Source organism: Zingiber officinale, chromosome 8A (assembly GCF_018446385.1).
Source record: "Zingiber officinale cultivar Zhangliang chromosome 8A, Zo_v1.1, whole genome shotgun sequence".
In the NCBI taxonomy this organism is placed as follows: domain Eukaryota; kingdom Viridiplantae; phylum Streptophyta; class Magnoliopsida; order Zingiberales; family Zingiberaceae; genus Zingiber; species Zingiber officinale.
Window position 1 is genome coordinate 18219812 of NC_056000.1, and position 72089 is coordinate 18291900.

The 72089-nt window shown below is 38.7% G+C and overlaps 3 protein-coding genes and 1 non-coding gene across 4 annotated transcripts in view; all 4 read right to left on the reverse strand.

The window, feature by feature from the left end:
- LOC122012879 (ATP synthase subunit O, mitochondrial-like) overlaps positions 1 to 4026 on the reverse strand; it is a 5258-nt gene extending 1232 nt beyond the window's left edge. Inside the window, exons 1-4 of the mRNA XM_042569539.1 lie at positions 3818 to 4026; positions 3638 to 3688; positions 2118 to 2361; positions 947 to 1059 (exon numbers count right to left, since the gene is read on the reverse strand). Of these exons, the coding sequence (XP_042425473.1) occupies positions 947 to 1059; positions 2118 to 2361; positions 3638 to 3688; positions 3818 to 3895 (486 nt within the window). The 5' untranslated portion in view covers positions 3896 to 4026. The remainder of the gene's footprint in view (positions 1 to 946; positions 1060 to 2117; positions 2362 to 3637; positions 3689 to 3817) is intronic.
- Positions 4027 to 16967: 12941 nt separating this feature from the next.
- LOC122013177 lies at positions 16968 to 17073 on the reverse strand. The gene has a single exon (XR_006120508.1). It is a non-coding gene; the product is annotated as a small nucleolar RNA R71 (small nucleolar RNA).
- A 12354-nt stretch (positions 17074 to 29427) lies between these two features.
- LOC122010570 lies at positions 29428 to 32049 on the reverse strand. The gene is made up of 3 exons (XM_042567089.1): positions 31732 to 32049; positions 29627 to 29629; positions 29428 to 29580 (listed from the first exon to the last, which is right to left on the reverse strand). Exons 1-3 carry the CDS (start codon positions 32047 to 32049, stop codon positions 29428 to 29430), a joined length of 474 nt encoding a protein of 157 aa, XP_042423023.1.
- A 2521-nt stretch (positions 32050 to 34570) lies between these two features.
- LOC122012880 (peroxidase 21-like) lies at positions 34571 to 36285 on the reverse strand. The gene is made up of 5 exons (XM_042569540.1): positions 35958 to 36285; positions 35740 to 35891; positions 35465 to 35653; positions 35217 to 35382; positions 34571 to 35139 (listed from the first exon to the last, which is right to left on the reverse strand). The coding sequence occupies exons 1-5, from the start codon at positions 36268 to 36270 to the stop codon at positions 34730 to 34732; spliced, it is 1230 nt and encodes a 409-aa protein (XP_042425474.1). The 5' UTR covers positions 36271 to 36285; the 3' UTR covers positions 34571 to 34729.
- Between the last annotated feature and the right edge of the window lie 35804 nt (positions 36286 to 72089).

Sequence of the window (72089 nt, forward strand, 5' to 3'; positions counted from 1 at the left end):
ATTTCTCTTAAATAATTGAAATTAAAGGACTTTATTACAAGACCTCTAGATTGGGTACCATCTTAAAATTTGATTTAACTGATCACTTACTGCTGATCTAATATTTAGGGGGTGTTTGGTTGATGGATTTGGAAATGAGGGAATGGAATGATAGTAAAAGATAGTGTTTGGATTGTGGGTTTGGGAATGACATTTTGGGAATGATTACTAGATTTAAGAGAATCAACCAAACCCATATAACTTGATGGGTTTCATTTCCATTCCTATTCCCATTCTACCCTACTATCAAACCCATACCCATAGTCATTCCCATCATTTAACCAAACACCCCCTTAGTTAAATTTTGATAAAGCGACCACCAACTGTCAAAGTTGAGCTACCATGAAGAATTCAATTTGTAGATTAATAATAATAACAAGTAGTACTCATCAACAACTGCTGAACAAACATGCAAAGAAAATATGAAAATCTAGACACATGCTAGGCAAAATCATTTTAATGGAAATACTAGTTGATTGACATGTTTAATGAGGTGGAAGGAAGAAAGTGCATCAGAAAAATCATTGCACATACCATATTCGCTAATTAATTGTTTTATTCTATGTATTGGTTTCCTCATTTGTTAATTCAATTTTTTTCCCAAGCATTCTGCCCATCTAATTTTTTGACTGTAAATAATTAGGACTCAAAGTGAACATGACCCATAACACTCTGTTCAATTGATGAACTAAATCACGAAGAATCTCATAGACCTCAATGTTTAAAGGAGTGTACTACCCCTATAAGAGGTAGACAATAACTATAATGTAATATCAACTGATATCTTATTTTCAAACAGAGATAAGCATTTATTATGGTTCATTTATATTGAATCATGAGCTTTATAACTAACAATGAATTCCAAATTAGCCATTGTGCAGGTGAGGAATCATTTAAGAGGACTTACGATCACTGTTGTAACAATGACTTTAACTTCTCCCCTTTGTGCCATAGTCAACTCAACAAATCTCTTAGAAATACGATCTATGTGTGCAAGCCTTCCATTATCAGCCAAGACAGCTTTCATAAATAAAAGGGGAAGAAAAGTCACAACGTTATACAATCATTAATTGCAATTGAACCTCATAGAAAGCCTCAACACTTGATTTCATTAAATGGATAGAAACATAGGACAAATGCTTCATTCAGTTCATACAACAGTTAACACTGGAAATCTGAAATAATTCAAACAAAATAAATCATCACATGTAGGACCTACTATTAACCACTAATGTTCTTCAAATATGAATACTGAAGAGGAATAGATAATGACATTATTAAAAGAAAATCATACCAAGAACCAACATAGGTTTACTGAGATACGCAATAGGTTTAAAGCTAAATGAACCTTTCCTTGAGTACTAAATATTAACCAATACAAGTTATCCATGAAGCTTGTAGAAATTTTGCAGAAAAAAGGGTGATGCATGATCAAAACATGGTAGGCATACACAACTTGTCCTAAGGCATAAGCATGTATGTAGTCATTAATCATTATCAATTATCATCCATAGTAATTCATATGATCAACTATTTAATCCAACTACTAGAGAAATTACTGAAAAAAAGCTAGCCATAAACACAAAATCATGTATCAGGTACCTGAAATCCAGTGAGACACACTTTGACAAGACACTAATTTTAAAGATAAACAAACAATATTAAGAGGCCATAAAGAAAATCGGATAAGATTAGCATAAACCAGATATCATCTCTACACCACCTAAAATGACTATGAATAGCATATGTAGTAAAAAGTGATAGTCTATCATGTGCAAGAAAGCATATCAAAGCACCAAAAATGCAATGCAATAGAACATATAGTAAACTAATAGCAGTATAGATATGTTGCAACATGTAGATTACATAGTAAACTAATGGCAGCATAGACATTTTACGACTACGATGCACAAGAAAACATATCAGAGCACCAAAAAAGCAATGGAATAGAATACATAGTAAACTAACAGATAGACACGTTGCAATGTGTAGGTTACATAGTAAACTAATGGCAATATAGACATTTTATGACTTGTAGACAAAAGTGTTCACAAAACAGGAAATGAAAAGAATAATACCTAAGAAATTCTTGGTGACGTCAGAAAATCCAGCTTCAGAAAATATTTCAGTGACAGTTTTGACACGGGTCTTTTTAGGAATTGACATGTCTTTGATGAACTTTGAAAACCGAGGACTCCTCTTGGAAGCCTCTACCACATCAAGAATCTCAGCTTCGACCTTGTCCAATGCATTTGCTTTAGTTGAAGCAATGAAAAGAGCAGTTGCATAATTTCCAGAACCTCCAAATAGTTTCAAGGGCACCTGTATTCAACGATGATAAAATGAATAAAAACAAGAAAATTTAATGAACTAACATAAGATAGGAAATCAATTACAATTATTTGTCAGACAAAAAAAATTGCTTAGCAGCACTCATTGGGAATTCCTTATTTGGCATATGTTCACCCAATCACCCAACACATGCACCATTTTCGTTCCCACTTTGACTAATCTCTAATAATAAAGAGTTTTCATTTTTTAAGTCCAGAAGAAACCTACATTGTAAGAACATTTAGTTCTATGAAGTGTAGGGTAGAATGAAAACCAGCTATGTTCTTCTCGATAATCCACTAGAAACTTTCACCTTTCTTCTCAAAAGGCAGTTTAGTTTCCTTCCACCTCATGTATATTTATTACTTAATTTAGTTTTCACAATTGTGCATGTATCTGCATATACAAAATGCCTTACACGCATGTTTACTATTCTCACTCCAAAGGGTGTAAATGTATGGTTTATTTTGTGAAAATTCAAAACACAAAAACCCTATTGAAAGGAACATCAGGTGATTCAAGGTTCATACAGTTCACAAATTAATTTGTACCATTTGTTAACTATGATATGGTTTGAGTCCAATCAATAAACTATGATATGGTTAAAGTCTATTTATAACTAAGATGTCATACAGAGGATACAATTACATCTACAATGGAAAAATAAAGGAATAGTTTGCACAAATAAAAGCACATTCCACATATATGAAATTATATGCCAATATATATCATGATGCGGCGCATCTAAATCTTATCTGTAGAAAGTATAAGGTACATAGCTATAAGGCAAGACGCACAGGTCAAGTATCCTATTACCAACAAGAAAGGAAACACTAACTAAATGCTAGAAATAAAAATGAGGAACTAGTTTCAATCATAGAAAACCACACGAACAAGATAAAAAAAAGTTTCAGTTGTTTCTCATTCCCATGCATGAATCTTTTGAAATCCTCCATGAGAGTTTCATACTCAAGTGATATGGAATATGGCCCCAAGAAGATCTACAATAGTGTAGAAGTCTAAAAAACAAATTGATGAATTGAACATATTGTAGCACATACATTATCAGATTACATTATGACAAACCACTAAAAAAAGTTCAGTTTGAGCTACTTCTTCCTAAACTCATAGAGTTGAATAATAGCAATGCATCAAATCCAACAAGTTCCACTACCACCCTGCGCCTATGTTTTTTCACGAATAAACCAAAAGGCAGCAATAGCATAACAAAAAAATAATAGATATTAAATCTCATTATGGCATTTACCTTGACCTTTGCTTCAGTTGGTTGTGTCTGGATCGCAAAGGTCCTTAACCCCTGCAGAAAATATCTCAATCTTTAAAAATCAAAGCATACGAACATCAGAAGTTGCAGAGATAGATATAAGACCTTACGAATCGAAACCAAATTCAACGTGAGAGAATAGGATAAGGCTGCCGATCTTACCGTGCTGAGTTTCCCCAGGGACCACGCGCCGGCCGATCGAGCACAGAGGACAGATCTTAGGCGCCCCGAGAGAGCCATCAACCTTAATCCTTTTACCGGCCGCGATCGAGAAGCTTAGGTTGAGTTTCGGTGGAGGAATATCCTTTCACCGGCCGCGATCGAAGATTCGATGAGCTTAGGTTGAGTTTGGAGAGCATAAATTGATAGCCCTTCGTAAGTGGGCCGTGACAAGCTCGGGAGGAATATATAGTGATTGCCCCGTAGGTGGGCCGTCACAAGCTTGGGCCGAACCAGTATGATTTGGGCATAACCCAGTTCAGATCCTTTCCAGAGCTGTCAATTTAAATTGAATTTATCATATTAGTTCATTCTGCCAAATAATTTAAAAGATTAGGTTACAATTTTATCAATTTATTTTAAAATCAATCTAGGTAGACTGATCTGTCTAAACTCGTCATCTGCACGGATCAGTCCATGGATTTGAGTTGACGCAGGTTAAGAAAAAAATATTTATTTTAAAATTTAAAAAAAATTAGGAAACTCAATGGACTACAACCTAATTCACACCTAAATTTAAAATTTTTTAATCTTTTCTATAATTATTTTTATTTTTTTTTAAAGATTAACCCGCTTAATCTGCAATTCATCTTAAATTAAATTGGATTAAAGATTTCCAACGTACAATTATAAGAGCATTTGCAATGACAGTTATTTAAAAAAGAGTAAGATTTTATGATAGTGAAAAGAGATGACAGTTATTTAAAAAAGAATAAGATTTTATGATAATAAAAAGATATTTTAAAATGAGTAAGAATTTTATCTTTGACTGATATGGCACTGTGGAGCCCTAAGGGTGGCTGTAATGTTAGATTTTTTTTTAGACCCAAGAACTCAGCAATTAAAATTGGATGTTGGGTTCAGGTCGGCCACTTATTTTTTTATTTTTTTAATAAATAAATATTATAAATAATGATAGTAAATAGAAAATATAGATAATGATGTGTGGATTAATGAGATTTATAAATATTATGAATTTTGTATTTTTAATATGATGATAATGTGACATAATAAGTTTCATAATAAAATTAAATTTATAGATTTAAAATTATGATTATTCTATCGACCTGTAGGGATGTAATCGAGCCAAGCTGAGTCGAATTTTTAAATGTTTGAGTTTGACTCGTTTATAATTAAATTGAGCTCGAACTTTATTTAAATAATATATTTATGACTCACGAACTTATTTAAGTTTTTATTGAGATTAAACAAGTTTAATAAATATAAATTATAAATTTAAATATTCATTAAAAATTAAGTTATATATTTAGAAAAAATTATAATATTTTTATTAAAATTTATAATTTTATTCTAATAAATAAAATTATTATATTTATCCATATATATTTCATAAATAGAATATAAAATTTACATATTCAATATCAAAATTATTATTATTTTATTTATAATTTAATTCATTAGTTTAACAAATATATTCATGAGTTAACGAATTAAATATTATAAAATTTAAGTTTGATTTATTTATTTTAATGAGCTTCATTAAACATCAATATTTTTGAAGGATCAACCATTCGATGATTGGCCAATTTGACAGTATTTTTAACCCACGATAGCTGAAACTTAAGCAAATAAGTTCTGCCCAGCAATTTTTTTATAAATATAGATATATATAAATTTATATTAACACGTTTGAAAATCTTTTTTTTATAAAAAATTTAAAATAATAAATTTTGATATTATAATAATTTATTATTTTCATCAAATTAATTCACAGTTAAAATTTTATAAATTATAGCTTAATTCATCATTAATGTTCATTAATATTCAACCATTTTTAATTTATCTTAAAAAAATATCTCTAAACTAAAATCTTTTTATTTTTCTAAATTATTATATGTAAATTAATAATAATAGAAATATAAGAGAAAACAGAAAATGAATTATAATATTATATTAACTCAAAATATACGAAATGATAATAAACAAAATCAACAAAATATTTATCGTACTAACTAAAGTAATTATATAGATACTTCTACGTTTATACTTAATTTCTAAATATATTGGTGCGGTAAACGAAGATGACGACACGTGGGGAGGGCATTTTGGAGATTTGGGTTTTGCTCCATTTTTGGGAATTTTCTTCGAGACAAAGCAAAAGGGAGGGAGGGGCTTTCGTCCTCCTTTGCTCCGCCTCACGCACGCCGCCGCATCCGAGTAGCCGGACCGCTGGCGCCGCAAGCAGCCACAGGCGGCCCAGACGCCGCCTCTCATCACCTCTTTCTGTGAGATGCTGGTCATCACCTCTTTCTGTGAGATGCTGGCCGTCCCCTTTTCTCTGCTCATCTCTCTCCATCCACGCCGCCTCGGGCGACGGCCCCCCTTTCGCCATGGCCGAGCAAGGTCTTCTGCTCCTTCCCCCTCGTTGATTTCCGGATAGAGCACCGCCTCCCCTCTCCTACCGTTCGGGACTCTACAGCCCACGGCCCTTCTTGCCGCCTTCGCCTTCGGCCGGACCACACTGCCTCCGGCGTCGCCGGCCCTTCCCTCTGCACACCGGTAGCTTCGTCACCTTAGCCGCCAGCCACCTCCAGCTTCCTGCCGCCTCTGGCCTCTCGGCTCAGTGCCACCTTCAGCTTTGCGCCGTCTCCGGTTCTGTGCCACCTTCTGCTCCCAGTGCCTCCGGCCGCTTTTACGGATTTGATATGCTTTTACATTTAATCTTTAGGAACCTCATTATAGTATTATTTATCTGCTTCGTATATTTCGTTGGAGATTTACTTGAACATCAAACTGGATGGCTGGGTAACCCGAACTCCCTCTATCTATCTTTTTCTTTCTTTTAGCAGCTTCATAGGCATTGTTGACTATGGACTTTGTAGGATTCTTGGCTTCCTGTTCCAAGTTTTTTTTCTTGGAGATCCAACGACTCAGTTAACCTAGAAGGATCTCAGTTAATCTAGAAGACATCTTATCACCTTCCTCTCTTTATGGATCATGATGACTTGGTCCACATTTTAACTAGCTCATTGACATTTTATCTCACACCACTTTTGAACATATTAAATTTGATGTTGTCTCTGAAAATCTTTTCGTCTGATCTGGAACGTTTGGAAAATTCTTTGCCATCGTCATGATCCTGAAAGATTTCGACCACAATGCATGAGCAAGGAATTATACTTTTTAAGGTATTGTTCACGTTCGACCATTGCGCTTGAAGCCCACGGATCTTAGTCTCAACAGAATCCTTATTCTCCAAATCCTCAGGTGGCACAAACGTTGGGTTTTCTATTATATTATATTTTTTCTCCAACTCTACGGACGTTTGAGAGTTGAGGGGTTGAGTCAGCTCCTTGACAAATTAATTTTCTATTATATTCTTTCCTTGACTCCATTGACGTTCGACAGTCGAGGGGTTGAGTTAGCTCTTTGACAAATTAATTTTTTATCATATATTTTTTTTTTGATTTTGTCGGTATTTAAGAGTCGAGAGATCAAGTCAACTTCTTAGTAGATTGATTTTTTATTATATTCTCTCTCGGACATCATAGGGCTTTGTGCCCCACTTTTTTTGAATCGACTCCCATTGATTAGACGGAACCCCCACGAGCCGACTTCCCAGCTCTCTCGGACATCCACAAGCTTTCACTCTCCACTTTTTCTCGGTTAGCAGGCCCACTTCTCAATTCTCTCGGACATCTACAGGGCTCCGCACCCTATCTTTTCTTGGTTGGATACCGCTAATCCGACGGGCTATCCATGGGTCAACTTCCCGACTCTCTTGGACATCCATAAGGCTTCACGTCCCACCTTTTTCTAGTCGGCTACCAGCAATTTAACGCAACCCCCATGCCCATTTCCCGACTCTCTCGGACATCTATAGGGCTTCGACTCCCATTTTTTCTTTGTCGGCTACCGCCAATTGGACATGTCCCCCATGTACCCACTTTCTAGCTCTCTTGTATATTTATAGGGCACCACATCCCACTTTCTCTCGATCAGCTAACGTCGATCAAATGGGTTCCCCACGAACGCACTTTCCAGCTCTCTTGGACACTTACAGGACTTTGCTCCTCATCGTTTCCCGTTCGGTTACAACCGATTGGACAGGCTCTCAGGGGCCCACTCCCTAGTTTTGCCCGAATTCACACGAGGCTCTTCTCCCCGTTCTCTCCCGTTCAATTCTTGCTAATCGGATAGACCCTCTATACACTCCACTCTTGGCTCTGACCGGATCCTTACGGGCTTAGCTCCTGCTTACCTCAGGGTTTGGCTCCCATTGACATCTAGGCTCAACTCTTGTTTACTTTAGGACTTAACACCCACTAACTTCAGGAGATTAGCTCATCGATCAAGAGACTGGGGGTTCAGCTCCCCGGTCAGATATTATAGGGGCTTCATCCTCGATCAGATACTTAGGGCTCAGACTATTCAAATCTTTGACTCTGTGGATCCTTGGGAATCGTGGGGTGAGCACTGTCTCACTGTTTTTGTTATTTGTTTGGCACTCACCGCTTAGTCGGCACTCGCCTTACTCACAGCTCATCTAACATTGTCCTTGCCACTCTCTCACTACCGTTGTCACCTTTTGCTTGGCATTCGCTCTGTCACCCACTCAATCATCCGCTCGTCACTTGATCGACACTATTTTTGCTACTCATTCGACATTGTTTTCGTCGCTCGCTCAGCACCATTATCGTCGCTCGCTCGGTATCGCTATAGTTATTTGCTTGGCATCATATGACATGCCCAATAATTTGATTTTGTAGTCTGGAGCGATTCAACCTTACTATAGACTTGATGCAGTAAATAGAGATGAGGACAATGGGGAAGGGCATTTTGGAGATTTGACTTTTACTCCTTTTTGGGGTTTTCTTCAAGAAGAAGAAAAGGGAGTGAGGGACTTTCTTCTTCGTTTACTCCGCCTCACGCACGCCACCGCATCCTTCGCCGTGAGTAGCAGGACTGTCGGTGTCGCGGGTAGCCGGATCGTCAATGCCGCAGGTAGCCATGGTCGGCCCAGACACCGCCTCATCACCTCCTTCTGTGAGTTGTCGACCGCCTCCTTTTCTTTGCCTCTCTCTCCATCTATGCCACCGACCAAGCCGCTTCAGGCGACGACCCCCCTTTTCACCATCACCGAGCAACATCTTCTACTCTTTCCCCGTCCCTGATCTCCGGCTAGAGCGCCGCCTCCTCTCTCCTTATGCTCGGGATGCCATAGCCCACGACCCCTCTTGCCACCTTTGCCCTTGGTTGGACCACACCGCCTTTAGCATCGCCAACCCTTCCCTCCGCACATCGGCAGCTTCAAACACCTTAGCTGTGGGCCACCCTTGGCCCTCTCTAGCATTAAGGGCATTGTCCTCATGCTCCGAGGTTACCACCCTAGCAACACAGTCAGTCGACGCTGTCCTTGCACTATAGTGAGCCAACATCGCATTCTTGGGCATCGCCTCCAGCAGCCGCTGCCCTTAGCATAGAACCGGCCACTGTCGTCGCAGACCCCACTGTTGCCGTAGACACCGTTTGTCGCCGATTTGACCGTGTTCCGTCTCTGCCATGTTCTGGCCTTTATGTCGTTGCTATGTTCCGGCCTTTGCGTCGTTGGCGTGTTCCAGCCTGTGAATTGTGTTGGTTGCTACTCGGAAAGCCTAGAGGTTCCACTGTACAAAAATTTTGTACAAAGGTCTGAACCTTTTTCCTAGCTACCATGTGTTCTTTTAAATTAAATTTTGGATCGCTTGCGGAACTTAACACATTTGATCCAAAACTTAATCTATTTGTTCTTTTAGGTTTTGACTTGGATCTCCTGCGGAACTTAACACGTTCGACCCAAATCACCTTAAGTTATTAATTCCATTAAATATTAATTTCCATAATTGGTTCCCAGTACTGACGTGGCGAGGCACATGACCTTCTTGGATATGGGAGCAACCACCACCGACTAGACAAAACCTTTTATAGAAAGCTAATATTTAATTTCCTAAAATAACTTTAGGTTAACCGAAAAGAACAATCAAATCACAAGGAAAAGAAAAAAACAAAAGAACACAACATCGAAAAACATATTCGAAATACTAGAATCGTAAGCCTATTGTATTTGGTATTATTTCCATAAATAACTAGTATGATGCGGAAAAGGAAAAACTACTAGTTATACCTTCTAGAAAGACCTCTTGATCTTCTACCGTATTCCTCTTCTAACCTCGGACGTTGTGTGGGCAACGATCTACCAAGATGAGAAACCACCAACCACCTTCTTCTCCTCCTAGCTAGGTTCAGTCACAACAAGGAAGCTTCACCAAGGAAGAAAATCAAAACACCAACCAAGCTCCAAGAGATGCTAGCTTCCTCTCCTTCTTCTTCTTCTTCTCCAAGTAGTATCCGGCCACCACAAGAGCTCCAAGCAAGAGATAAGTTTCGGCCACCACAAAGAGGAAGAAAAGAAGAAGATGGCCGGCCAAAATAACTTTCTTCAAGCATGAAGAATTTCGGCCACCACCAATGCTCCAAGGGATGCTAGAGACGAGACTTGCTTTCTCTCCTTCTTCTCCTTCCTTGATCCGGCCACTAACAAAAGCTCCACCAAGAAGATAGGTTTCGGCCATCAAGAGGAGAGGAGAGAAAGGGAAGGGCCGGCCACCATACCAAGGAAAAAAGAGGGAGAAAAATAATAGAGGTTGTCACCCATGAAGGCACCCTCACCCCTTCTTTTATATTCCTTGGCCTAAGCAAATTAGGAAATTTAATTACAATAAAATTTCCTCAATTTCCTTGACATGATTTAATTGAGAAAAATAAAATAAAATTTCCTCAATTGAAATCTTATGGCCGACCACATCAATGAAGAACAAATTGGACAAGTTTCAATCAACAATTTAAACTTCCTAATTTGTTTCCAGAAATTTTAAAAAATAAAATTTCTCTTCAAAATCTCTTCATGGTTGATAAAAGGAAATTTCTATAATTTTAATTTTACAACATGTGAATAATTTTTAAAGAGTAAATAAAATATCTCACCAATCTACAAATAAGGAAAGAGATCTAATATCTTTTTTTAATCTTTTGTAGATCTTTTACAAGAGAGATATTTTAATTTTAATTCTCTTTAATAAATTATATCTCCCACATAATAAAAATTAAAATTAAAATCCCTTTTTAATTTAATATGGCCGGCCCCTCTAGCTTGGGTTCAAGCTAGGGCCGGCCACCCCAATTTATACCTAGGCCGGTCCTAGCTTGTTTCCAAGCTAGCTTGGCCGGCCCCCTTTAAGTGGGTATAGAAGGTGGGTATAGGTGGGTATAGTACTCTATAAATAAGAGGCTACGATAGGGACCGAGAGAAGGAATTGGTTTTGGTCTCCCGATAAAATTAAGCATCCCGTGTTCGCCCCGAACACACAACTTAATTTTATCAATAATAATTCATTCCACTAGAGAACTATTATTGAACTATCGCACCAATCCCAAATTATATTTTTGGGCTCCTTCTTATTATGAGTGTGTTAGTCTCCCTGTGTTTAAGATATCAAATATCCACTAATTAAGTAAGTTACAGACAACTCATTTAATTAATATCTTAGTCTAAGAGTAGTACCACTCAACCTTATTATCATGTCAGACTAAGTCCACCTGCAGGGTTTAACATGACAATCCTTATGAGCTCCTCTTGAGGACATTATCAACCTAGTATCTCTAGGACACAGTTTCCTTTTATAATCAGCAACACACACTATAAGTGATACCATTTCTCAATTTATCGGGCTTATTGATTTATCAAATTAAATCTCACCCATTGATAAATTAAAGAAATAAATATCAAATATATGTGCTTGTTATTATATTAGGATTAAGAGCACACACTTCCATAATAATCGAGGTCTTTGTTTCTTTATAAAGTCAGTATAAAAGAAACGACCTCAAATGGTCCTACTCAATACACTCTGAGTGTACTAGTGTAATTATACAGTCAAGATAAACTGATACCTAATTACACTACGACCTTCCAATGGTTTGTTCCTTTCCATTATGGTCGTGAGCTACTGTTTATAATTTATAAGGTACTGATAACATGATCCTCTGTGTGTGACACCACACACCATGTTATCTACAATATAAATTAATTGAACAACTACATTTATCATAAATGTAGACATTTGACCAATGTGATTCTTATTTCTAGATAAATGTTTATACCAAAAGCTAGGCTTTTAGTATACACTCTAACAAATTGTTGTTATGTTCCGACATGCGAGTCACTGTTATGTTTCAGCATGTGAGCTTCTATTATGTTCCAGTCGCAAGATCCCTCTAGCCTTGGCTCCACACCGCCTTGATAACCATGATTTTGCTATATTATTTTGATTCATAATGCATGCTTTTAATGATCTTTTTATAGGATAAACTCGTATTTACATAATATTTCATAATTACATTTAATATTGGACTTAATTACAAATTATCTTATAATCATGGTATTTGAAGCTAATATTCGATATATTCTTTATGGACCCGATCAGATCAGACCACATTTGTGCTCGAATCAGAGTTTAAACAAGACGATCAAGCTCTGGAACAATCTTGGTCGTTCATCCCAGATCGGAGTAGATCTAAGACATCCGTTGAAGATGCAGCCCATCCAACCTAATGAGGAGTAGATCTCAGCCATTGATGAAGACCCAGAGTTTTTGATCTAGATTTGAGATGTTTGGACCGTTGATCAAGATCGAAGCATTCTGGATCGTTGGATCAAAAATAAGATGTGATTTAAATCGCGTGAGAAGCTACAGTGTGGGGGGGGGGGGACTCGGGCGTTTCACGCGATATTTCAGCATTGTTCATCGTCGTCCTCGCAGTCTCCTTCCACATTCCATATCCGAGAGTTAATCTTCTTCTCCGACGACTATCTCCGAGCTACCGACGTTCATCCTCCGAGATTAGAGAGTGGCAGAGGGAGGTTTCTTCAGCCGCGATTTTGATTCTGTTTCACCGTCGCGTTCCTATTCGAGGGAGGTTCTCGATCAGTGATCTTCGCATTCAACAGAGCTTCAAGGGAGATTTCCAGGAGTTTCTGATTCTTTTCCGATCCTCATTCCGTAGCGAAACTAGGTTGATCTGATCAATCAATTTGGTTTGGCAAATCACAGAATCTTTCTCTGTTTTTTTTCGACGGATGAGATTATCAGATGAACGGAGCTTTGAGGGAGGTTTCCAGGAGCTGTGAGCGTCGCCTGGTAATAGCTGGAAGTTTGTTTATTGTTTGTTGGATGTTTGAAGGGAAGTTTCCAAGAGCACCTCTGTGTCACAGCAAAGGGAAGAAGTTTGCTATGTTTGTGTGAATGTTTACTTTCTTTACTTATGTTTTCAATTGTGACTGCTCAGATCATCAAATCTGATTTCTTACTTGCAATTCCGATCTTGTTGAACTTTTGCAATTCATATCTTATTTAAGCTACATAATTAGTTTGCAATCTACGTTCTGTTTTGAATTTGTAATTCCGTTTATTGCTAGTTTCTTAATGTCGGTTATTTAGTTAGCAAATCCTTGCTCTATACAATTGATCTTTGTGACTGTGATCATACTTGAATGTTGAATGCTTAACTTGAGCTTTTGATTGTTACCTCTGTTCAACGTTATTTTGTTTGAGCTTTTGAGTTTAATTGTTTAATTTGATTGTGATCGTGAATTGAATGCTATTTCAGGTTCTACAAGTTTGTTTGAGCTTTGAGTTTAATTGTTACTATGATTGTGAATTGAAGATATGATAATTAAGTTAATTGATTCAATGATGCATTAGAACCGAACTTAATTGATACCAATTTGATGAAATGAAGTGGATCATGTTTAGATGAGATTAACCTTTCTTTGATCCTATTCTTGATTTTACTAATGCACTATTGAGAATTAGATTAATTCAATTTGTAATATGAATCAAATGGAAATGCCTAATTGACCTTGTTGATGTAAGAATTTAATTTGAATTCAGTCTAGAGAACTCACACACTTCTTAGTTATCCTTGGAAAAAAAAATGACTTGGGAGTTCTTACTACAACTCTTATCTTTAGTTTTAATAGGTTCCAATCTTTATTAATTTTGAAGTGTCACGTGACATGCAAAAATGGCTTCATCATGCCTCTAGCCCCCCGGTTCTGCGTCACTTCCGGCTTCGCGTCGCCTCCGGCTCCATGCCCCTTTGGCTCTATGATGCCTATGGCCTGTGCTCCTGCTCTTGTGGGCTAGGTATGCTTTGACATTCAGTCTTTAGGTAGTACTGTTTATCTACTTCATATACTTCGTTAGAGACTGACTTGAGCATCGGAGTGGAAGGCCGAGGCAATCCTGACTCCCTCTAATGCTCTGTCTACCTTTTCCTATCTTCTAGCAGCTTTACAGGTATCGTTGACCAGGGACTTTTTGAGGTTCTCAGCTTTCTGTTACTGGCATTTTTCTTGGAGTTCTAGCGACTCAGTCAACCTCGAAGATAGCTCATCACCCTTTTTCCCCTTTAGGTCATGACAACTTGATTCGTATATCCTAGTTAGCTCATTGGCATTCTATTTCACATGGCTTCCAGATAAAATTATATATATTATTATTTATATTTAAATAAAATTTATCTCATTAATAACGAATAGTTAAAACTCCACCCATGATGACTGATCATGGTCGGTCCCAAGCTTGGATAAAGGAGGAAAGTTGCGTTAGGTTGCCAGCTAACATTAAAACTATGGTAAATATTCAATAAATGGATCAATTAAACTATTGTACTAATGTGATGTGCGTAGATTATATACTCTTTTATGCATGTTTTTACGCACATTTACATACTTTGAGCATGCTTGATCTATGCATTTTTATACTTCCAGCTTTCCTTTTAGCATATTTACTCTTTTGGTTCGGAGATCTGCTTTTTGTGCATTTTCTGTACATAGGAGTCGATTTGGTGAAGAATCTACATCTTTGGGCAAGCCTTGGAGGAAACAAAGGGAGAAAGTACCGGGCCGTGTACCTCACACGGCCCTGCACTGGTATGGAGCTCGGGCCGTGTGGAGTTTGGCACCAATAGAAGAGGAAGATGACATGGCCGTGTGAACCTCGCACGGCCGTGTCAAGATTTGAAGCCAACCAGAGCAGAAGCCTTACATGGCCGTGTAGGATTTCCAGTGAGCAGGAGGCGGCCGTGTGCACCACACGGCCGTGTAGCATTTCCAGAGAGCAGGAGGGCCTTGGCCGTGTGCACAACACGGCCGTGCAGCATTGGCAGAGAAGGAACTGGACATGGCCGTGTGGATCTCACACGGCCGTGTCACGGGGCCGTGTGGCGCCCGATTCCCTCCTCTATTTAAGCCCTCCTTCATGAATTGAAAGGGGATCTCTCCCCCTTCGGGAGAAGGCAAGATTTGGTGGTTTCCTTCCAATCTTGGGAGGATTTCTGGGCGATTCAAGGGGATTTCTTAACGATTTCGACTCCGGAGCGAGGGTTGGATCCGAAGACGAGGCTTCTTCGTAAATAAGTTTTCTCTTTCCCCCTCTTCTTGATTTCTTGGATTGGGGATTTAAGAAATGCTTGTAATCTCTATTTCTTCGGGTATTCTTCTTCGATTCATGGAGTAGATATTGTATTCTAGGATGAAGGGAGTATTTGTATGATGAATTGATGTAATCTCTTATGGATTTGCCATTTTCTTGTTTCAATGACATTATCTTACTTGTATCAATTAAATCTTGAATGATTAATGGTGATGCGTGCTTAGTTCTCATTCTTGATTAATTGTTTGGACTTCTTATGGACTTTGTAAAGATAAACTCTCACTCGATCATCCAAGGGATCCACGTGACAGGTGCAAGCCCGTGTAAGGACGTTTGAGAGACAATCTTGAAGAGGAAATAGGAATATTCAAGAGAGTAGGATGGATTTTGTGATTAGTTTCTTGTATCTTGATAGACTAATAAGTCGTGGGCTTCTATGTTGATATCCGAGGAAGGCATAGTAATAGGTGCACTTCTGTGTAAGGACAACATAGGTTCATGTCTAATTAATCCTATTTAGATACATTTCTCAGTTCTTAGCCGGTTGTCTATTGCAAGAGAGAACCGGCAACTTTCTACATGTTTGGCAATTGAGGGATAAGAATTGGTGAACCATTTACATTCCAGAAATCCTACAAAGAAATCGAAACTCCTAGAATCTCCCTTTATCATAACCCAAAACACTAAATTCTTGTTTGTTGATCTTTAAGATTAGACTTGTTTACCTTTACTTTGCTTTTGAAACGATTGGATAGTTGTTTAGCTAATTCGCATTGAGACATTTCTAGTGCTTATTCCAGTCCCTGTGGATACGATAATCTTTTATATTACTTGCGACATTTCCGTACACTTGCGGAGCGTACCAAGTTTTTGGCGCCGTTGCCGGGGACTGCACTATAACATTAGGAATTATCAATTGAGTTAGACTAAACATAACATTTGTTTTCCTTTCATATTGCATGGTTGTAACTAATCATTAGATTTCTGTTTTTACTTTTATGTATAACTTTCACTTCTTGTTAATTCTTTTTGTACAAATTCAATTCTGCATTTTTGATTCTTCTATCTTTCTTTTTCTGTCGAATTGCCATTTGCCATCTTATTCTTGTGTATGCGAAGATCTAACTTTGCAGGGGAATTCTTTCCTTTTGACCCTGAGATTGATAGAACTTTCCATAAAAGAAGAATTCTGCAAAGGCAAATTAAAGAACAGGAACATTTGAACATGGCAAATAGACCACTTAAGGATTATGCAGCACCCTATGCAAGAGGTTTTCGATCTAGTATTTCAAGGCCTTCAGTGGAAGCTAATAACTTTGAGATCAAACCCGCAATCATATCTATGGTGCAGCAGAACCAATTTGGTGGAGGACCTCATGAAGACCCCAATCAACACTTAGAGGTCTTTTATGAAATATGTGGTACCATGAAAATGAATGGAGTTCCTTCAGATGCAGTTAGATTATTGTTATTTGGGTTTTCTCTAAGAGATAGGGCAAAGCAATGGCTGAATTCTTTGGCCCCTAATAGCATCACCACTTGGGAGCAGTGTGAGCAACAGTTTCTTGATAAGTTCTATCCACTAAGCAAAACAACTCATATGAGGAATTTAATTGCAAGCTTCAAGCAAACTGACTCAGAATCTCTTTTTGAAGCATGGGATAGATATAATAGTATGCTCAGACAATGCCCACATCATGGGTTGGAAAGATGGTTAGTGTTGCACACTTTTTATAATGGCATCAATTATCATACCAAAGTGTCCCTTGATTCACCTGGAGGGGCACTTATGAACAAAAGCTTAGATGAAGCCGAAGAAATCATTGAAAGTGTAGCACAAAATCATCATCAATGGGCAAATGAAAGAAGTGGTGGCTATTCCTCTGTAAACCCAACAATTAAAGCATCAGGGAAGTTCGATGTAGATGCAGTCACTCTTTTGTCTGCAAAATTGGACGCTCTTACAAAGAAATTTGAGAATATGGGGACTAGTGCTAATATGGTCAATGCTATTAGTACATCTTGTGAAGTATGTGGGAGTTCAGAGCATTCAAATGACTCATGTCCATTGGGAGCTATCACTGCACAAATCAATCAACTTGAACAATGTGATGCAATCATGAGTTACAATCAAAGGCAGAACAACCCATACTCAAATACTTATAACCCTGGATGGAAGAGTCATCCAAATTTTTCTTACAGGAACAATCAAGATCAAGGACCATCTATGGGGGCAAGACCAAATTTTCAAGCTGGGCAACAAAATTTTCAACATCTATCTTCTCAAGGCTTACCAAAGTCAAATGTTGAAAAGATGCTTGAAGAAATTATCTCAAGTCAGAATGAAATGAAGCAAGATTTAGCAAAGCTCATTCAGAGAATGGATAATTCTGAAAAGCATCAAAAGATCCAGGATAGTCAAATTGCCCAACTAGCTTCCTCATCATCCAGAGCACCAGGACAGCTTCCAGGAAAACCTGATGTGAATCCTATGGAGCATTGCAATAGGATTGAGCTTAGGAGCGGACGGACCTTGGGAGACTCCCAAGTGACTGCTTCAAAAGGGGTACAAAAAGAAGAAGAGCTCTCTCCTCCTATACCAAATCAGATTCAAGCTAATGAGGAGAGTACCATTGAGGTTGAAGAGACTCTTCCACTGAACCATCAGAGCAAAGCTGTTCCTTTTCCTTAGAGACTTACAATGCTCAAGAAGGATGAAGAATTTGGCAAGTTTCTAGAAAAAGTTAAGGAAATTTGTGTAGAGGTATCTCTTATTGATGCTATTCTACAAATGCCTAGATTTGCCAAATTCCTGAAGGATCTCATGTCAAATAAGAGAAGAAGAGGAGAGGTCGAGACCATTGCGCTTAGTGAGGAATGTAGTGCTATTTTTGAGAAGAACACTTCTCCAAAATTGAAGGACCCAGGGAGCTTTTATATTCCTTGCAACATAGGAAAAGAATTTTTTGAAAAAGCTTTCTGTGATTTGGGGGCAAGTGTTAGCCTCATTCCCTATTCAATTTGTAATAAATTAGGTCTCAAAAACATTAAACTTACTACTATGGCACTTCAACTTGCCGATCATTCCTGCAGGTACCCTTTGGGTATTATAGAAGATGTGCCAGTAGAGGTGGATGGGAATGTTATTCCCACAGATTTTGTCGTGTTGGACATGGAAGAGGACCCTAGGATTCCTATCATATTAGGAAGACCTTTCCTTGCTACAGCTGGAGCTATAATTGATGTCAAAAATCATAAGCTTTCTTTGGTAATTGGTAAGGAAAAGTTGGAATATGATTTATCTAATATCTCTAACCATGTCTCGTCTCTTTTAAATGCTTGTAGCAGGACAAGCATTTATAAACTTGAGGAATGGAATTTCCATCCTCATGGAAGGCCACCAAACGAAGGAGACAATGTGGTGGAAGATGTTGGGAGAAGATCTCCCAACAAAAATGAAAAGTATATCTGTCCTCCAAGGGCGAGGAAAATAAGCGAATGATAAAGTTTGGTCGAGCTAAAGACCTTAAACAAGCGCTTCTTGGGAGGCAACCCAAGGGTTCTTTTAGTTAGTTTTGATCTGCATCTAAATTTCTTTTAGTTTGATGCATTCTTTTGATTTTGTTTTCAGGTTAGGTGCAAAACGGAGCTCGGCCGTGTGCTATACACGGCCAGGTAAAAGTTGCAAAGAAGGGAAGTGCTTAGGCCGTGTCATCCAGACACGGCCGTGTAGCATCTTCCGAGGAGAAAAGGATCTAGGTCGTGTCTCAAACACGGCCGTGTAAAGAATCCCGAGAGGAGAGATGGAGAGGCCGTGTCCCAGACACGGCCGTGCGAGGAATCCAGAGAAGGAAGAGGTGGAGGCCGTGTGGATCTACACGACCCGTGTAAAGAATCCCGAGAGGAAAGATGGGGAGGCCGTGTAGATCTACACGACCCGTGTAGGAGAACTATTAAAGTCTTTCTTCTACCTCACAAGGGCAGATCTTGGCCGTGTTCCGCACACCCCCAACTCTCTAAAACATCTTTCTCTCTCCCAATCTCTTAAAAACCCCTCTCTAATTTCTCAAAAGATCTTAGATCCGGGTTCTCCTCTTCACTTTTCATCCTCCTAACCTAAGATTTTTGATCTTTGAAGTTTTGTTCTTTGAGTTTCATTCTTCCAACCCTAGATAACTTTTCCCCTGTCTAAACTCATCAAGATGTCCAACATTTTGAAGAAACTTCGCAAGAGAGGTGGTGGATCCAGTGGGGACAAAGAGGAGGAGCCATCAAAGGACAAGGGAAAACAACCAGTGAAGGGCAAAGGCAAAAGGACTTCACGCAACGAAGGTAATGACAATGAATTCAATATCGTGTTTAGAAATGATGATCAAGTAATTAGATTTGCAATTCTTGTCAATAGAAAGATAGTGTGTACTAGATATATGGACCCAACTGTTCTTGATATGCTTGGAATTAGGGAAGATGTAGACTTGATGATTGGTTTTTTAGATTGGGGTGATATTATGTACACACATTTGCCTACATATCCTCGTCTTGTTTTGGAATTTTTAAGTTCATTGGATGTCCATTTTACTAATGAAGATGATTAGTTTGGAAAAATCTCTTTTAGATTAATGAATCAAGAATTTCTATGGACATTTGGTGACTTTAATTCTTGTTTTGGAATAACCACCGGTAGCCCTCGTAGGTTTGATTCAAGGTTTAATTGGAATCATTTTTGGAATGCAATAACTGGGTTAGGTCAACCTTATGAGCCTTCAAGAGCTAAGGCCTCCAATATACAAAACCCCATCTTTAGGTATCTACATAGAGTCATGAGTAAAACTATTTTTGGTAGGGGAGAGAGTGATGGGGTGGTTAAAAAGATAGAGCTTGATGCTTTATGGGCTATGCTTTATAAGGTTGAATTTGATTCTGGTTTTCATTTTGTTCAAACCTTATTAAGATCTGCTAAGGCATCATTGGGATCAATTGTTTTTGGTGATTTGATTACCCGAATAGCTTATAATTTAAATCTTGATGTTGATGGGTTGGAAATAATTCATGGTAATGACATGATTGACATTGATGCATGTCTTGCTATGAAAATGATCGTTCGGGATGAGAATGATTTCGCGTTTCCTAGGAGGAGTGGTTCTCCTTTACCCCTTCCTTTTCCTGAACGAACTACTATCCGTAACCTGGCTAATTGGGTAATTTCTGAGTTGGATTTTGAGGATAACCCTTCTATACCTGGAGACACTGAGCCACATCATGAGCCCTCGTCATCTGGACACACGCAGCCTACTAGTTTTATGGAGCCTGCTAGGCATTCTTTTGCATATGGCACGGGATCTTCTAGGTTTGATTTTTCAGATTTTCGTACGTCTCTAGAATCACTTCATGAGAAGCAAGATTCCCAACGAAAAATGTTAGAGGGGCGCTTCTCTTTATCTGATGATCAGTTTAGGGAGGTACAAAATCATTTTCAGTTTACGAGGAATTTTCAAGGTCAAGTGGCTGAGTTTGTGCAGGATTATGATACTGATCAGGCTAGGATGAGAGATTTTATGCAGAGTATGACGCTTACTAGTCAACAAGTAGATGCTTTATATGAGTATCATAGATCCTTGGGTGAGATTCCAGGTTTTCCTAGTTTTCCTATTGGCCAACCACGTCGTAGACCTCCTTTCCCTCGTCCACCTCCACCTCCACCACTATACTGATTTCATCGGAACGATGAAAAGTTTAAGTCTGGGGGGGTGTCATGTATTGTTTAGTTTGGTTTTCAGCTTCTAGTTTTTGTTAGTTTTTCATGTTGGTTCTTATTTTCATTGCTTGTTGCTTTATTTTGCTTGTTTTTGAAATAATCATTGCTTATTGCTTTATTTTGCTTGTTTTTGAAATAATCATGGCAAAAATTTTTTTTTGAGAACATCAAATCTTCACTTATATGCTTTCTTGGATTCAAGTGAAATGTTAGCATGATTATTGTCTTGATTCATGATGTTCAAATGATGCTAGTAGTAAACTTTGTGTAGTTCTTTTTTCTATCTTGGGAAGCATTAATAAGCTAAGAATCTTATGGTGATGAGTTTTAGTTTTGATTCAACCTTAAGGATTTTATCTTCACTACACTTGTGTTTGATGCTTGAATAGTTGATGTTATTGAAATAGTCATGATTCATCTTGTTTGCTTAGTACTTGGTTTCCATGGTGATTTCTCAACTTTCATTTTGGTTACTGGATGAGGCTCAAATCATTAAAGCTCATTTGGAAAAATCAAAATATCCCAACATGTGTGCTAAAAGTACATTTGTGAATAAGTTTTGCACAATGCAAACACTTATAAAAAAAAATATAAAAGAATAATAAGGGATATAAAAAATAGTTGTCATGAGTGGAATCTAGCAAGTCACCCCTTTGAGACCGAGTTAGGTTACTGGGGAAATGACTGCTTAGCTTCCCTTGAGATTGAGCACACCTTTGAGACCTTGGGTTAGTTGAGAAATATGAACCAAGTGAATGGTGAGTAAGTGCCTATCACTGGTTACTTGTCTTTCACTGGGAACACTAGGAATTCAAATTTGATGACGACTTGACTAGGACATGGATTGAAACTTGAAGGGTGTTGAGTTACTTTTGCACTGCGCACAAGATTCTTATGCTTGAACCATACTTTACTTGTTTCCATGATCATGCTTGTTAATGAAACTTTTTGATAGAGTTAGGAAAGTGCACTGGGTTTATGAATGTGTTGTAGAACATATGAATTTAGACTGCAGCATTTTGCTTGAGGACAAGCAAAGGTTTAAGTCTGGGGGTGTGATGTGCGTAGATTATATACTCTTTTATGCATGTTTTTACGTACATTTACATACTTTGAGCATGCTTGATCTATACATTTTTATACTTCCAGCTTTCCTTTTAGCATATTTACTCTTTTGGTTCGGAGATCTACTTTTTGTGCATTTTCTGTACATAGGAGTCGATTTGGTGAAGAATCTACATCTTTGGGCAAGCCTTGGAGGAAACAAAGGGAGAAAGTACCGGGCCGTGTACCTCACACGGCCCTGCACTGGTATGGAGCTCGGGCCGTGTGGAGTTTGGCACCAATAGAAGAGGAAGATGACATGGCCGTGTGAACCTCGCACGGCCGTGTCAAGATTTGAAGCCAACCAGAGCAGAAGCCTTACATGGCCGTGTGGATCTACACGGCCGTGTGAGGTTTCCAGAGACCAAGGAGGCTGTGGCCGTGTGCACCACACGGCCGTGTAACATTTCCAGAGAGCAGGAGGGCCTTGGCCGTGTGCACCACACGGCCGTGCAGCATTGGCAGAGAAGGAACTGGACATGGCCGTGTGGATCTCACACGGCCGTGTCACGGGGCCGTGTGGCGCCCGATTCCCTCCTCTATTTAAGCTCTCCTTCATGAATTGAAAGGGGATCTCTCCCCCTTCGGGAGAAGGCAAGATTTGGTGGTTTCCTTCCAATCTTGGGAGGATTTCTGGGCGATTCAAGGGGATTTCTTAACGATTTCGACTCCGGAGCGAGGGTTGGATCCGAAGACGAGGCTTCTTCGTAAATAAGTTTTCTCTTTCCCCCTCTTCTTGATTTCTTGGATTGGGGATTTAAGAAATGCTTGTAATCTCTATTTCTTCGGGTATTCTTCTTCGATTCATGGAGTAGATCTTGTATTCTAGGATGAAGGGAGTATTTGTATGATGGATTGATGTAATCTCTTATGGATTTGCCATTTTCTTGTTCCAATGACATTATCTTACTTGTATCAATTAAATCTTGAATGATTAATGGTGATGCGTGCTTAGTTCTCATTCTTGATTAATTGTTTGGACTTCTTATGGACTTTGTAAAGATAAACTCTCACTCGATCATCCGAGGGATCCACGTGACAGGTGCAAGCCCATGTAAGGACGTTTGAGAGACAATCTTGAAGAGGAAATAGGAATATTCAAGAGAGTAGGATGGATTTTGTGATTAGTTTCTTGTATCTTGATAGACTAATAAGTCGTGGGCTTCTATGTTGATATCCGAGGAAGGCATAGTAATAGGTGCACTTCTGTGTAAGGACAACATAGGTTCATGTCTAATTAATCCTATTTAGATACATTTCTCAGTTCTTAGCCGGTTGTCTATTGCAAGAGAGAACCGGCAACTTTCTACATGTTTGACAATTGAGGGATAAGAATTGGTGAACCATTTACATTCCAGAAATCCTACAAAGAAATCGAAACTCCTAGAATCTCCCTTTATCATAACCCAAAACACTAAATTCTTGTTTGTTGATCTTTAAGATTAGACTTGTTTACCTTTACTTTGCTTTTGAAACGATTGGATAGTTGTTTAGCTAATTCGCATTGAGACATTTCTAGTGCTTATTCCAGTCCCTGTGGATACGATAATCTTTTATATTACTTGCGACATTTTCGTACACTTGCGGAGCGTACCATAATGCTAAGTCCTTCCCTAGAAGGAATGCATTGCAGGATTCGACTGTAACGTTTCGGCAAGGACTGCTACATCTCCAGAACATGGGTAATATGACGATATAGGAACCAAGGAACACAGTCTCCATAAATAAGAATAAAATCATGCTGTCAAAATATAACACATCTAGCCACATCTGATACAACAACTATACATAAACATACATGACACAATAAATGCACATGCTCGACTAGAATCAATACCATGATACCATAATCAGTAAACTCACCAGAACAGCAGCAGATCTACTCGTGACACTTGGGCAAATATAAATATGACTGTATATACATGTAAAATAAATGACATGTATGCAGTATGATATCCAAATGCAGCATACATAGCTCAAACAAATGCAACAACACATAATCACATGCAACTAATATTTACTATGCATGTATGCAAAAATATCTCCACAGATGCACCGCGCATCATATGTAAAATGCGTATGCATGCTCCATCGTCACCCCGCCACCTCTCTAGACACCACGACCCCTGTATGGCCGAGAGGTTTGGGTCCGTGACAAACCATACTAGCCTATAGTACATGCACCACTATAGGCGGCTAAAGCGGATGGTTCGCTAAGTAGTTATCTAACTACATAGCAAAGGGTCACTGACCACTCACAACTTAAGCCCTCTGACTATTGTATCCTCAAGACCCACTACTCCAGAGTGGTCGAGACTGATAGAGTATAAACACCAAACGACTGAGTAAGTGCGACAGGACTAACTCCACTTCTAGCTACCACTCTCCAACAGTGGCCGAATGGGCAGCTATAACCAACTGACGAACCTCACACCACAAGGGAGACAATAGTTGTTAGTATGCAATGAATGATGAAATGATGTGAATAGTCACAATATAGATACTATTATCAATCATGCAACCCCAGAAACACCCCCAATAACCACAACAAACGTATATGCATACTCCAATATACAAAATGATCAATCCACTATGCAACTTCAATAACACATACCCATCACGTGTATACTCGACATCAATATACATGATAAACATGCTAATCGTACAAACCGGATATCTCTATGATACAAACTCTACATATGCATATGTACAGAGTTCCGATATCAAGAGTTGAGACAGTATCAAAGTAAATTAGATTATATCAAAGGTCAAACAGAAGTGACAAGCAAGAACGAAACAAATATACAAATTTAAGGTAATGCAACCTAAACATCCAAATATAACCATGCTTTAAAGTTCAAAGAACTAAATGGGAAATAGGAAGAAATACCCATCTCGAGATATCTCGTATCAACAGAACCCCCGCCCCCCCCCCCCCCACGTCGCCCCCCTCCCCACGTCGCACGACTCGTCAATGATCAAGGTCCTGTATCATTTAATGTATCAAGTATATACATACACTACGATGTATAAATCGTGTATCAAAAGAAATATCTATCCTTAACGCATTTAGCTAACTCTAATTAATGCCCCCTTTTATTAATTAAATTAAAGCTACTATTTCTCCTTTTATGATTAAAGTGAAATCACCCTAACATCCCCTAATCAATTAGATTAGGTTCAATATGATTCACTCTTTAAATTCCCACCCAAATCCATAGTTTTTAATTTAATATTTAATCTGATTTTAACATGGCAATTTAGTTTTAATGTGGATTAAGAAATACACCCACCCATTACCATTCATCTAAGCAAAACAAAAAGCCCCTACGACTCGTTAGCCACACTAATCAAATAGCTCACTGATCAGAAATCAAAAGCATACACTGGAAAAATGTTTACCTTGGGGTTTTGATAGCAATTTCCGAATCTCCCAGCCAACAAAACCCTTACCTACAACTACTAGTAACCGAATCTTTCCAAAATTAGTCTAGGAAACAATTGCACAGAATGAATTTGCTGGAAATCCCAAGAAACAAGACCACACTTACCTCAATTGAACCCTAATTTCTTCAATTGAGACCCCAATCTGCTGCAAGGAGGAAGAAGATCAAGATCTGCTCAGGTGAGATCCATCACCAGGTTGATCCGACACCCTTCCTTAATCCAGAACAGAAAGGAAATCGAAATTGAAAACCCCGTAAACCATAATCTTGAATCCACAAGATCTTTCCCGTCGACACTTACCTTAATCGTCGCCTACAGACGACGTCATCCGATCCGCTCCAATGTGTGATGACACAAGTCGCCTTCCGCTGAACAGATCAAGGAGGAAGAACGAAGGAACTCGATCGATCGGCGACAATGCGAGTCAAGCCCCCCGCGTGCCCTAGACGCTGGATCATCGTCGATCGCGCTTAAGGAATGGCCGAAGAGGTGGTCGCTCCTTCGAAGATGGCCGATACCATTGTGATCCGATGCTCTTCCTCCGGTGACTCGGCGAGAATAGGATCGTCGGGGAAGAATCCCTCTGTCGGTATCGGGTTCGTCCGTGCGAGAGAGAAAGAGAGGAAGGAAGAGTGCGGGTTGGGTATTTGGGTTCGAGTGAGAGAGATGTGAGCCCTATTTATAAATAGCTTAGGGTTAAGGGAATTAAGCCCTAAGTAATTCCTCCATTAAACTCTCATAATGCGTATTTCCATGGTAACCCTAAAAATAAATTCGCATATCTTACATGATGATAACCCTGATAGACATCCAACATACAGATATACTCACGCCCAGCCGTATAATCCACTACTTGATCAATGCGAGGTAGAGGATAATAGTCCTTTGGGCAAGCCTTGTTAAGATTCCGAAAATCAATGCATACTCTCCACTTATTTCCTGGCTTAGATACTAGAACCACATTGGCTAACCAGCTAGGGAATTGCACTTCTCGAATGTAGTCGGCTTCCATTAATTTGTCTACCTCCTCCTTGATGATTTGGTCGGCCCCAAAATCTCTCTTCCTTTTCTTGACCGACCGAGCATCAGGATAACATGTAATTCATGTTCCATCACAAGTGGAGATATACCTATAACCTCCTTGGGGGTCCATGCAAACACATCGCTGTTCCGCATCAAACATTGTATCAGCTCAGTCTTGAGTGGAAGGCCCAGGTCGGCCACCACATAAGTCACAACTTCTAGTCACCCAATTTGTATATGTACTTCTTCTTTCTCTTCATATACCAGCCCAGGCGGTTTTTTCCTGGATAACATTGACTTCTATCCTTTGAGCTTCGTGGGCGACATTGGCCTCTGTCCGGATGATCTCCACATAACATTTTCGTGCCAGTAATTGATCTCCACGGACTTCTCCAACTTGATCATCAACGGGGAATTTCACCTTCTGGCAGAAAGTAGAAACGACCACCCGAACTCGTTCAGGGTCGGTCGACCCAATATGACATTGTATGTAGAAGGTGCATCTACCATCATGAAATAAGATCTCTTGGTTCTCATTAGGGGCTCCTCCCCTAGAGATATGATTAATTTTATTTGGCCGAGTGGCTGCACCTCATTGCCCGTGAAACCATAAAGAAGAGTCACCATGAGCTGAAGCTCGCTCGGATCTATCTACAGTTGGTCAAAAGATTTTTTGAAGATAATATTAACAGAACTACCAATATCAATAAAAGTACGAGAAATATTGTAATTAGCTGTGACAACTTTGATTATTAGCGCATCATCATGGGGTACTTCTACCCCTTCCAGATCTTTAGGACCAAAACTAATCTCTGGTCCTGCTGTTTTTTCCGTGCTGCATCCTACCGCATGGATCTGCAATCGCCGAGCGTGTGACTTTCTTGTCCGGTTTGAATCACCATCAGTAGGTCCACCTGCTATCATATTAATATTATCTCGGGCGGCATTACTTCGATTTTCTTCTTGTCGAGCGATTATTATCTCGGTCTGTGTTGGTTCGGGCGCTCGAGATGGTCCGCCCGGTACTTGTAATGTTCCCTGTCGTGGCTCAGTCGCCCGATATTCCAGCTTGAGTGGATTATTTTGCCTTGGGTAGGGCTGTCGGTTGGGGGATCGTTGACGATACAAAATATTATTCATCCTCTAGTTCTTTAAAGCAAAACAATTCTCTGTATAGTGAGTACCAGACATATGGTATGTACACAATCTTCTAGGGATTTCTTATGGCATCCCCACATGCTGCACCGCCTGAGGTCTAAACTCTGACTGACGATGTGGAGGAGGGGCTGTACGAGGTCCACGTGGTGGATGAATAGGAGTCATGGGTAGGGGTGAGTATTCGGTCGAAACCGAACCGACCGAACCGAATAGACCGAAAACCGAATAAACCGAATTTCTTTTCAACCAACCGAACCGACCGAATTTCCCTATGAAACCGAACCGACCGAACCGATAAGATATCGGTTAATTTGGTTTTAGACCGAATTAACCGAATTTTAAAACCCTATTCAGTTTTACCTTAAAAAAAGATTTTATTTAATTAATTATATTTTAAAATAAAAATTAATTAAAATAATATTCTTTTTCAGTTTATTCGATTTAACCGAATTACAAAATTCAAAATCGAAATCGAACCGAATTAATCGAAAATTGAACCAAATTTTCAAAAAAAAAATCGAAAACCGAATTAACCGAATCGAATTTCTAAATTTGGTTGGTCAGTTCGGTTAATTCGGTTTTTCCGAATTTTTGCTCACCCCTAGTTGTGGGTTTGTCGCTAACTGGGGTAAGGATAGGTATCCCACTCTCTTTCCTACGAGCAGCTTGAGCTTCTTCTACATTAATAAACTCAGTAGCTCGCTCAATTAACAAATCAAAGTTTGTTGGAGGATTACATACCAAATCCTTGAAGAAGTCATTATCGTTAAGCCCTTGAGAGAAATCGCTTACCAAAATTTCAGTAGTGGCATTGGGGACATCAATAGCCACATAGTTAAATCTTTTAATGTAGGCTTTGATGTTTTCCTTAGACCCCTATTTAATAGAAAAAAGACTCCAAGGAGTCTTATGATATCTTCTATTGCTGGAGAAATGATGAAGAAATACTTTACGGAAATCTTTAAAATGCCTGATGGAATTTTCTGGCAATCTCTTGAACCATCTCTGAGCTCCTCCTCCTAGAGTAGTGAGAAACATCCGACACTTGACCCCATCAGTAAACTGCTGTAGCAGAGCCGTACTTTCGAATTTAGACAGGTGATCTTCAGGATCAGTGGTCCCAGAATATTCTCCAATGTTTAAGCTCTAACAACGCTTGGGTAGCGGATCGTCAAGAACTCTCTGATAGAACGGAGAAGCAATTCTCTCCGGGGAACTGTCACTAGTCACCACTTTCCCTCTGCGTTTTTCCTTCACAAGTGCTTCATCAGAGGATTCTTGAAGCGCCGATTTTTGTCCTCCTTGTTCCAGAGGAGTACGGAAGAATGCATGAGGATGTCGAGTGGGAGAAACAGGAGCAGGAGCTATGTAAGCAACATCGTCTTCTTCCATACCTTTGTTTTTCTGGCGATCCGTAGTTGAAATTGCTGGATTTATTGCGACCGGTAAAGTACCTTCAGTGTTCGCTTGTTGTTGTTGTTGTTGTAATGCCTTTTGAACCCTGGAATTGATGAGCAACTCCAGATCCTCTTGAGTTAGAGTAATAGTATTGAGTTTTTCAGCACCCTCCATCACAAAGTCTCATATTCAGGCGAGAGTTCCCATATACGACGCCAAATTTGATCTTGTCTGAAAGCGTAACTCGACGAAGAGCTAGAGGCGACGGGTGAAGATTTCAGGGAGCAAGCAGATGACGACTCCGGAGAAGAGAAACCACCGCGGATCTAAGAAGACCAAAGCAGATCCTAGAGAAATATAATCGAAAAATACCTCCTAGCAATGAGGATAGCAAATTGAAGATAAATCGGAGAAACCCAAAGCCAATCTCGACCCCGACAAATGGAAATACTATGACGAAGAAAACCCGACTCACGGTTTCTGCGGCGGTTATCACTTCCTGCACACCACGCAGCCAATCCACAAGACGTCAGTGACTTAAGACCGGGGTTGGAATCCTTGGCTAGGCCCTCCGACGCTCAAGTCAGTCTTCTCTTTCCGCCCGAAGAAGAAAAAATATATTAAAACTGGAATGAAAACTAGGGTTCCGGTGATGGTCTTGCGCGTATCTGGCCAACGGAGGAGATTCCCCTTTTTATACCATTTCATATAACCTCCGTAGTCATGAGTACACCCCAGTTTGTTAGAGTTTGTTATGAGATGACGTAAGTACCTGCAATAATAGTTTAAGGAATCTTTTCGTACCCTATATGTATCTTCTTTGTCGTCTAGCACATTTACAGGAGTTTTTAGAAATCGTTTCCCGCCAAACTGTCATATGATTGTATATTATTACATCACCTATATTTGGTTGTAATACTCCTTACTAACTATGTTCACGAGATTTAATGAATGTGTGTATTTTTATGTTCGACCGGATTTTGTCAGGTTGATTTTATACTAATAGCCTTCCAAAGGTGTGTATTGGTATACCCACCTGATATCACATTACCGAGAGAATTATGAGTATGCTTGTCCGAACTTATTCTACCGACCGTGTTAAGTCGAGTCCTTTCTGGCGATTTGGGTTCTTATGCCTGCTTGGTCACCCGAGCTCACATTACCAAGTGAGTTATGTATATGTTCGTCCGAGGTTATTCTACCAACCGTGTTAAGTCGAGTCCCTTTTGGCGACTTAAGTTCGCACGTCTGCTTGGTTGCCTGAGCTCACATTAACGACCGAGTTATATATATATATATATATATATTCGTCCGGGGTTATTCTATCGACCGTGTTAAGTTGAGTCCCTTCTGGCGATTTGAGTTTGTACGCCTGCTTGGTCGCCCAAGCTTACATTACCGATCGATCTTATACCACCGAGTGTATCAACACACGCTAATCCTTCATTCGTCATAATTCGATCTGGCTTATACTCTCGAACAGTCCTACTTTCCCGATCGATTTTTCCTACTTGATCAAGACTTCCTCGTTGGGTGTGGGCGCGCTTGCTAGTATTTCACCCATTTGGATTTATCTGATCTCATATGCCTATTCATATCATGTACTCGGTTATTTCTATCCCGGTCTGTTTAAGGTGGGGGACCGATATTGGCTTACCGAGCGCATTTGTCTTGACCGAACCTCCTTACTTCCTATTTCTTCTCCTTATATCTCTTTTCACATTATTATATGAACCTTACTCCTTATAACCCATATCACAGGATTTATCCAAACATGAAATAGAAATTAAGTTCTATTTAAAAGATGACACTATAAATGTATTTTCTAAATTCAAAAGTACATTATTCCCTATACAAACTCTAAAGACACCTATTGCCTCTACTTTTGCCTTCTTGCCCGTTCTCATATAGATGAATCTTTGGGCATCAATTGACATTCGGCTCGTGAGGTAACCCTGTATAGTTTCACTTATGTGAGTAGTTGCACCAGTATTTATCCACCAAGCGTTATTAGGTACAGTAGCTAGGTTGACTTATGAACTAACAAAGTTAAGAAGCATACCTTTCTTAGCACACCAATTGACGTATCTAGGGCAATCCTTCTTCAGATGACCTTTCTTTTTATAAAAGAAATAAGTTGGGTTAGGATCTTGTTATTTTTGCATCTTGTGCCCTGAAACCCTAGTCACTGTAAGTTGTTTACCCTTACTCTTACTCTTACTCTTACTATTACCCTTCTTCTTTTTCTTGTTTGAATGTTGAGATGAGGATGCATAGTGAGCACTTTGAGATATATCACCTCTCAATCTCTCTTCTTCCTGTACACACTAAGCTATGAGCTCATTTAGTGTCTATTTCTCCTTTTGAGTATTATAGCTAATCTTAAAAGGAGTGAACTATGTAGGCAGAGAGATTAAGATAAGGGTCACAAGGACACTTTTAGACATGTCTAACTTTAGTGTCTTAAGTCTTGTAACCAAGTTGGACATCTCCATGATATACTCCCTAATATTACCCTTCCCTATGTACTGCATGGACACTAATTTCATAAGAAGTATGGTAGTCTCGACATTTTCGTTTGAGACGAATTGGTCCGCTAATTCCTTAAGGAAGGTTTTAGCATCCTCTTTCTCAGTTATTGAACCCCTTAGTGATTCCGGAATTGACATTCTCATGATCATCAGACTTATGCAATTAGATTTCTCCCACTTGTCAAAGGTCACCTTTTGATCCACAGTGGAATCATCAATCAAAGGTGCAGGATGATCATGCCTAAATGCAAAGTCTAGATCCATGCAGTCCAATAAAATTATAATATGCTCTTTCCATTGTCTAAAGTTTGTGTCAGTAAGCATGAGGATGTTGTTCAAATTAGCAAACATTGAGAGTACTACATAAACAAAAGTAAAGAATACAACTCAATTTAACAAATAAGGCATATATCTTTATAGTTGTGCAATAACAAAATGCAACAAACAAAACATGCTACTACATGAACATTAATAGAGATATCTAATGCAACATTACATTAAGTCTTTGAACTAAATTGTAACTTGCTATTGGTACTCTATAAATAACTCATGATCACCTTCATCTGCCATAAAATTCGACTTCCTTTGGGCCAACACATTATGCACATGATACTTTATTCATGAACTTCCTTAGTTAGCTTATGTTTTCTAGCATCACTCACAATGCTTCTAATCGGCCATATAGTGCCCCTACCTTTGGGCTAACACACCATGTGCATGATCAAGAAGTTTAACTTAATTTGTGATCTTCCTTTAAACATATATCCGGCATAAGAATGATTTTCCTTTGGGCAATTGCCCTTGGCATGAACATACATTCCTCTACACTAATACCCCTAGCCTCCCCAATAGTTCTCACTTTGGTGATAGTATAGGTTTGACTAAGTAGCAAGAGCGAAGAAGAATCCAGGAAGAAATTGCTGAAAACTAAGCTAAATTCAGTTATCAATCGATTGATATTAGATATCAATCGATTGACACCCTTTTAATCGATCAAGTATGGATGTGAATCGATATACGCGTGCCAATCGATTGATCAATTGATTGAACACATATGAATCGATCCACTGATCAATCCAGAAGTCTTCTGTTCGCTCGTTCATCCACCCCAATCGATCAACTGATCGATTGACTAATGTCAATCGATTCGTCAATCAATTCAGAAATCTTCTGTGGATAACTTGGCAAACTCTGATTGATTGACTGATCGATTGGTGAATCCCGATCGATTAACCGATCGATCTAGAAGCTCTCTGTTGGCTTCTCTCAATTTTCAATCGATTGGTAACCCCAGTCGATCAGCTGATCAATCCAAAAGCGTTATGTTTGATTCCTGCAACCTTCAATCGATTGACTGATCAATTGGTGACCCCAATCGACCAATCGATCCATCCAGAAACTTTCTATTTAAATCCTGCAACCTTTAATCGATTGACTGATCGATTGGTGACCCCAATCGATCAGCCAATCGATCCAAAAGCTTTTTGTTTGAATCTTGCAACCTTTAATTGATTGACTGATCGATCCAGGAGCTTCCTGTTGGATTCTTGTCGCGATCGAGCAATCTAAATTGATTGATTCCTCATGCAAATTGATTGGTAAAAACCAATCGTTAGTTGATCGACTCCGGACCCTTCTGTTCGCGAAGCTACGACTCCCAATCGGTTGGGAACCTTCCCTATCGATTGATATTAGCAAACACCCATTTCTGAAGGTGATTTTCTTCCCTAAAATCATGCCGCCAATCTCGTTCTTCGTAGATAATGCGAAAAAATTTGATTCGCAGGTTAAATCCTAATCTATCCATACTACATTCAACGAATAAACATCAATTCACTTATCTATATGGATAAATACAAAAAAATTGATGTATGTATACAAAAATATTGAAAAATAATCTTTACGCTTTAAAAGCTGATAATAAGTCAATCCTAAGCTCTGATACTAATTGAAAGACTTGCAATACATTATGTATGAGCTAAAGGATGCATCTACAACAGGATTTAACTTTTATAAATCTCTAAACCTCTATACAAATCGAAACGATAGCTCATGAATGACTAATCTAAATCTATCACAAAAGAGTATTGCTTCTTCCTCGTCACCCCGAAGTTCCTGTGATTGTGGAAAAGTCTTCTATAGGAGTGGACGGTGACAATCCTTAATCCTCTCACAATGGGTAAGAAAGAGGTTGAAGAAAGCTCTAGAATCTTGTCCTAATTCATGAGCATCTTCCTTTATATACCACGCTCATTATATAGGGACTATCCACCTTAAAGTTTATTCATTATTAACAACTCATCAATATTAATGAACTAGGTTTTGGATCTATATATTGAATCCATATCCATTTAATCTAAACCCTCTTTATATGTTTGAAATATTAGATCACTTAAATGAGTTTAGTTATTTTAATGATGACAAAAGGCGAATACGCTCGCCCCCCGCGCCCTCGTCAATCCGTCCTAAAGTCAACATGGAGGAGGTAAATCACGGACGACTACTAACCTTTGGAATAATGACTAGCACATAAGGGAGGTATTTATCTCGGCTTTGTCGAGATTCGAACCCTAGACCTCATGGTAACAACATCTCATGTGTTAGCCACTAGACCCATCCGAAGGGACATACTTTGCCGAGTTTAGTTACTTTAATGATAATTAATTATATGTGTGTCAATCAATCTTATAGAGATTAAGTTCACCTACTTGTACTTAATCCACTCTTATCTCATCCTGAGTGGTCTAAAAATGCTCCTGTTCTTGCAAGATCTAAAAATGCTTGCTTTTCCAACATTTCGGTTTTACCTTTGATTCCTTTTCCATTAGTTTTCCCCATATATCACTATATCTGCACTTGCACATTGTGCTTATTGATTACAAACTTGATACACTTCGACACGATATTACACACAGCAGTTACATTATCACACAGCCTGCAGCGCTTATGCAGCAGCGTTGACGAACCGGCAGTCTCTCCTGATCTCCCCTTCATTCCCGGTCAGCGGATTGTTCTCCGACATCAACAGCATCGCCTTCGCGAACTGACTGTAGAAGTAGCTGTTGTCAGCTGCCATCAGCTTCACAAACTGGGCAGTGGCTGGGTAAGAAAGCAGCTGCTGGTCGACCTTGAGCAGCCCCTTGTGATTCAGCAAGTTCTTGTAGTACATGTTGTCAATTATCATCGGCGTTTCGCGGTCGTTCCGGGAGTACAGCACTGCCTCCGGGTCAGGGTTCGGTGACGGGCAGCGATTGAGGACGTACTTAGCATACTCGGGGTCAAAGGTCGGGTCGACAGTGGGGTAGAGGCGGCCGACGAGGTTGACGCAGTGCACTCGGCCAACAGAGTGAGCCCCTAAAAGCAACAAAAAGGATTGAGTCGACTCTGTTTACTTGGCGAGTAGAAAATAAGAAAAACAACCAGACAAGTACCTAAGAGAGCAACAGTTCTTTCCGCGTCGATTCCTATGGATTTGAATCTGGAAAGAACGACGGACATGGAGTCATTGTGGTTGGGAATTGACTTATCGGTCACGTCTGCGTGACTTTGCTTGCTGTCCCTTCTACCAGTTTTCATGGGGATGAATGGACCTCCAAGCTACAAAGAAAACCCATCGGATTATTTTTTGTAAAAAAAAAATGAATATATATATATATAAGCGTATTTATAGTCATCGTACCATGACTACACCTTCTCTTGCAGAGAGAGCAACGATATCGGCACAAGACACAGTGGCAGGGCACGCCCTCTCCAGGGCTTCCTTGATGGTGTTCACGTACTTGAAGTTTCTCATGCCAAAGCTCCTATCAACTGATTGCTCAGACAGAATGGTACCGGCCGTTTCCAGCAACAAAGACGCATCACAAGACTGCGCTCGACAACAATTCACAGCTCAAAACACAAACATTAATTTTAGTCTGATCAGAAATAAGGAATTGATTAAGCAAATCTGACCTCGACCATGCAGTCATGGAAGAGATTCCTGACCCAAGACACAGCTGTGTTGCCATGCTCGTTGTAGAGCTTCACAACCTCTTGCTTAACAATCTCCTCGGCCTTGGGGCAGCTCTTGGAGTAGAAGTTTAGTTTGAGGCCAACACCTTCTCCTGCAAAACCAGTTCAAGTTCAAAATTTGTGATACAGCCATAAGAAAAGTTGTGAATTGAACTGACCTCTGGAAGGAGAACTCCAACATGCAAGGATTAATATAACGAACACTCTCGTCTTTGTGTCCATCTTTTTTCTGTCCCCTTCAGCTGCCAGTTGATGAGAGAATGATTCCTTGCATCTCAATTTATATGTGACGTGGGGAACACGAGAGTAACTTGTACTCAGAAATTTGGTTGTGAGAGATTCTGTGAAGTTCTTATCTTGACACTGATGCAGTGGCTCCACCAAGTGGCCAGTCGTCAAACCACACGCAAGTTCACGGGAAGTCCTCACCGACACTCCGAGGCAGGACAAGCAACAATCTGCAAGAGCCATTTCATATGGAAAAATGGTGGGTACAATTGTTCATTAAATTCAACTTCTTCAAGAGATAATAAATCATTGTATATTTGTAAACCATATAATTTGCATTGCTTGATTGCTTATGCATGTGCATGGCTCTCGGTTGTTAGTGCATTGCTATCGCCTTATCGACGATCCTTATCCATGGTTTCATTTATTGGTCCACTAGAGCCAATTTGTAAGTGGACCACAATGGAGCCGTTATAGGGTTAGGTATGATTGTTATGGTGACCATATGAGTGATTAACATTTGATTCCATAGTCACTTGCTTCATCACTCCAAATTTCTGTCTAAAAGTTCCTGGTTACGATGGTGTAAAAACTTAACTAAAGATAGCGCTTGGTTTTCTAGGTTATCAAGTGTCATAAAACCAGTGATGATCTTATTTATCGTGTTGTTAAAGATTGCTAGCTTTCAAACAATCACAAATGTCGTCTCTTTGACAATAAACACTAAAGGATTATACAAGAAAGTGACCTTTGTTGGCCCTGAATGCACACTGCTGAGGAATAGTAAACAGATACAGTAGTAAAGGTGATAAAGTGGATAGTTTTAAATTAATAGTAGGCCAATCAAGAACAATGGCCTTGTCCTATATGAATCAAAGATCGTTGATGAGTCTATTTTGCAGGCTGGCAATCAATTAACAAGAAAATGACCTCTGTTGGACAGAATAGTTAAGCTGGTATAATTCCAAAAATGAGAAAGTGGATACTTTGTTTATGCTGTCAAATACAGAACTCACCTTTCGTCTTTCTGTTACCTTACAAGTATAATCTGAATGAAGCCATGGAAGTAGAAGGCATTTTATAGCACATAAGCAAGCATTTCCTCCAAAGACGGCAACTTTCATGGCCTGATTCATGGCTAGGATATGAGAGGGATGTCCTTTGCGATTTGATACGTCAAAATGATAGTAGCACTAGCAGCCGAGCATTACTGGAGATACCCATTGAAAGTATTTTCCATATCTTTGTGTGGCATGCACAATTGAGCTTGGCATAAACATACAGGCTTCAAGGGATTCTCGACTCTAGAAAACTACGATTTTCAATTCTAGTGGTGGAATAATATTGATTATAGCTTAACAACCACGATGGAATCCATCCTGAGAAACATCAACCAGATTTATATCAGCAAGTAATACTATTAACAACAAACACTGAATTTTAAAAAATACTGTTTCTATAAGTTGATTGGTTTTGCAGATGAAAGTAATATAATCAAACTTGCAGTGACATTCTAGGGGATAGTTATCAGATTAGTGGCGTGCAAAATCTATTTGAAGGATCAGGAGCTTTAAAGAGTTAAACACAAACATTGAAAGATTTGCATGATCTAGAGTTGTTGGTAAACCTCCTAAGGCAATGAAATGGTCTTGGTAATTTAAGAGTAAGATAATCCGACTTAATTAGTTATATGATAAATCAATAGTAAAAAAATTCAAAGGAGGCGTGCTACAGGAGGATAGTTAGCAAAGAATGTAAATACTGAATGTGAGTAACCTGGCAGTTCAGGATCTTGTTTCTCAAGAGGTAGAGTGACTAGAGTCTAATAATTCATCATATGCCTTGGCATCTCTTTCAGCAGGCTTACTTAACATGTTCAAGCGCTCAAATAAACAACATTTTTTTTATCAATTCGATGTCCATGCCCACACAGAAGGAATAAAATACAGTTTAAAGACGCATTTCTTAAACTATTACTCTATCAAATGCTTGGAGTCAGACCCTATGAATGTCAATTTCATAACGTGAACAAACTGTGCAGATTGAAATTCCAATCTTTTCAAGTGGGCATTTAAAAAAATTAGAATTTCATTCTTAAGTTTTGAAGCAAAAGGAAACATAATGTTGAATCAACTATTTTGCTAAGTTACCTAGATGTGCAGGCGATATATTTTATAAACTAAATGCAACCAAATATAGTTCAAATTTATATTGTTGGATATTTTAAATAAATGAAAAAACTTGAAGAAAAAGTCATAACTTTTGGGAAAAGTCACAACATTTGGTCATCTTAATATCATGATGTACTTGATTATCTATAAAATGACTAAGTTAGATGGAAAGAAAACACATTCTTGCTCTCCTTTCCTCTTGTTTTCTGAATTTTCTAATCCTATAGGATATTTGGTCTTTATGGTGCACAATTTATAGATCAAATAAAGCCTTAAGGATAATATTTAAAACACGATTTGGAGTTTAAGATCGGTCTTGTTTGTGAGCACTAGCCTCGTAATACACCAACAATCTTAAGTCTTTATGCTACTGTTGGTCCAAGGTAGACTGGAGGGAGGGGAGGTGAACTGGCTGTTAAGAAAAACCTTCCTCGACTTTTAACTCAGATTAAAAGAAACAAAATAAATGAACAACAACAAAAATGAGGCCAAAAGAGTTACTTGGTTACAATCAAGGAGGTTGTTAATCCAAGGGAAGTAAATGCATTAAAAATCTCCTTTTTTGAAGGCGGAGAAACCTCTTACACTTGTTGGAAGCTCAGAAAGTAGTTAGGAAATGAATACAACAATTCTTACCTATTTCCTAGGTCTAGGGGTCTTTTTATAACCCCTGAAAAATCTTATCCGTGGTTGGAAGGTGCCTTCCACAAAGCTGGAAGGTGCCTCGAGGTGCAGTAGATAAAAGTTTATCTACTGCCAACGAAAATATCTGTCTAGTCGAAGGCGCCTTCCATGACCATGGCTGGTTGAAGGCGCCTTCTGCCTAAAGGTCGTGGAGGCGCCTTCAACTCCTATTGAAGGTGTCTCCAGCAGCTTCATAGCTCATTTTAGCTCTTCCGCTACTTTGATTGTCTGGGTGATTTCGGCCAACCAAAATATGACTCACAAGAACCCAATTTTCGACTTTCTCCTTGAGCAGGCTTCCGCTCCGACTTCTCGTCCCTCGAACATCGCCCACATCCTTCTCCTCCACCAGTGTACTCTTTCGTAGCACCCCGCCCCTCGGATGTACCAAGCCCGTCGACTCCTTTTTCGTGTCATCTTTCTCGCTAGCTGCGTCTTCCGCTCAACTTCTTATGTTCCTAAGCTCTTGTACACTTAGACACAAGGGTTAAACACTAACAGGACCTAACCTGATTTGACTGATCACATCAAAACTACCACGGGGTACCAACAATCTCTCCCTTTTTGATGTGATCAAACCCAACTTAAGTTAGGGTAAACCATAAAAAAAATAGTTATAAAAATTTTGCAAGTAAGATTTTACAAGTACAAAATTAAAATTTGTAATTTGTTGCATTACTCTCCCCCTAGATTTAATCTCTTACCATTTCCCCTTTAGATCACATTAAAAATGAGATACTTTTAAAAGTTTAAGAGTAAAAAAAAGTCTAACTGTTAAAAAGATAAGAGTTAATTAAAAAAATATTTTAAATTTTTTAATAGAAAATTAAGGCAATTTTATAACTTCTTAATGTTTAACAGTTAGTCAATTAAATACTTATTTTAATAATTAGCTTTCAGGCTGTGACGAGGCACTAGGCCTTCTTGGATATTGGAACAACAACCATTTTTTAGACAAAACCTCTTAAAGAAATTCAATATTTAATTTTCTCTAAAAGCCTTAAGTCAAAAAACAATTAATCTAAATATGATTTTGGAATTCAAAATAGATGTTGGACAAAACAATATGTTGCTAGAGATTTTTGGAGACTTAGCTAAATTTAAAATTACAAAATCTAAATTCAACTTACAATCGAGATGACCTGAGCGGATAATCTCATGTTGCCAGCAGGGGTTGCTTTCTGCTACGTGTCGAAGAGCGGCTGCTCGGACTCAGTCGACGAGCGGACCAGAGTGACCGAACAGTACGATCGGGTGGTCAGAAAGGCCTAGTGAGAGGCAGGCCGGGCGAGCTGACAGGCAAACAAGCTGGTCGGGCGAAGCAGTCAGGCCGAGCGCGGACAGATCGGTCTAAACAGACAGGTTAGGAGTCAATCAAGTCGGTCGATCGGGCGAAGCAGACAGGTCGAGCGCAGACTGGCCGATCGAGCAAAGCGGACAAGCCGGGCGCAGACTAGCCGATCGGGCAAAGCAGGCAAACAGGTTGGGAAGATGCAGGTCGGGCGAAGCAGTTAGGCCGTCCGAGCGAACAGACTGGCCAATCGAGCGAGCAGACAGGCAAGTCAACCGAGCAAGATGTAGACCGGGCGAGTGGAGAGGCCGACCGAGCGGATGAAGAGACCAACCGGGAAAACTGACCGAGGCCTGCGACTAACACAGTATCCTTGAAATAGATTCATCCCCACCTCCAGCTGTGCTTCGAGGCTTACTTGGGTCGTTTGTTTCCTAGGATACAACGGTTTGACCGTGATCCCCACCAAGCACTGGTGGTCACGGCGAACTGAGTGGCACCCGATCGCTATCATGGGCATTCTGCCGAGCAGGAGTTTCACGACAGAGGAGGGGAATGAGGTGGAGAGCTTCTGCTTGCTTCGCTGCGTGTGTGTTCTCTGCCTGTGATCGCAACCTCCTTATATAGGAGCTCAGATCAACGACAGCGTTAATGGTCGATTAATGACCATTACTAACTAAGCAGTAAACGTCTACTGTTTCACTGATTATTACTCGAACGTTTAGATTCTGCATTAATCTCAAACTTAATGCATCCATTACAGCAGCAAAAGGTTTATGTGGCAAAACGTTGGTTGTTCCACTTGGACGAATTTTGCCCCGATCGATTCGGCATTCGGCGCGCGCAGGTCGTGCCTGCACACGAGTCAACATGGTTCAGTGCAATCCGGGCCCTGGATGCATGTGAATCAATATAAACCAACCATCATGCGTGAGAGAGAGAACTTCTCCCCATGCATTTGTTCACATCCTCAATGCATGTGAATCAATATAAACCAACCATCATGCCATGAAACTCCCAATATGGGACTAAAGACCCATTCATAATAGAGTCTCTTTCCGCTTCCACTTCTTCTCCATTCACTTATATTAAACAATCCCCCACATGAATGGAGATAGGGTATGTAATAGCATTCAGCAGTTGAGTCAAGTATAGGATAGGTAGGTTTTACCCTCTGAACCTTCCCTTATGAAGATCTGGTTGCTTACTGGCTGATAGTAGATACGATGTCCTTGAACTATACTGCCGTCTGTGTAAGCAATGACAAATTTCACCCAAGACTCTCCCTGATACAACTCAGTTCTCATGAGTGTGTTTCTTCTTGGCCATGAACACATCTGCTTCTGTGAGAAACTCTAAGAATTGTGCCTCCAATTCTCTTCGAAGTGACCCCACTTCTTTCTCACAAAGGTGATCCCTCAAGAGTTGTCATATACTCTTCTTGATCTTTAAAAGTCCATCGCCTTACCCTTGTCTAGTAACTGTTCCATTGGGTTATCCCCCACAGTGTGTCTAGTCAGTGCATATTAGTTGTCTCTTTGAACCTAGTTCTTGGGATCTCCAGTCAGCATAGGTTGGGTGCCCTCTGAACTGATCGCTGACAACGGCATCAAGCCCATTCCTCGTGAGGAGCTTGCAACTAACTCTCGATTTAACTCTTTGGTTAGCGGATCCACTAAGTTATCCTTTGACTTCACATAATCAACAGTGATAACTCTCGTTGAGAGTAGTTGTCTAATGGTATTATGTCTACGACGTATCTGTCTAGACTTACCATTATACAGATGGCTCTATGCCCGACCGATTGCTGATTGACTATCGCAATGTATGCAATTCGCCAGCACAAGTTTCGACCATCGTGGAATATCTTCTAAGAATTGTCGTAGCCATTCATCTTCTTCACCACATTTGTCAAGAGTTACAAATTCAGATTCCATCATGGATCTCGTTATTACGGTTTGCTTAGAAGATTTTCAGAAAATGGCTGCACCTGCTAAAGTGAAGACATATCCACTCGTAGGATATTTGGTCTTTATGGTGCACAATTTATAGATCAAATAAAGCCTTAAGGATAATATTTGAAACACGATTTGGAGTTTAAGATCGGTCTTGTTTGTGAGAACTAGCCTCGTAATACACCAACAATCTTAAGTCTTTATGCTACTGTTGGTCCAAGGTAGGCTGGAGGGAGGGGAGGTGAACTGGCTGCTAAGAAAAACCTTCCTCGACTTTTAACTCAGATTAAAAGAAACAAAATAAATGAACATCAACAAAAATGAGGCCAAAAGAGTTACTTTGTTACAATCGGGGAGGTTATTAATCCAAGGAAAGTAAACGCATTAAAGATCTCCTTCTTTGAAAGCGGAGAAACCTTTTACACTCGTTGGAAGCTCAGAAAGTAGTTAGGAAATGAATACAGCAATTCTTACCTATTTCCTAGGTCTAGGGGTCTTTTTATAGCCCCTGAAAAATCTTATATGTGGCTGGAAGGTGCCTTCCACAGAGCTGGAAGGTGCCTCCAGCGAGGCGCAGTAGATAAAAGTTTATCTACTGCCAACGACAAAATATGTCTAGTCGAAGGCGCCTTCCATGGCCATGGCTGGTTGAAGGCGCCTTCTGCCTAAAGGTCGTGGAGGCGCCTTCAACTCCTATTGAAGGCATCTCCAGCAGCTCCATAGCTCCATTTTAGCTCTTCTGCTACTTTGATCGCCTGGGTGATTTCGGCCAACCAAAATATAACTCACCAGAACCCAATTTCCGACTTTCTCCTTGAGCAGGCTTCCGCTCTGGCTTCTCATCCCTCGAACATCGCGCACATCCTTCTCGTCCACCAGTGTACTCTTTCGTAGCACCCCGTCCCTCGGATGTACCAAGCCCGTCAGCTCCTTTTTCGTGTCATTTTTCTCGCTAGCTGCGTCTTCCGCTCGACTTCTTATGTTCCTAAGCTCTTGTACACTTAGACACAAGGGTTAAACACTAACAGGACCTAACCTGATTTGGCTGATCACATCAAAACTACCACGAGGTACCAACAATCTCTCCCTTTTTGATGTGATCAAACCCAACGTAAGTTAGGGTAATGTTGGTTGCTACTCGAAAAACCTAATGGTTCCACTGTACAAAAATTTTGTACAAAGGTCTGAACCTTTTCCTAACTACCATGTGTTCTTTTAAATTAAACTCGGATCACCTGCGGAACTTAACACGTTTGATCCTAAGTTTAATTTATTTGTTCTTTTAGATTTAGACTTGGATCTCCTGCGGAACTTAACACGTTTGATCCAAATCACCTAGGTTATTAATTCCATTAAATATTAATTTCCAAAATTAGCTTCCAGGACTACATGGCGAGGCACATGACCTTCTTGGATATGGGAACAACCACCACCGCCTAGACAAAGCCTTTTAAGGAAAGCTAATATTTAATTTCCTTAAATAACTTTAGGTCAACCGAAAGAATAATCAAATCATAAGGAAAAGAAAAAATAAAAGAACACAATATCGAAAACAAATTCGAAATACTAGAATCGCATGCATCTTGTATTTGGTATTTTTACAAAGAAATAAAACTAGTATGATGCGGAAATTAAATACTAGTATACCTTTTTCTTTTGCAAACAAAAACCTCTAGGTCTTCTACCGTATTCCTCTTCTAACCTCGGACGTTGTGTAGGCAACGACCTTCCGAGATGAGAACCACCAAGCACCTTTTTCTTCCTTGCAAGTTTCGGCCATCAAAACTTCTCCTAGGATGAAGAGGTTCGGCCACCACCACCATGCTCCAAGGGATGCTAGAAACAAAGCTTTCTTTCTCTCCTTTTTCTTCTTCTTCTTTAAACTTGATCCGGCCACCATATGAATCTCCACAAGAAGGATGAGGTTCGGCCATCAAAGAGAAGAGAGGAGGAGAGGATGGCCGGCCACACTAAGGAAGAAAAAGAGGGAGAAAAATAGAATAGAGTTCTTGTCATGAAGGCACCTCTACCCCCTCTTTTATAATCCTTGGTCTTGGCAAATAAGGAAATTTTAATAAAAACTTCCTTAATTCCTTTGCCATGAAAAATAAATTTAATTGATATAAAATCAATTTCTCCTTTATTAATCAACATGGCCGGCCACAATAATCTAAGCAAAGGAAATTTAATTCAATCAAGAATTAAAACCTTCCTAATTTGTTTCCGGAAATTTTAAAATAAAATTTCTCTAATAATTTTTATCCCTTCATGATTGGTTTATAAAAAGGAAATTTTATAAATTAAAATCTTTCTTTTAAACATGTGGATAAAAGAAAGTTATCTCTAAAATTAAAATCTCTTTTAATCTACAAATAAGGAAAGATATAAAATCTTTTCTTAATCTCTTGTAGAAGCTTATAAAAGAGAATATTTAATTTTAAACTCTCTTTTAAATCATGAACATGGTTAAAAAGGAAAGTTTTTTTAAAATTTAAAATCCACCTTTTAATCAACAAATAAGGAAAGATTTCAAATTTTAAACTCTCTTTTAAACATGTAGATGATTTACAAATAAGGAAAGTTTTTACTAAAAATTAAAACCATCCTTTTAATCTACAAATAAGGAAAGAGATTAATCTCTTCTCTTAATCTTTTGTAGAAAGCTATAAAAGGAAATTTTTAATTTTTAAACTCTCTTTTAAAACCATGATATCCACATAAGAAATAATTTTAATAAAAATCCTTTTTAATATTCTAGTGGCCACCCAAGCTTGGGACCCAAGCTTTGGCCGACCATCAACAGCTCATCCACTTGGTCTTGGCGGCCCTAGCTTGGGTTCCAAGCTTGGCCCCCATTGGATGGGTAAGAAGGTGGTATGTGGTGGGTATAAATATCTATATACAGCTTACGATAGGGACCGAGAGGAGGAATTGGTTTGTCTCCCGATAAAATTAAGCTTCCGTGTTCGCCCCAACACACAACTTAATTTTATCAATAATAATCATTCCACTAAGAAACTATTATTGAACTACAATCCCAAATTACATTTGGGCTCCTTCTTATTATGAGTGTGTTAGTCTCCGTGTTTATGATGTCGAATGTCCACTAATGAGTTACTGACAAATCATTTAATTAATATCTTAGTCCAAGAGTAGTACCACTCAACCTTATCGTCATGTCGGACTAAGGCCACCTGCAGGGTTTAACATGACAATCCTTATGAGCTCCTCTTGGGGACATTCTCAACCTAGATTACTGGGACACAATTTCCTTCTATAATCAACAACACACACTATAAGTGATATCATTTCCCAACTTATCAGGCTTATTGATTTATCGAACTAAATCTCACCCATTGATAAATTAAAGAAATAAATATCAAATATATGTGCTTGTTATTATATTAGGATTAAGAGTACACACTTCCATAATAACTGAGGTCTTTGTTCCTTTATAAAGTCAGTATAAAAGAAACGACCTCTAATTGTCCTACTCAATACACTCTAAGTGTACTAGTGTAATTATATAGTTAAGATAAACTAATACCTAATTACACTACGACCTTCCAATGGTTTGTTCCTTTCCATCTTGGTCGTGAGCTACTATTTATAATTTATAAGGTACTGATAACATGATCCTCTGTGTGTGACATCACACACCATGTTATCTACAATATAAATTAATTGAACAACTACATTTATAATAAATGTAGACATTTGACCAATGTGATTCTTATTTCTAGAAAAATGTTTATACCAAAAGCTAGGCTTTTAGTATACATCCTAACAGGTAAACCATAAAAAAAATAGTTATAAAAATTCTACAAGTAAGATTTTACAAGTACAAAAATTAAAATTTGTAATTTGTTGTACTACTCTCCCCCTAGACTTAATCTCTTACTATTCCCCCTTTAGATCACATTAAAAATGGGATACTTTTAAAAGTTTAAGAGTAAAAAAAAGTCTAACTGTTAAAAAGATAAGAGTTAATTAAAAAAATGTTTTAAATTTTTTAACAAAAAATTAAGGCAATTTTATAACTTCTGAATGTTTAACAGTTAGTCAATTAAATACTTATTTTAATAATTGGCTTTCAGGTTGTTGTTAGAGTGTATACTAAAAGCCTAGCTTTTGGTATAAACATTTATATAGAAATAAGAATCGCATTGATCAAATGTCTACATTTATGATAAATGTAGTTACTCAATTAATTTATATTGTAGATAACATGGTGTGTGGTGCTACACACAGAAGATCATGTTATCAGTTCCTTATAAATTATAAACAGTAGCTCACGACCAAGATGGAAAGGAACAAACCATTGGAAGGTCGTAGTGTAATTAGGTATTAGTTTATCTTTACTATATAATTACACTAGTACACTTAGAGTGTATTGAGTAGGACCATTTGAGGTCGTTCCTTTTATACTGACTTTATAAAGGAACAAAGACCTCAGTTATTATGGAAGTGTGTGCTCTTAATCCTAATATAATAACAAGCACATATATTTGATATTTATTTCTTTAATTTGTCAATGGGTGAGATTTAGTTCGATAAATCAATAAGCCCGATAAGTTGGGAAATGATATCACTTATATTGTGTGTTGTTGATTATAGAAGGAAACTGTGTCCTAGTGATCTAGGTTGAGAATGTCCCCAAGAGGAGCTCATAAGGATTGTCATGTTAAACCCCGCAGTGGACTTAGTCCGACATGACGATGAAGTTGAGTGGTACTACTTGGAGCTAGATATTAATTACGCGAGTTGTCAGAACTTACTTAATTAGTGGACATTTGTTATCTTAAACATGGGAGACTAACACACCATAATAAGAAGGAGCCCAAATGTAATTTGGGATTGGTGTAGTTCAATAATAGTTCTTTAGTGGAATGATTATTATTGATGAAATTGATGTTCGGGCAACACGGATGCTTAATTTCATCGGGAGACCAAAACCAATTCCTCCTCGGTCCCTATCGTAGCCTCTAGTATATAGAGATTTATACCCACCGTGATACCCACCTTCTTACCCATCCATCGGCCAAGCCAGCTTGGAACCCAAGCTAGGCCAAGACCAAGTGGATGAGTATGTAGGTGGCCGGCCAGTCTCAAGCTTAGGTGGCCGCCACTAGAATATTAAAAGGATTTTATTAAAATTATTTCATGTGGATATCATGATTTTAAAGAGAGTTTAAAATTAAAATTTCCTTTTATAACTTTCTACAAAGATTAAGAGAAGAGATTAATCTTTCCTTATTTGTAGTTTAAAAGGATGATTTTAATTTTGGTAAAACTTTCCTTATTTGTAAATCATCTACATGTTTAAAGAGAGTTTAAAATTTGAAATCTTTCCTTATTTGTTGTTTAAAGGAGGATTTTAAATTTTAAGAAAACTTTCCTTTTAACCATGTTTATGATTTAAAGAGAGTTTAAAATTAAATATTTCCTTTATAAGTTTCTATAAAAGATTAAGAAAAGATTTGATATCTTTCCTTATTTGTAGATTAAAAGAGATTTTAATTTTAGAGATAACTTTCTTTTTATCCACATGTTAAAAGAAAGATTTTAATTTATTAAATTTTCTTTTATAAACCAATCATGAAGGATAAAATTATTGGAGAAATTTTATAAATTTCCGAAGCAAATAAGGAAGTTTTAATTGGTGTTTAAAATTTTATTTGCTTGGAGAGTTTATTGTGGCCATTGAAATTTGAAAAGAAAAAATTGTTTTAATTAAATAAATTTTCCTTTTCATTGACAAAAGAATTAAGGAAGTTTTTATTAAATTTTCCTTATTTGCCAAGACCAAGGATTATAAAAGAGGGAGTAGAGGAGGCTTCAAGGCTAACGACTCTATTCTATTTTTCTCCCTCTTTTCTTCCTTGGGTGTGGCCGACCCTTTGTTTTCTCTCCTCTCCTTGGTGTGGCCGAAACTTTCTCATGATGGAAATAGCTTTGGTGGCCGGAAGAAGGAGAAGAAGGAGAGAAAAGAAGCCTCTTTTCTAGCATCCCTTGGAGCATGGTGGTGGTGGCCGAACCTTTTCATCCTAGAAGAAGTTTTGATGGCCGAAATTTGCAAGGAAGAAGAAGGTGCTTGGTGGTTCTCATCTCGGAAGATCGTTGCCCACACAACGTCCGAGGTTAGAAGAGGAATACGGTAGAAGATCAAGAGGTCTTTCCAAAAGGTATAACTAGTAATTTTTCTTTCCGCATCATACTAGTTATTTTTGGAAATAATACCAAATACAAGAGGCATGCGATTCTAGTATTTCGAAGATGTGTTTTTTTGTTTTGTTTTTCCTTGTGATTTGATTGTTCTTTTCGGTTAACCTAAAGTTATTTTAGGAAATTAAATATTAGCTTTCCATAAAAGGTTTTGTCTAGTCGGTGGTGGTTGCTCCCATATCCAAGAAGGTCATGTGCCTCGCCATGTCAGTACTGGGAACCAATTATGGAAATTAATATTTAATGGAATTAATAACTTAAGGTGATTTGGGTCGAACGTGTTAAGTTCCGCAGGAGACCCAAGTCAAAACCTAAAAGAACGAATAGATTAAGTTTTGGATCAAACGTGTTAAGTTCCGCAGGCGATCTAAAATTTAATTTAAAAGAATACATGGTAGCTAGGAAAAGGTTCAGACCTTTGTACAAAATTTTTGTACAGTGGAACCTCTAGGTTTTCCGAGTAGCAACCAACAGTTGTGACGAGGCACTAGGCCTTCTTGGATATTGGAACAACAACCACTTTCTAGACAAAACCTCTTAAAGAAATTCAATATTTAATTTTCTCTAAAAGCCTTAAGTCAAAAAGCAATTAATCTAAATATGATTTTGGAATTCAAAATAGATGTTGGACAAAACAATATGTTGCTAGAGATTTTTGGAGACTTAGCTGAATTTAAAATTACAAAATCTAAATTCAACTTACAATCGAGATGACCTGAGCGGATAATCTCATGTTGTCAGTAGGGGTTGCTTTCTGCTACGTGTCGAAGAGTGGCTGCTCGGACTTAGTCGACGAGTGGACTAGAGTGACCGAACAATACGATCGGGCGGTCAGAAAGGCCTAGTGAGAGGCAGGTCGGGCGAGCTGACAGGCAAACAAGCCGGTCGGGCGAAGCAGTCAGGGCGAGCACGGATAGATCGGTCTAAGCAGACAGGTTAGGAGTCAATTAAGTCGATCGATCGGGCGAAGCAGACAAGTCGGGCGCAAACTGACCGATCGAGCAAAGCGGACAAGCCTGGCGCAGACTAGCCGATCGGGCAAAGCAGGCAAACAGGTTGGGAAGATGCAGGTCGGGCGAAGCAGTTAGGCCGACCGAGCGAACAGACTGGACAATCGAGCGAGCAGACAGGCAGGTCAACCGAGCAAGATGTAGACCGGGCGAGTGGAGAGGCCGACCGGGCGGATGAAGAGACCGACCAAGAAAACTGACCCAGGCCTGCGACTTACGCAGTTGCCTTGAAACGGATTCATCCCCACCTCCAGCTGTGCTTCGAGGCTTACTCGGATCGTCTGCTTCCTAGGATACAACGGTTTGACCGTGATCCCCACCAAGCACTGGTGGTCACGGCGAACTGAGTGGCACCCGATCGCTATCACGGGTACTTTGCCGAGCAGGAGTTTCACGACAGAGGAGGGGAATGAGGTGGCGAGCTTCTGCTTGCTTCGCTGCGTGTGTGTTCTTTGCCTGTGATCACAACCACCTTATATAGGAGCTCAGATCAACGACAGCGTTAATGGTCAATGAATGACCATTACTAGCTGAGCAGTGAAACGTCTACTGTTTCACTGATTATTACTCGAACATTTAGATTCTGCATTAATCTCAAACTTAATGCATCCATTACAGCAGCAAAAGGTTTATGTGGCAAAATGTTGGTTGTTCCACTTGGACGAATTTTGCCCTGATCGGTTCGGCATTCGGCGCTTGCAGGTCGTGTCCGCACACGAGTGAACATGGTTCAGTGCAATTCGGGCCCTGGATTTGCACCCCCCTCTGCGCACCCACGTGTGAGCGAGAGAACCTCTCCCCATGCATTTGTTCACATCCTCAATGCATGTGAATCAATATAAACCAACCATCATGCCATGAAACTCCCAATGTGGGACTAAAGCCCCATTCATAATGGAGTCTCTTTCATCTTCCACTTCTTCTCCATTCAGTTATATTCAACAATTCCCCACATGAATGGAGATAGGATATGTGATAGCATTCAGTAGTTGAGTCAAGTATAGGATAGGTAGGTTTTACCCTTTGAACCTTCCCTTATGAAGATTTGGTTGCTTACTGGCTAATAGTAGACATGATGTCCTTGAACTATACTGTCGTCTGTGTAAGCAGTGATAAATTTCACCCAAAACTCTCCCTGATACAACTCAGTTCTCATGAATGTGTTCGTTCTTGGCCATGAACACGTCTGATTCTGTGAGAAGCTCTAAGAATTGTTTCCAATTCTTTTCGAAACGACCCCACTTCTTTCTCACATAGGTGATCCCTCAAGAGTTGTCATATACTCTTCTTGATCTTTAAAAGCCCATCGGCTTACCCTCGTCTAGTCACTGTTCCATTGGGCTATCCCCCACAGTGTGTCTAGGTAGTGCAGATTAGTTGTCCCTTTGAACCTAGTTCTTGGGATCTCCAGTCAACATAGGTTGGGTGTCCTCTGAACTGATCGCTGACAACGACATCAAGCTCATTCCTCGTGAGGAGCTTGCAACTAACTCTCAATTTAACTCTTTGATTAGCGGATCCGCTAGGTTATCCTTTGACTTCACATAGTCAACAGTGATAACTCCCGTTGAGAGTAGTTGTCTAATGATATTATGTCTACAACGTATCTGTCTAGACTTACTATTATACATATGACTTTGTGTTCGATCGATTGTTGATTGACTATCACAATGTATGCAAATCGCCGGCACAGGTTTCGACCATCGTGGAATATCTTCTAAGAATTATCGTAGTCATTCAGCCTCTTCACCACATTTGTCAAGAGTTACAAATTAAGATTCCATCGTGGATCTGGTTATTACGATTTGTTTAGAAGATTTTCAGGAAATGGCTGCACCTGCTAGAGTGAAGACATATCCACTCGTAGACTTAGAGTCTTTTATGTCGGTGCAGGAAGCATCCGACGATCGAACTCGTGTTTTGATAATGGCAAAGGATTCAAAGTTAAGGTGTTTTGTCTTCTAACAAGTCTACTTGAGGATTTCAGGAAAGTCCTAGCTGCGGATAGGCAAAGGGAAAAATCCTAAGGGGTGGTAACCCTAGGTCATAGGGGGTGGTAACCCTATGCGGAAAGTCTTGGCAGGTCGATGACTTCAGGCAAAAGTCCTAGGGGGTGGTAACCCTAGGTGGAAAGTCCTGGTGTCGTGAACCAGGTGAAAGACTGGACTAGCCGGGAAGCGGATGTCCAGCAGAAAGTCTGGAAGCATCGAGTGCTGAGCAAAAGTTCAGTCGATCTGGAGGATCGACTGGCAACAGGTAAATCTCCTGAGTGGAGTAGGTGAGGACGCGTTCCCCGTAGAGGGAATAGTAGGCGTTGGGTCGACCTAGGGTTTCCGGTGGGAAATCCGAAGTCAGACCCGGACAGTCTGGAGACTGTTATAAACATTCTTTATTATCCATACTGTTATTTTGTGCTAACTTTGTGTTGCAGGATGTTGTTTGGGACTAACATGTCTTGCAGGTACAAAATAACGAAGATTTGCCTCGGATGAACAGTATCCGAGGCGCCTCCATGGAGCTTGGAGGCGCCTCGGGTGCAAAAGCTGACCTGGCTGCGAAGCTTCAATGGAGGCGCCTTGGTGAGGGTATAAGGAGCCTTGGAAGGCGCCTTGAGCAGGCCATAAGGCGCCTTAAAGGGATGAAGTTCGACCAGATCAGATTTGATCCACGCGGAAGACTTGGCAGCATGGAGGGGCCTTGAACAGCCTTCAAGGCGCCTTGAACACCCTTTATAAAGGGGTTTCGACCAGCACTTCAATACATCAAGTTCCAGGCTTTCCTTCTTCAACGTGCTGCTAACAAAGTCATTCCGAAGTGCTGCTGTGACATTCCGACGACCCGGAGCTCTAATTTTCTTCTTTCTTAAGTTGTCGGTACAAAGTTATTTCAATACTTTAATTGTAATTTGTAATTTCTATCGAGCTTATAGTTGTTGCCCACCGGAAGCGATCAAGGATCGTGGGCCTTCGAGTAGGAGTCGCCTTAGGCTCCGAACGAAGTAAATTATCTGTGTCCTTCTGTTTGTGTTTCTTTGTTTTAATTCCGCTGCTTTAACTCTTACGTTTCTTTTACGATTTCGATAATCGAACAAAATAGCCACGAGCGCTATTCACCCCCCCCTCTAGCGCGGTCTCGATCCAACAATTGGTATCAGAGCGGGGTTGTTTTGAATTGGTGCAACCACCATTCAAAACAGTTTTTTTTTTTTGTGGTATTTTGTTTCGGAGTCAATTAGAAATTAGCTAATTAGCTAAAATTCTAATTCTTTTCAAATCAGTGTTGCTCAAAGTTGGTCAATACCACTTGAGCTCGTTATTTTTTCTTCTTCCTCCCTCACTACTAATCCAAGACTCAGTCTTGGAATAGATCTTTTTGTTTTTGTTTGTTTTCTTAGATCTAAATGGCTCAACAAGAAGGATATAGCACTGTTCGTCCCCCACTATTTTCCGAAGAAGACTTCGGATATTGGAAGGGGCGAATGGAGATATATCTGAAGATCCAGTTCGACACCTGGATGATAGTCAAGACAGGACTGCAACTACCAACTGATACAGACGGTAAGCCTACATCCTGTGAGAACTGGGAGCCAACCTTTATCAAAAAGGTGGAAGCCAACGCCAAAGCTACCTGCACCATTCAGTGCAGTCTTACCAAGGAAGAGCTCAATAGGGCCGGTCCGTTCTCTTCCGCAAAGGAACTTTGGGAGAAGCTGATCGAACTCCACAAGGGCACCACCGACACAAAAGTAAGTAAAAGAGATTTATTATTTAATAAATTATATAATTTAAAAATACAGGAAGGTGAGACGGCGAGCCAGCTTCATGCGCGCATCCAGGACATTCTCAACTCTCTTCATGCAATTGGACAGAGAGTCGAAAATCGGGACGTCATAAGATATGCATTAAATTCGTTTCCAAGGAGTACATTGTGGGCATCAATGGTAGATGCCTACAAGGTCTCCAAAGATTTATCTTCCTTAAAGTTAGACGAGTTATTTTCTGAATTTGAATTTCATGAACAAACTAATGCACAGCCATCCGAGAAGGGTATTGCTTTAGTTGCAGGTACGAGTCGAACACGGGAATCAAGAGTACGACGAAAAATTGAATCGGAATCAGAAGACGAACCCGACTCAGAAGATTTAGAAGATGAACTGACCAACGAACTCGTGAATCTTGTGAAGAAGCTCTACAAGAAGAAGAAGGGCTTCAATAAGAAAGATCCGAAGAAGGCAGTTTAATCCAAGGAGGCCCAACCGAACTCAAAGGTAAAGTTCGAAGTCACTTGTTACGGGTGCAACCAGAAGGGGCATATCAAAGCCAACTGCCCCAACCAAAAGGAAGCCAAGAAGCAAAGAAGAAAGAAGGCCCTGAAGGCAATGTGGGACGAATCTTCCTCGGAGGACGACGACGACAAACTCGATCAGACGAGTTTACTCGCACTGATGGCCCGGGACCAGATCATCGAGAGCAAGAGCGAGTCAGAGGCCGAGTCCGAGCAAAGCCACGGATCCGCATCCGTTTCAGAAGGGCCAGACTCCACTGTAAGTATTCCAAGGCTCAATAATTTAGTTAATTACTCATTACGCAAGTTAGCTAAGTCAAATATTAGGATTAAATCACTTCTAAAGGAAGTAGCTGTCCTTAAAGAAGTGACTACCACTAATTCCTTACCTGATCAAGCTCAGACTGGAAATTCAACTCAAGTTCAAGAACTTGAGAAAGAAAATTCTAGTTTGAAAAATCAGGTAAATAATTTAAAAATTACCTTAGAACGGTTTTCTCTGGGCTCCAAGAATTTGGACCTAATTCTTGGGACACAAAGAGCCGTCTACAACAGAACTGGGCTTGGATATAAAAGTAAATTTAAATCTTATTTATCCTTAATAAACAAACAAAGTAGTAAATCAATCCAAGCATGGGTCCCCAAGTCCAAATTGATCAATCAAGTTGGACTTGGCCAATACTGGGTTCCGAAGGATCAAATACACTACCTCGATAGACCATATTGAGGATATGATCTAGGGAAAGCTAAAAGAAAAACGATCTTAAAAATTTAAAATTCAAAATTTGAAATTAAATTATAAATTATAAATTATAAATTCAAAATTCAAAATCAAATTAAAAATTTGAAATTAAATTCTAAATTCAAAATTCAAAATCAAATTAAAAATTAAAAATTAAAAATTATAAATTCAAAACTCAAAAATTCAAAATTAAATTATAAATTATAAATTCAAAATTCAAAATCAAAAATTCAACATTAAATTATAAATTATAAATTCAAAAATCAAATCAAAAATTTGAAATTAAATTATAAATTCAAAAATAGATGGTGGATCCAAACTAGCTGGCACCTCCAACTGAACTACCCGACAGGGTAACTGAACCTAATTTACCCGAAATGGGTAAATCAAGAGTAGATTACCCGGCAGGGTAATTAAGGTTAGTTTAAAACGGGTTAAGTTTAACTTGAACCACAATACCGGTGAAGTTTTTGGATGATAGTACGTTAGGGAAACTTGGGCATCGCATGTCTAGGAAGATATGGCTTCGACCTGGTGCATTTGGCCAAGTGGAACTGACCGAAGCTACCCTTAAATGGATCCCAACTAGTTAGACCAAGGATTAGTATTAAATTCAATGGGTAGGACTATTTGGAAAACCTCGAAGGCATGGTTACTTTAATGAGCTCCTTGTGACTCACCATAGCCCAGAAGTTTATCCAAAGAATGCTTACTTGTTGAACCCAAAGCTAAACCTGAATCTAACATAAAGTTAAACCAGACCCTTAAATTAAACAATAATTCATCTCACAACAATTATAGGATTCCCTGATTGACAATTTAAATCGGGTGAGATGACTAAGAAATAAAACTATGGCTTAAACTTAAATCAAGTTAATCAAAACTGTTTTTAAAACTTAAATTTCAAAATTGTTTTAAAAACTTAAATTTCAAAATTGTTTTTAACTTAAATTTCAAAATTGTTTTAAAAAACTTAATTTTCAAAATTATTTTAAAAACTTAAATTTCAAAATTGTTTTAAAAAACTTAATTTTCAAAATTGTTTTAAAAACTTAAATTTCAAAATTATTTTAAACTTAAATTTCAATATTGTTTTAAAAACTTAAATTTCAAAATTGTTTTAAAAACTTAAATTTCAAAATTGTTTTAAACTTAAATTTCAAAATTGTTTTAAAAACTTAAATTTCAAAAATTGTTTTAAAATCTTAAATTTCAAAATTATTTTAAAAAACTTAATTTTCAAAATTGTTTTAAAAACTTAAATTTCAAAATTGTTTTAAAAACTTAAATTTCAAAACTGTTTTAAACTTAAATTTCAAAATTGTTTTAAAAACTTAAATTTCAAAATTGTTTTAAACTTAAATTTCAAAATTGTTTTAAAAACTTAAATTTCAAAATTGTTTTAAAAACATAAATTTCAAAATTGTTTTAAACTTAAATTTCAAAATTGTTTTAAAAACTTAAATTTCAAAATTGTTTTAAAAATTTTAATCTCAAAATTATTTTAAAAAACTTAAATTTCAAAATTGTTTTAAAAAACTTAAATTTCAAAATTGTTTAAAAAACTTAAATTTCAAAATTGTTTTAAAATTTTAAATTTTAAAATTGTTTTAAAAACTTAAATTTCAAAATTGTTTTAAAAACTTAAATTTCAAAATTGTTTTAAAAACTTAAATTTCAAAATTATTTTAAAAACTTTAATTTCAAAATTATTCTATAAACTTTAATTTCAAAATTATTTAAACGTATTTCAAAAGTAATTAACTATAAAATCTTCTTAAAAAAAAAACGTCAATTGAAAATAACCATAGGATTAAGTGTTTGCTAAATGAAGATAGAAAATCTAAGGAGTCTACTTCAATTACGCTATCTTTAAATCCATTAAAAACCAATTCAAACTACTTCATGTGTAGGAATTGGATCAATGGATGTTGGATAGTGGATGTTTCAGACATATGACTGGAGATAAGTTGAAGTTTACTAAACTCAAGTACAAGAAGTTAGGATCAGTTGCATTCGGCAATGACGGTAAACTTAAAGTAATCGGAAAAGGTAATATTGAACTTAATTCCGATTTCATTATTCGAAATGTTTTATTGGTTGAAAATTTCAACTTTAATTTACTAAGTATAAGTCAATTATGTGACAGCGAATATCTAGTTAATTTTGATAAATCTGGATGTCTAGTTAAAAATATCGAAAACCCTGAGATTAGACTTAAGGGACTTAGGAAGAATAATATCTACACAATTGACTTATCAATATCCTCAATAAAGTGTCTCCTGACACAACAAGAGGAAACCGAACTATGGCACAGAAGACTGGGTCACACTCACACAAGACTCATTTCAAAAATGAGTCAAAATAGTCTAGTTAGAGGTTTGCTCAAATTAAAATTTATTGAAAACTCAACCTGTGATGCATGTCAAAAAGGAAAACAAACCAAGTCAACCCACAAATCAACCAACCTAGAAAGAACTAACTCTTTACTCGAGCTCCTTTATCTTGACCTATTTGATTCACATGGAGCCAAATCATTAAGCAAGAACCAATATTGCCTAGTGATAATTGATGACTACTCTAGATACACATGGGTAAAATTCCTAAAAACAAAAGATGAAACTTATGAAATATTTAGTAGTTTTTGCAAATTAACGGAAAATGAAAAAGATACTAAAATTAAAAGAATAAGAAGTGATCACGGGGAATTTGAAAATCATAGGTTTACTCAATTTTGTAAAATAAATGGATACCAACATGAATTTTCATGTCCTAGAACCCCCCAACAAAATGGTCTAGTGGAACGTAAAAATAGAACATTACAAGAAGCCACTAGAACTATGTTAAACGAATATCATTTAAATCATCAATTTTGGGCTGAAGCGATAAATACTGCAAATTATATTCAAAACAGAATTTTAATTAACAAATCTCACAATAAAACACCATATGAACTCTACTATCATAAAATTCCCAATCTAAACTATCTAAAAGTATTTGGGTGTAAAGTTCACATTTTAAGTACTAAAGATTACTTAGGAAAATTTACACCCAAGACTAACCAAGGAATATTCTAAGGATACTCCTCTACCAGTAGGGCATTTAGAGTATATAATCAAAATACCTTGAAAGTTGAAGAAACAACTAATGTAATATTTGATGAAGAAACAGCTTACCTAATATAAACGAAAATATTGATATTAATCCAAGAGCTATAGAAGATGATGAAATGCAACCTAATCTTAATGAGTTAGAAGAACCAGTTTCTGACCCACAGATAAGACCAACTCGGGTAAGTACCTCTCACCCACCTGACCAAATTTTGGGTGACCCAAATCTTGGAGTCAGAACTAGATTATCCTATAGAAACCTTAGTCAGATTGCCCTTATTTCTAAAATTAAACCTAAGACTATAGAAGAAGCCCTACCTGACCCAGACTAGATCATTGCAATGCAGGAAGAATTAACACAATTTGAGAGAAACCAAGTCTGGAACCTTGTACCTAAACCCATAGATAAATCAATAATAGACACCAAATGGGTTTTTAGGAACAAGTTGGATGATCGCGGTGATATAATAAGAAACAAAGCTAGGCTAGTAGCCAAAGGGTTTAGTCAAGTCGAAGGCTTAGACTATGATGAAACCTATGCTCCCGTAGCTAGACTCGAGTCCATTAGGATGTTATTAGCCTATGCAGCAAATAAAGGGTTCAAATTGTACCAAATGGATGTTAAGTCAGCCTTTTTAAATGAATTTATCAAGGAAGAGGTCTATGTAAGCCAACCTCCATGGTTTGAAGACATAGACTACCCAAACCATGTATTTAAATTAAAAAAGGCATTATATGGACTAAAACAAGCCCCTAGAGCATGGTATGAAAGATTATCTAATTACTTAATATCCAAAGACTTTAACTAAGGACAAATCGATCCAACCTTGTTCGTGAAAACTATAGAAAAAGACATCTTTATAGCCCAAATCTATGTTGACGACATAATTTTTGGCTCAACTAACTCAAAATTTTTAAAAGAATTTGTTAAATTAATGGAAAGTGAATTTGAAATGAGTATGGTTGGGGAACTCAACTTTTTCTTAGGCTTACAAATAAAACAAACCAAAGATGGAATCTACATTTATCAAACTAAATATGCTAAGGAGTTAATTAAAAATTCTGCATGGAAAATTCAAAAATTATAAATACTCCAATGGCAACCAGCATAAACATTGACTCTGACCCTGAAGGAAAACCAGTAGACCCAAAATACTATAGGAGTGTCATAGGTAGTTTACTTTACCTAACTGCAAGCCGACCCGATATATTGTTTGCAGTAAGTATGTGCACAAGATACCAATCCTGTGCAAAAGAGTCACACCTAACATATGTTAAAAGAATACTTAGGTATATTAAAGGAACTCTAAATGTAGGACTTTGGTACCCAAGAACTTGCACCTTTGACCTTTATGACTATTCTGATTCAGATTATGCAGGGTGCAAGTTAGATAGGAAAAGTACAAGTGGTAGCTGCCAGATTCTAGGTCAGTTCCTAGTAAGTTGGTCAAGCAGAAAGCAACATTGTGTTGCTCTATCCACTACAGAAGCTGAATACATAGCCCTAGGAGAATGTGCATCTCAGTTGTTATGGATGATGCATACATTAAAAGACTATCAACTAGAATATAAAAATACAAAAATCTTTATTGATAATATTAGCTCAATTAATCTGACCAAAAATCCTATTCACCATTCTAGGACTAAACACATAGAGGTAAAACACCACTTTGTAAGGGATCATGTAGCTAAAGGTGAAATTGCACTCAACCATGTTGAGTCCAAATAAAACCTAGCTGACATCTTTACAAAATCCTTACCTGAACTTGAGTTCAGTGCACTTAGAAGGCAAATAGGAATATGTTGGGTAGAGTAGGTGTCTTATCTTGTTTTTTTATCATTTTTCAAATTCTAGGAAAAATAAATTTCAAAATTCCCAATTTCCTAGATTTTTCAAAAGTTGTACTTAGCCTAAGCTTTCCCCCTAGAAATCATGTTCCCCTAGAATTAAGCCAGAGCATCTCACAAACACCTAGGTATACCTTGATTGTGATTGAAAAACATAGAACGGCGTGAGATGCATAGGGTACAGCCTGGACTCTAGAATGCTTATATCTGTGCATCAATATGAGTCTGGGCGTTAAATACGCAATATACATTAATCAAGTCAAGTCTTTCAGCTCTAGTCAAATCTATCTGAACCAAATTGACTTAACTTAACTAACCATGTGAAAGTTATTGCTCTATAAGCAATCAGCAAGTAGCTAAAGGTTAGACAGCTGGTAAATGATACTCAATTTTCTAGCTAAGCATGTTTGATCTTTAGGGCTCTGATACCTAGTCAGTTAATCTATTGAACATGACTCCTGCTTGGACTTAAGGACCAACTGAATTTGAATGAATAACCTAAACCAAATTTAAATATTGTTCAAACTTAAGTTTACTATTAACCTAAGTTTTCAAATTCAATACTTTTAAAGAGATAAGCTAAGTTACAATCTTAATGTTCAAATCTTTGTTGAGCCTAGCTAACTTTGAAATCTAACATTGTAAATTCCTGTAGAGTTTTTTTTTTTAAACTTAAGTTATTACCTTCAAAGATTAAAAAACAACTTTTCTCCTAGCCTTTAAAATCTATCAAAAAGATACATCTTTTCACTTAGCTATAAATAAGAAATGAATGTTAAGTATCTAGTTATTCAAATGTCTATTATTGCTTATTTTTTTTTGATATATGACAAAGGGGGAGAGTAGCAAAAATATAAATGTAAAATTCAAATTTAAATTAATATAAAAAAGGGGGAGCATCAGTTAAGGGGGAGCAATAGTTAAGGGGGAGCATATAGTTTATTTTAGCAAATTTGCTTTGGTTAATGTGTTCATCTATTCTTAGCAAATTTGTCTGTGTTAAAAATGGTTATCTATTCGTTTGTTTACTTAACTTTGAATTTGAGTTGTCATAATCAAAAAGGGGGAGATTGTTGGTGCGGGAACCATCTGAGGATCGAACTCGTGTTTTGATAATGGCAAAGGATTCAAAGTTAAGGTGTTTTGTCTTCTAACAAGTCTACTTGAGGATTTCAGGAAAGTCCTAGCTGCGGTTAGACAAAGGGAAAACCCCTAGGGGTGGTAACCTTAGGTCATAGGGGGTGGTAACCCTATGCGAAAAGTCTTGGCAGGTCGATGACTTCAGGCAAAAGTCCTAGGGGGTGGTAACCCTAGGTGGAAAGTCCTGGTGTCGCGAACCAGGTGAAAGACTGGACTAGTCGGGAAGCGGATGTCCAGCAGAAAGTCCGGAAGCATCGAGTGCTGAGCAAAAGTCCAGTCGATCTGGAGGATTGACTAGCAACAGGTAAATCTCCTGAGTGGAGTAGGTGAGGACGCGTTCCCCGTAGAGGGAACAGTAGGCGTCGGGTCGACCTAGGGTTTCCGGTGGGAAATCCGAAGTCAGATCCGGACAGTCCGGAGACTGTTATAAACATTCTTTATTATCCATACTGTTATTTTGTGCTAACTTTGTGTTGCAGGATGTTGTTTGGGACTAACATGTCTTGCAGGTACAAAATAATGAAGATTTGCCTCGGATGAACAGTGTCCAAGGCGCCTCCATGGAGCTTGGAGGCGCCTCGGGTGCAAAAGTTGACCTGGCTGCGAAGCTTCAATGGAGGCGCCTTGGTGAGGGTATAAGGCGCCTTGGAAGGCGCCTTGAGCAGGCCATAAGGCGCCTTAAAGGGATGAAGTTCGACCAGATCAGATTTGATCCACGCGGAAGACTCGGCAGCATGGAGGCGCCTTGAACAGCCTTCAAGGCGCCTTGAACACCCTTTATAAAGGGGTTTCGACCAGCACTTCAATACACCAAGTTCCAGGCTTTCCTTCTTCAACGTGCTACTAACAAAGTCATTCTGAAGTGCTGCTGTGACATTCCGACGACCCGGAGCTCTAATTTTCTTCTTTCTTAAGTTGTCGGTACAAAGTTATTTCAATACTTTAATTGTGTAACGACCACCCTTCTTACTACTACTATTCTCTAAAGATGACCGTTACTTAACTACTAACTCTACTTAACCGGTGTGATTAAAAACCACATGGAAACTCTACCGAAAAATTTCGACAGAGTCTCCCCTGTACCGGTGACCATATTCAACAATACATGCAGTATATATACTCAGCCACAAGCGGCTGGAACACATAACTAACAACCACGCAGTATAATAAATCTAACTCAGCAACAATAAAGGAAAACTAATCCACAACCACAACTGAATAGCAAACATAGTATCAAGTGTCCTTATAAACAGTTATCAAATTTCCTTAACACATAAAAACTTAATTAACTCAAAGAACAAATCATAATTCATCTTATTCGCAAGGATCCCTAGAACTTCCATAGTGCAGACATCACACACCCCTCTTGCATCTCCTTGTCGCCTTCCTTCATATTAGCTTTCCTTTTTCTTTATCTGCAGTAGGAGAAAGTGCAGTCTATAAGCATAAAGCTTAGTGAGCGCTATCTAACTCACAAAAACTCGATATGCATGTATACAAATAAAAACATGCTAAAACTGAATGCTAATATGTAAAGCTACTCATGCTCATAAATAGCAAAGAAATCAACTAACAGAAAAGATAACATGTATAACTACTCATGCTCATAAACTAATAAAAAAAGCAAACTAACTAGAATGCTAACATATAAAGCAAAACATGCTCATCAACTAGCAAATAAATAACATGTAAGAAACTAAACATGTAAAAGCTGCTAGCATAAAAGAAAACTAAACTTGCTGATCTTTAAAACAAAGTGAAACTTACTTCTTTTACTCTAATCTTATTCTTTTACTTCACTTGTTTAAAATTTATACTTTAATACTTGAAAATAATAATCAACTTCTCTTGGGCCCAGGCTTAGTACCATTTATGCGCGTTCCCTAATAGGTTGGGGTAGCGAGCCGCCAATCCTAAAAGAGCAGACCAGGGCCAAGACCTTGGAATTGGACACCTGGATTTGTTTAACGACAACCTTGGAAGTCGGGTACTAGCCTCTTCTTAAAAGTAAAATACTTTTTATCTTAAATACTTCTTCTTTAAATGCCTTGGCATTTTAATAGCATCCTATGTGCCAAAATCCCTAAAGTCTTGACTTTGGGATTTACCTAAGGCCTTGGCCTTTACTTTCTTTTCTTTACTTATACTTCTCATACTCTTTGATTAAAGCTTATTAAAATCCTGTAGATATATCTATCAAGTGTAGAATTACAACCAACCAAGCATGCTATATAAAAATAACATAAGGAAAACAGATCTAAACTCTCTAAGCATGTTATAAAATAAAGCAAAGGAAAACAAATCTGAACTTACTAATCATGCTATAAAATAGTACAAAAGAAAACAACTTTAAGCTTCCTAAACATGCTGTAAAATAGGGCAAAAGAATGCAACTTAAAAATAGAAAATCTGTTCATGTACATCTATTGCTACACAAACAGAAATGCAAATAAAGAAAGGTTGTTCTAGGCCCTAAAGGAAATTGTTCTTGCTTACGAATATGCGATAAAAGAGAAACTGTTCTAAGCTCTAAACAGAGCTGTTCATGCTTGCAGAAATGCAATAAAACTAGTATGCTAAGACTGAGATGCTAATTAAGGTAACAAAGAAATCTATGTTTGAAAAGATAACTATAAGGGATGTTCTTCTTTTTTTTTCATATTTGCAGCAAACCAAGAATCTAAAATCTGAAGTGCTACACCACAAAACTAAACTACATGCCCCACTTAAAACTAATAGCAAGTAAAAATCTGCATATGCTCACAACAGCTGAGGAAAACCAAAACGAAGGAGTCTACGCTGCACCACCAAAGGAAACTCTATACGGCAACTAAAAACAACTCTGCACAACATGTTCTCCTTCTTGTATAAAACTTCATATGTACTTAACTCAAAGACGAACCACTCATCTTGATTTCATATGTTCCAAAAGCAAAGGAAGAGGGCTAAATCCCTAGCAACTAAATTCTGTACACCATGTTCCGAAAGCAAGGGAGAAGAACCAAATCCTTAGCATCAAATTTTACTGAAAATTCATAATAACGCCACCAATCCACAACTCTACTTACCATGATTTAACCAACCAGTAGTGTAAGGAAAACTTTAGGGTTGAACAACCAAAGCCTAACAACCCACGGTTGCAGCACCCATGAACCCGATTCTGTGAACACAACTCTATCTCAAGGAGGCCATGAAAACACCAAAGCCGAAACATTTCATCCAAATTCACAACACAGAGATCACAGGCAGCATGATCCGAAAACAGGGTAAGCAAGGAAACTTATGCAAAGCTTCGGAAACAAAGAAAATAACAAGAAATAAAACTCGGAGCTATCCTACTGCAGGTGAGTAGCAACTCACCTCGCTGTTTTGAACTTACAACCGGAGAAGAGCAAAATTCTAGGGTTTCGGGTGAAGCTTGAAGATCTCGGCGATTTCTTTGCGTCCGCGAGCTCCCCACGACGAGAGGGTCACGGTGGAGTGAAGACCGGCCGGAAAAAGCCTAGCTCCGTCGCCTTCTCCGCCCCAAACCGTGGAGTCGCCGCCGCCGTCGCCGTTCACGCGAGAGAGAAAAAGATTTCGAGAGGAAATTTAGATTTTTCGAAAATAAAACCTAAATTTCTTTTCTTATACTAGGGTTTAAACCGAACTATACCTTAAATCAATTTGTTCTCATATCTAGTTAACAAATCGAGCACAGCTCGGTTGGTCGGGCTGAGTTCTGCTTGGGCCGAGGAGCTGGGTTCGAACCCTAGCTTCTACAAACTTATTTTTCTTTTATTTTATTTTATTTTTAAAACTTCTTCCTCTGGGTAAAAATACCAAACGAACTCCAAAAATTGCATAAAAATACTCTAAAAATTCCTTAAAATCTCTAGAATATTTTAAAAGCATTTCCAAATATTTTTATGGACATTTGGAACTCGAAATAGAGAAATTTGGGTCGTTACAACTCCCCATACCTTATAAAAAGTTCGTCCTCGAACTTAGAACAGCTCTGGATACTTCTGTCTCATACTGTCCTCCTGCTCCCAAGTGACTTCCTCATGCTTCTGGTTCTGCCAGATAACCTTCACTAGTGGTACTTCTTTGTTTCTTAGTCTCTTGACTGCTCTGTCCACTATCTGTGTAGGTCTGCTCTCATAACTAAGATCCTCTTGGATCTGCACTAACTGAGGCTGAATCACTTGGCTAGGGTCGTGGAGACACTTCTTTAGCAGAGAGACATGAAATACATTATGTATTGCTGACATGTCCTGTGGTAAATCCAGCTTGTAAGCTACTTTCCCAATTCTTTCTGTGATCAGGCAAGGTCCTACATAACGAGGACTTAATTTGCCCTTCTTGCCAAATCTCATCACTCCCTTCATAGGAGCGACCTTGAGGAAGACTGAATCCCCTACTTGAAATTCAAGTGGCCTACGGCGTGTGTCAGCATAACTCTTCTATCTACTCGGCGTCTCAATCCTCTGTCGATCTTCTGGATAGCCCGAGTAGTCTCATCTATCAGCTCTGTCTGAATGCCCAGTTCCACTTCCATCTCTCTTCTTTCACCTGCCTCTTGCTACCAATGCCTCATAAGGTGCCATCTTGATGGTGGCCCGATAGCTGTTGTTGTAGGCAAATTCAGCTAAGCATAGATACTTGCACCAACTTCCTTTGAAATCTAGTGCACAAGCTCGAGCATATCCTCTAGAATCTGATTTACTCGCTCTGCTATGGAGTCCTCGAGGATGGAAGGTCAGAACTTGAGTTTGGTGCCCAGCGCATGAATACACTCCCAAAAGTGAGAGGTGAAGCGCCCATCTCTATCGGAAACAATAGATTTAGGAACTCCGTGAAGTCCGATCACCTCTTAACATACAACTGCCAATCGCTCTATAGAGTGGGGCACCTTGATGGCTAGAAATGAGCGGACTTGGTCAATCTGTCCACTATCACCCATATCGCATCATATCCATTTGCGGTTCTTGGAAGACCTGTTATGAAGTCCATGGATATGTCTTCCCACTTCCACTGTATAGGAAGAGGTTGTAGCTCCTCCCGGTTTCTGGTGTTCTGCTTTGACGACATGTCAGCATGTATTGACATATTTAGCTACATCTCTTTGAGTCCGGACCACCGTAATCTCTTTCACGTCTTGATACATCTTGGTAGAACCGGATGCATGGAGTAAGGTGTACTATGAGCTTCTTCTAAAATTTTCTTTCTCACTCTTCATCATTGGGGACACACAGCGACTTCCTTGATAAAGAATTCCACCGTCTGATACTCGAAATTTATTTCCTTCTTGTATCCCTTGCTTGATCTTTTGGATATCCGGATCTTCACTTTGCTTTCTCAGATATCCTCAAGCGGGGTTGACTCTAAGGTCAATGTAGAGAGTTGCCCATAAATAATTTCCATTCCAAAATCGACAACCTTCTGCAGTGGTAGGGCTAATGATGACAAAGACATTAGGGATGCACTGGATTTTCCGCTTAGTGCATCCGCCACTTTATTAGCTTTGCCTGGATGGTAGATTTCATATCATAATCTTTGACCAACTCTAGCCACCTACTGCCTCATGTTTAAGTCCTTCCGAGTGAAAAGTACTTAAGACTCGATGGTCTGATTCTGCACTGAACGCTATACAAATAATGTCGCCAGAGTTTTAGTGCAAAGAGCACACCGCCAACTCAAGATCATGAGTGGGTAGTTCTTTTCATAATCTTTGAGTTGTCCGAAGCATAAGCTATCACTTTTCCTTCCCGCATGAGTCCCCTAAGCCCATCTTGGAAGCATCACCGTAGATGTCAAAACTCACTTTCTGGAACAATCAGAATAGGAGCACGGTCACTCTTCTTGAGCTCTTGGAAACTCTGCTCACATTTATCTGACTATTCAAACTTCTTATTCTTTCCGGTGAGGGTGTTAGTGGAGAGGCTATCCTCGAAAAGTCCTCCACAAATTTCTGTAGTACCCAGCTAAACCCAGGAAGCTTCCGATCTCCCTGGCGTTCTTGGGTCTACTCCAGTTGTTGACCGCTTCTATTTTTGCCGGATCCACTTGAATGCCTTCTTTAGAAATTATGTGACCTAGAAATGCCACCGATCTAACCGGAACTCGCACTTTGAGAACTTAGCGTAAAGTTGCTTTTGTTCAAGAGTCTGCAGACTATCCTCAAATGCGTGTCATGCTCCTCTGGGTTCTGGAATAGATTAGAATGTCGTCGATGAACACAATGACAAATTTGTCAAGGTATTCTCTGAACACTCTGCTCATCGAGTCCATGAAAACCGCAGTGCATTAGTCACACCAAAGGCATGACTACGAACTCGTAGTGTCCATATCTCGTGCCGTCTCGGTATGTCTCTTTCCTTCACTTTTAGCTGATGGTACCCAGAGCGCAGGTCTATCTTTGAGAATACTGTCGCCCCTCTCAACTGATCAAATAGGTCGTCGATCCTGGGGAGGGGGTACTTATTCTTGATTGTCACTTGATTTAGAGCTCTATAATCTATGCACATCCGCATAGATCCGTCTTTCTTCTTGACGAACAACACGGGAGCTCCCCATGGTGAATGACTAGGGCGGATGAAGCCTTTGTCAAGCAGCTCCTGAAGTTGTTCCTGTAGTTCTTTCAGCTCTGCTGGAGACATGCGGTATGGAGCTTTTGAAATTGGACCGGTACCAGGAACCAGTTCAATCTCAAACTCCACTTCTCTGTTGGGAGGTAGTCCAGGTAGTCCTTCTGGAAATACCTTTGGATACTCACAGACTACCCGAACACCTTCCTGCTTGGGTCTTTCTTTTTATCTTTGTCCTTCCAGTTCTGATTACTTGCCTGGGATCTCTGTTCCCCCACTGTCTTGTCTTCTATCTTGACTGGCTTGTGTTGCGTTTGTTGTGCCTTGATGTCGTTCGGATAGTGCTCACTAATGCCCCACTGACCAGCTCTTCACCATTCTATGGTCGGTGAGTTTCACTACTCACATTAGGTGTTATTTCTGATCTTAGCATTAGGAGCATCAATCTGTCTCATTCTTTCACTATACTTACTAACTCTAGACAAAGGTGAGCTAGCATGTTAAATCTTTTAACCGCTTCTTCTACTGGTAGGTCACCTTGTCTGAATTCCATAAGCTCTTCATACTGTTTATTGGTGATCCGTTGACGGAAGACTTTTTCGTAAAACTCTATCTCGAAGTCAACCCAGCTCATCTGGTTGACTACTCTCTTACTCTTAACTCGCTCCCGCCCCCTACAAGCACCTCTAGATAGGCAGAAAGAGGCACACTTACCCTTCTCGACTTCTGGTCAGTCAAGAAGCTCCATTGTGCTCTCAAGTGTCTTGAACCAAGCCTGGCATTCCAGGGCTCAGTCATGCCTGAGAATCTTTCTGGTTTCAGCTTTAGCCACTGGATGAGGTATGCTTCTTGTCTTCTAGGTATTGTGGCGACTTCTAGGGCAACCGATAGGACTTCAGTCACCACTGGGGTCTCCACATTAATGGTTGGGGGAGTGGAAGGAGCTGGCTTCTGATTGGCCATTAGATTGGCAATCACTTGCTACTGCTCGCTACTTGTCTCTGAAGTTGAGCAACAACTTCAGAGAGAATAAACCCAGGAGTTCTGGACTCTTCGTTCTCCTAATCTTGGTTCTTAGTACGAACGGTACGGGAGCATCCTCTTCTTGACATCTAATTATGCAAAGAAAAGAAGGACTTGATATATTCTTTATCCTTTCTAAACATAATCCTTTCTAAACATACATATGTATGCATAAAGAGAAACAAACTTTTTATCTTACTAAAGCGCATACAAGCAAATACTCTATACTGCAAATAATAAGGAAAGCATAAGAAAGAAAACTTAAATACTTTCTTACTTGAAGACGGCAAGGATGATGCTGATATGTGTGTGATGCTGGAGAATGGAACACTGCTCTGATACCAACTGTAACGACCACCCTTCTTACTACTACTATTCTCTAAAGATGACCGTTACTTAACTACTAACTCTACTTAACCGGTGTGATTAAAAACCACATGGAAACTCTACCGAAAAATTTCGACAGAGTCTCCCCTGTACCGGTGACCATATTCAACAATACATGCAGTATATATACTCAGCCACAAGCGGCTGGAACACATAACTAACAACCACGCAGTATAATAAATCTAACTCAGCAACAATAAAGGAAAACTAATCCACAACCACAACTGAATAGCAAACATAGTATCAAGTGTCCTTATAAACAGTTATCAAATTTCCTTAACACATAAAAACTTAATTAACTCAAAGAACAAATCATAATTCATCTTATTCGCAAGGATCCCTAGAACTTCCATAGTGCAGACATCACACACCCTCTTGCATCTCCTTGTCGCCTTCCTTCATATTAGCTTTCCTTTTCTTTATCTGCAGTAGGAGAAAGTGCATCTATAAGCATAAAGCTTAGTGAGCCTATCTAACTCACAAAACTCGATATGCATGTATACAAATAAAAACATGCTAAAACTGAATGCTAATATGTAAAGCTACTCATGCTCATAAATAGCAAAGAAATCAACTAATGAAAAAGATAACATGTATAACTACTCATGCTCATAAACTAATAAAGAAAGCAAACTAACTAGAATGCTAACATATAAAGCAAAACATGCTCATCAACTAGCAAATACATAACATGTAAGAAACTAAACATGTAAAAGCTGCTAGCATAAAAGAAAACTAAACTTGCTGATCTTTAAAACAAAGTGAAACTTACTTCTTTTACTCTAATCTTATTCTTTTACTTCACTTGTTTAAAATTTATACTTTAATACTTGAAAATAATAATCAACTTCTCTTGGGCCCAGGCTTAGTACCATTTATGCGCGTTCCCTAATAGGTTGGGGTAGCGAGCCGCCAATCCTAAAAGAGCAGACCTTGGTCTACCAGGGCCAAGACCTTGGAATTGGACACCTGGATTTGTTTAACGACAACCTTGGAAGTCGGGTACTAACCTCTTCTTAAAAGTAAAATACTTTTTATCTTAAATACTTCTTCTTTAAATGCCTTGGCATTTTAATAGCATCCTATGTGCCAAAATCCCTAAAGTCTTGACTTTGGGATTTACCTAAGGCCTTGGCCTTTACTTTCTTTTCTTTACTTATACTTCTCATACTCCTTGATTAAAGCTTATTAAAATCCTGTAGATATATCTATCAAGTGTAGAATTACAACCAACCAAGCATGCTATATAAAAATAACATAAGGAAAACAGATCTAAACTCTCTAAGCATGTTATAAAATAAAGCAAAGGAAAACAAATCTGAACTTACTAATCATGCTATAAAATAGTACAAAAGAAAACAACTTTAAGCTTCCTAAACATGCTGTAAAATAGGGCAAAAGAATGCAACTTAAAAATAGAAAATCTGTTCATGTACATCTATTGCTACACAAACAGAAATGCAAATAAAGAAAGGTTGTTCTAGGCCCTAAAGGAAATTGTTCTTGCTTACGAATATGCGATAAAAGAGAAACTGTTCTAAGCTCTAAACAGAGCCGTTCATGCTTGCAGAAATGCAATAAAACTAGTATGCTAAGACTGAGATGCTAATTAAGGTAACAAAGAAATCTATGTTTGAAAAGATAACTATAAGGGATGTTCTTCTTTTTTTTTTTTCATATTTGCAGCAAACCAAGAATCTAAAATCTGAAGTGCTACACCACAAAACTAAACTACATGCCCCACTTAAAACTAATAGCAAGTAAAAATCTGCATATGCTCACAACAGCTGAGGAAAACCAAAACGAAGGAGTCTACGCTGCACCACCAAAGGAAACTCTATACGGCAACTAAAAACAACTCTGCACAACATGTTCTCCTTCTTGTATAAAACTTCATATGTACTTAACTCAAAGACGAACCACTCATCTTGATTTCATATGTTCCAAAAGCAAAGGAAGAGGGCTAAATCCCTAGCAACTAAATTCTGTACACCATGTTCCGAAAGCAAGGGAGAAGAACCAAATCCTTAGCATCAAATTTTACTGAAAATTCATAATAACGCCACCAATCCACAACTCTACTTACCATGATTTAACCAACCAGTAGTGTAAGGAAAACTTTAGGGTTGAACAACCAAAGCCTAACAACCCACGGTTGCAGCACCCATGAACCCGATTCTGTGAACACAACTCTATCTCAAGGAGGCCATGAAAACACCAAAGCCGAAACATTTCATCCAAATTCACAACACAGAGATCACAGGCAGCATGATCCGAAAACAGGGTAAGCAAGGAAACTTATGCAAAGCTTCGGAAACAAAGAAAATAACAAGAAATAAAACTCGGAGCTATCCTACTGCAGGTGAGTAGCAACTCACCTCGCTGTTTTGAACTTACAACCGGAGAAGAGCAAAATTCTAGGGTTTCGGGTGAAGCTTGAAGATCTCGGCGATTTCTTTGCGTCCGCGAGCTCCCCACGACGAGAGGGTCACGGTGGAGTGAAGACCGGCCGGAAAAAGCCTAGCTCCGTCGCCTTCTCCGCCCCAAACCGTGGAGTCGCCGCCGCCGTCGCCGTTCGCGCGAGAGAGAAAAAGATTTCGAGAGGAAATTTAGATTTTCCGAAAATAATACCTAAATTTCTTTTCTTATACTAGGGTTTAAACCGAACTATACCTTAAATCAATTTGTTCTCATATCTAGTTAACAAATCGAGCACAGCTCGGTTGGTCGGGCTGAGTTCTGCTTGGGCCGAGGAGCTGGGTTCGAACCCTAGCTTCTACAAACTTATTTTTCTTTTCTTTTATTTTATTTTTAAAACTTTTTCCTCTGGGTAAAAATACCAAACGAACTCCAAAAATTGCATAAAAATACTCTAAAAATTCCTTAAAATCTCTAGAATATTTTAAAAACATTTCCAAATATTTTTATGGACATTTGGAACTCGAAATAGAGAAATTTGGGTCGTTACAAATTGTAATTTGTAATTTCTATCGAGCTTATAGTTGTTGCCCACCGGAAGCGATCAAGGATCGCGGGCCTTCGAGTAGGAGTCGCCTTAGGCTCCGAACGAAATAAATTATCTGTGTCCTTCTGTTTGTGTTTCTTTGTTTTAACTCCGCTGCTTTAACTCTTACGTTTCTTTTACGATTTCGATAATCGAACAAAATAGCCATGAGCGTTATTCACCCCCCCTCTAGCGCGGTCTCGATCCAACATTTTATATCAGATATCCAACTTACATCGTTGTATCCTTCGATTACAGCAGGATATCTTGTATAGTGCAGACCATATTCACGAGTATACCTTAAGTACCTCAGTACTCTTGTTATCCCTTTCCCGTGCTCAACACTGGGATTACTCGTGTATCTACTCAGTTTACTTACTACATAGGCCAAGTTTGGTCGTATACAACCCATCAGGTACATCAGACTGCCTATCACTCAAGAGTACTCTAGCTGAGAGATACTTTCACCTCGATTTTTTGATAGATGTTGACTCGTATCTATCGACGTTCGTGCTAATGCAGTATCACCCTTGGTGAATTTCTCAAGAATTTTGTCCACGTAATGGGACTGACTAAGAATAAGCCCTTCTATTGTTCTAAGAATTTTGATTCCTAGAAT

Excerpts from the sequence above, each read along its gene's own strand:
- LOC122010570 (XM_042567089.1), bottom strand. The coding sequence starts at position 32,049 with ATGGATCTAGACTTTGCATTTAGGCATGATCATCCTGCACCTTTGATT.
- LOC122012880 (XM_042569540.1), bottom strand. The coding sequence starts at position 36,270 with ATGGCTCTTGCAGATTGTTGCTTGTCCTGCCTCGGAGTGTCGGTGAGG. Across the intron at positions 35,892-35,957 it reads TTGGAGTTCTCCTTCCAGAG|GAGAAGGTGTTGGCCTCAAA; the intron begins GTCAGTTCAATT and ends CTGGTTTTGCAG. Across the intron at positions 35,654-35,739 it reads TCCATGACTGCATGGTCGAG|TCTTGTGATGCGTCTTTGTT; the intron begins GTCAGATTTGCT and ends TGTCGAGCGCAG.